This window comes from Mytilus trossulus, chromosome 6, assembly GCF_036588685.1.
Source record: "Mytilus trossulus isolate FHL-02 chromosome 6, PNRI_Mtr1.1.1.hap1, whole genome shotgun sequence".
Taxonomy (NCBI): Eukaryota; Metazoa; Mollusca; class Bivalvia; order Mytilida; family Mytilidae; genus Mytilus; species Mytilus trossulus.
Window position 1 is genome coordinate 35,025,729 of NC_086378.1, and position 69,592 is coordinate 35,095,320.

A 69,592-nucleotide genomic window follows, 5' to 3' on the forward strand; every position below is an offset into this window, starting at 1 on the left:
TAAATTGAAAAGCCAAAATAATCATTGATGAGAGATTTAACCAAAAAAAAAATTAAGGTGAGCGATTCAGGCTCTTGAGAGCCTCTTGTTGTTTATCAGTTTGCATTCCTCAACATTTTACCCATGTGAAATGACTAATTAACCATTATATGTCTGTCTCGTATAGATTTTAACTTTTGTGCAGAAAGCCAGCCACTAGCTACCTTGATACTGTATGTAATGTTTCATATTATATCTTTAACTTTGATATTTTCTTTTCTTTTTAAATTGGATTATTCTTTTAAAATTAATTTAAGGTTACATCTTCGTCTGTCAAGATTGTGATCTGTTGTCTCTTTGATACTATAAATAAATTTTGTGTATTTACTGTCTTCTGATTGGTTAAAATTATTAGTTTTATTTTCAATGTTGTCAATTTTTATGGTGACACGCCCACTCTGACGTTGTGTATTCATACGCCAACATGTGTGTACGTTGATATTGTCAAGGTAAATAATATAAAAAGTTCTTTGAGCCGTATTTTTTATAGAAATTTATTTATAATGAATGGCAATAATTTATTTTGATTTTATTGAACCATAAAACTAATTTTTGACAATAAATTCAAAATAAATGATAGCCATTCATTAAATAAATTAAAAGTGCAAGTATAAAAATAATGTGATGTGGTATGATTGCCAATGACACAGCTATCCACACAAGTTCAAAAATCAAGTGGATGTAATCAATTATAGGCAACGTACGACCTTAAAAAATGAGAAAAACACTTAAAATCATTGTTTTGGTTTCTAGCGACTTTGATAAAATTTATAAAGATTATAGTTCCTTTGGCCCCTTAATTGAATTCATAAGTGGTCAACTTCTTGTTGAAGTTATTTTTCTTGAAATACGATTTTCACTATTTTTTCTCTTTGTGTCTATTATTATGAAAACTGTAAAAGATGACCAGAAACTTTATCCAGAACAAATGACTAGCAAGACAAGATCTAAAAATGAACTATGATAGCAAAAATCTTCAATAGACTCGTTGTTTGAGTTATTGCCGTTTAATGGTAATGGCACGACATAAACTATCATGTATCAGACGAAATATCACTTTGGTACTTTATTTGGTTTATAAAAACAACCCGAAGTGTGAAAGATGTAACAAAATACTTATACTTAAAGTAATCGTCCTGAATATTACCGATCTGCCTGTATACGACAGATGTTTCTAGAATAATACATATATATATATGAAGGATAACACATTGTAATTGTTTGAGTTCAATGAATACTGAGTATTATTCAATTATGGTGATCTGTGGTTGCTAAAATAAACAAACTTTTTTAACCAAACTCTGGTAAAATTTGAGCTGCATCGGATAGAAATCGACCTTTTCTAAGTGCACATATTCATATATACACGTACATGACGTTTTTGGTTTATTTTGGAACATTCAAATACAAAATAAAAATAAATGATGGCCTGTTTTACGCCGGGTTCTTGTAACACATCAATTTTCAAAAGAGTTACAGACTTACCGTAAAGAGATTTGTTAACCCGAAATAATTAAGGTGGTATGGGTGTCTTCCTCCATCTTGGATTGTAAAAAACAGTGAACCAAAGGTACAGATTTTCTATAAAGTAGGCAAAATTTGATGCAGGAATACAGATCTGTAATATGAATTTTCGTTTAAAAGAACCAATTTGTAAGAATATAACTTATAAATATTAATATTTTTGCAAATATTGATTATTTTTGTTTGTTTTTAATTGTTTTTTAAAATTGCCATTTTTAAGGGGAGGTAAATCTAAAATAGTCCATTTTCTGAAGGATTCTACATGGAATTTTCCTATTTTGTATTTTCGCCGGGAAAAACTCTAGGTGGCCCTATCTTTTCTTTTGAAATTCTTAAATCATTGTCTGAAAACTATCTTTTCCTTACGTATTAAACAATTCTATCATTTTGTTTAGTTTCTAACCACAAAATGGTGTTTTTTCCTGTATAATCCTTACAAACATGATGTGTCATTTTGTTGCGTCCTGTAACTTGAGAAAATGCGCGGTGACCTATCATTTTCATTATGTATTTCAACATATATCAATATATACTACGTTTTGGCAAAGTATGAACAAATTCTATCATTTTTATTTTAGACTCCCATACCACCTTAAACAACATTTTCATAAGGTCATTAGACAATTTCTATTCTACGCAGAAATTATATTGAGTTATATTGAAGTATTGTTCATATCCTGTTCTACCTTTGATGAAGTTATTCTAATTATCGATAAACAAATAATGAGGAAGGAAGAAAAGCTATGTCGCAACAGGCATAACAATTCAATAAATCATTGGTGGAGGAAGCGGAGGTGCACGGGGACAACCACCGACCGTCGGCAGGAAAATCTAACTATTCAAAACAATGGTACGTGTAACTTAAAAATTGTAAGAGAAAATATTATATAAATAATGTAGACTGAAGTTACTTTGTATTTTATAACACGCAATAACATAAAATGGGAGTGGGTAAAAAATAGTTAGTATCAGATTGATTGATTATTTGGTGTTTGGCGCCCCTTTTATCACAGTTGTGATATATCTTGGGCTGCTAAGTACAGGATTCAAACTCATGAACTCGGTATTTACAGGCTAGTGACACAGTAGTTTGACGAACTAAAAACCATTCGGTTACTGATGTCCTTATATTAATATCTGAAACAATTACACTAGATACTCGTACTAAGAAAGACAACTCAAAAGATAATGAAAAAATCCACATAAACACTTTAAATATAGTGGTGAAAGCCTCAATATTGTTACAAATTTTCAATACCTTGGTATTATATTTTCATGTAAGGGTAATTTTAATGACGCCAAAGCACATCGTGTACAGCAAGCAAGAAAAGCCATGTTTATAGTCTTAAGAAAGGCTAGGAAGTTGAATTTACCAATTGATATGCAATTAGAACTATTTGATACAATGGTTGTACCTATTTTGTTATATGGTGCAGAAGTTTGGGGTTTTGAAAATTGTAATATTATAGAAAACTTGCATATGCAATTTTGTAAAATAATTTTGAATGTTAAAAAAAGTACTGCTCATTGTATGATTTATGGAGAATTGGGTAGAATATCATTACATATTCTTATTAAGGCTAGAATGGTTGGTTTCTGGTAACGTATCATGTGTGGTAAAAGAGAAAAAATTTCATATACACTGTATTCTATATTGTATCAGCTTAGTAAAAGGGGTATCTACCACTCTAAATGGTTGTTAGAAATTAAAAATACTTTATATGAATGTGGATTTAATTTGATGTGGGATAATCAAATAATTGCTAAATCTGATAATATTAGTAAGAATGTCAAGAAATGTTTAAGTAATAAATTTATGGTGAACTGGAGTAATAATATTATGAATTCTGCAAAATGTCTTAATTCCAGAATATACAAGTCTGATTTTTGTTTTGAGAAATATTTAACTGTGTTACCATCTGATCTAAGAATGTATATATGTAAATTCCGTTGCCTTAGTAATAAATTGCCCATTGAAACGGGGAGATTTTTTAATATTGATAGATCTGAAAGACATTGTAATCTTTGTAATGCTAATGAACTTGGTGATGAGTTCCATTACTTATTCAAATGTACCTTTTTCAACAATGTTAGAGCTAAATTTTTACCTTTATATATATGTAAAAACCCAAATGTTTTTAAATTTAAAGAATTGATGAATACATCAGATTTATTCACACTTACTGGAATAGCAAAATTTTGTAAAAGTGTTATTAAAACCTTTTAATACATGTGCTTAATCATGTTACTATATTTTGTACTTCCTGACAAATATCTGTATTAATTATATATACTATTATTGCACCTTTGTTAACCATGTTCTAATGTAAATATGTAAATATGTTCATACTTTTATAGCTTGTTAAAAAATGTTGTACTAACATACCCCATGTGGGGGCTTTAGTGAAATAAAATGTCTTATGTCTTATGTCTTATGTCTTTATTTAAAAATAAGCATATTATGTCGGTGAAACAAAATTATGTCAAATTAATGCAAATAGATATGTAACTCTGGTGGTAATCTTTGATGTTTGATTAGAAATAAACGGGCGATATCTTTTAGCGCCAAAAAGTAACTCATCTGCGCCACAACTTAATTGCGCCAATACTTCTTTTGCGTACTATCATTTGCGCCAATAAAATAATCATCTAATTGCGCCAATTTTACTTATTTTTATTTATATATAACAACTAAATGATTGACTTCCCTCCGCAGTTCTCAAAATTTGACGTTCTTATTTCTTGACATTTGTTTCATGAATATGATATAGTTTTCTATTCAAAATAATTGTACACGATTCATCTGTGAATAACCTAGCACAACACGACTTAACTGTACATCTCCACCTTATTTCTCCAGTTTTCTTTACAAATGCCTGACGGAATTTATGCTCTACAACAATGATGACCGGTTTTCCTCTATCAGACTCTATTTTCTTGAATGGTATGATCAGACATCTTGACTTGTGAAAGGTTAATTATAGTACATGTATGATATAGGTAAAACATGTACAGGTATGATATAGGTAAAAAAATATTAACAGGTAAATGTGGCGCTATTTCATTTCATTTATTGGCATCAAAATAAAAGAGAGTGGCGCAATTAATACCTTTTCAAAACTCCAAATGGCGCAAATTGATTCTGCCCAAATAAAAATTATTAAACAGCAATCTAGTTTGGCCTACTCCATGGATGTGAAATCCATGTTAGAAGATAATACACCGAAAAGGTAAAATTCTCAAACATTGTTCATGTCATTTATGCAAAATAGGAGTTTAAAGTCAAAAGTCAGAAAATAGGCAATTAGTTTTCTCGGGGTTATTTTCATAACTGTATAGGTCTTCTCATTGTTGAAGGCCTTACAGTGGCAAAGTAATTGCTATTTTTCATCTCATTTTAACTCTGGTAGATAGTTGTGTCATAGACAATCATAGTACCTTGTATTCCAATTTCATAATGACAGCTTTATATGCAAACGCAATCTTTCACTTGTTCTGTATGTTTAGGTCAATATTTTAGTTTCTTTTATTTCACCGTGGCAATCAAATCAGTTCTCGTGACAACTTAGTGTACAAAGTAACATTGATATTTATCGATAAGTAATTATCAAAGATAACCACATGACAGGCATAGGCGGATCCAGCTATTTTTTAAAGGAGGTACCGGTGCTCCGACCCAGGATACAAATGTTAACAGGGGAAAATGTCCAACCATAAAATTTCATTCAAAGCATTGATGTAAAAAGAAAGGGGAGCTGCAAACCCCAGGATCCCTTTGGATCAGCCTCAGACGGGTAATACAACGTCATGAGACTTTATTATTGTTTTATTCAGTAAAACTATTCAGTTGAAGAAAAAGTTAACATTTTTATTGTAAGGTAAGAAGTTCCCCAAGAAAATCCTTGTAAACTAAGGTGCAATTTTTATTTATTTTTCAGTAAAAAAAAATAATCAGAATTATATTTGGTATCTAATATGCTGCACCATTATATAATTATATAAAGTCATCATAGATACCAAAACTAAATTTTATATATATTCGACAGAAGTCTACAAAAGACTCATCAGTGACGCTCGACTTCAAAAAAGTTTAATAAAAGCCAAATAAAGTACAAAGTTGAAGAGCATTGAGATCCAAAATTCCTAAAAGTGTTGCCAAATACAGCTAAGGTTATTTATGCCTGAGGTAGAACAGCCTTAGTATTTAAAAAAATCAAAATTTTGTAAACAGTTAATTTATAAATATAACAATATCAATGATAATTCATGTCAGCACAAAAAAGTGCTGACTACTGAGATTGTCACACCCTCGGGGAAATAAATCTCCACCAGCTATGCAGTTAAATTGACAAACTGTTTTTATAAAAGCATTAAAAAATTCCAAATGTCATGCACTATTTACTTGAATGAAAAAAAGATCAATTTAAATTGAACACATACATGTACATCCTCAACATGCGCGACCAAATCGTTATGCTTGTGGCTGTGGTCTTCCCTATTGCCTGCACTTTACTTAGAATTTATTGACGCTGAGCAATAACTTTTTATTCATAGCTATTTGTGATATAAATATACGTTTTTCAAACAAATCATACGACGCGGAACTCGTTTGATTTTTTCCCGCACCGATGGTGATTTTCGTTTAGGTTTATTTGATTTAATAGGAAAGATCTTTCATTACACAGTTCTATCGTAAAAGTACATATAATATCATAAATTAAGCCTATCGTATTCGTCTTTTGTCTTTCGGAAGTCAATTCACATTTGAAAAGGATAAAGCAAATCATACTCCAACAAAATGCTCATTATAAATAGTTATCAAAGGTACCATGATTATAATTTAGTACGCCAGACGCGCGTTTCGTCTACATAAGACTCATCAGTGACGCTCATATCGAAATAGTTATAAACCAAACAAATACAAAGTTGAAGAGCATTGAGGATCCAAAATTCCAAAAAGTTGTGCCAAATACGGCTAAGGTAATCTATGCCTGGGATAAGAAATCCTTAGTTTTTCGAAAAATTCAAAGTTTGGTAAACAGGAAATTTATAAAAATGACCACATAATTGATATTCATGTCAACACCGAAGTGCTGACTACTGGGCTGGTGATACCCTCGGGGACGAAACGTCCACCAGCAGAGGCATCGACCCAGTGGTGTAAATAGTTATCAAAGGTACCAGGATTATAATTTAGTACGCCAGACGCGCGTTTCGTCTACATAAGACTCATCAGTGACGCTCATATCGAAATAGTTAAAAACCAAACAAATACAAAGTTGAAGAGCATTGAGGATCCAAAATTCCGAAATAGTTATAAACCGAACAAATACAAAGTTGAAGAGCATTGAGGATCCAAAAATAACATTTGATAATGTTATTATTTGGGAGAGGAGTCAATTTTTTTAAGTGAAGAAAAAACACTGTGACCTATATGTTTTTGAGCCAATAGAAGATTTTCCTTTTCATTCGGCATCTATTCATTTAAAACGTTGTCAATGATACATCTTTGAATGAATTCCGATTACCTCAATTATACCAAAGAGGTTATACATGTATGACCTCTTTGATTATACCAAAAAGATAAAACTCAATGTCACAAACAAGGCTTTGTGTTATCAATGACTGCATAAAGAAACGCTTATATACGATTAATTATTTTTTTCCAGCGCAGAAAGCATAGTTGCCGCATAGATTAGGATAAGCTTTAAAGATATAACATTTGTTAAGTTCAAATATGGTATTTTAGCAACTGCTTGACTGGTTTTCCCAATGCCAATTATTGTAGTATTAGAACAATTAGACCACATTGATGGTCTTTTGGTAGCGTGATTGCTTAGAGTGCAGGATGTCGTTTGTTCGAACGTTAACCAGGAGAAACCAAAGACTTCACAATAAGTATTTGTTGCTTCTCCACTACATTGTAGGTACATGGTATTACAGACTGGTCAGCAGGGGATCAGAATAATGTACCCGGAAAGGGTGATATGTCTTTTTATGGACTGTTTACTTTCTCAGCTAATACGTTAAAAAATCAGCGTACATTGTAAATGTCTAGAAAAAATGCCATGTTGATATTCATATCACATTTGTCCTTTATATCCATGTAATTTGCCGCTGGACGTTAAACAGTCATCCATCTTCATATTATTACGTCATAAAATTTAAAATGAATTATAATGCGGTCAGTGTGAATAAGTTACAATGTTAATGTCAAATCTACTGTTTGTAAACACTTATTCAATCAAACAGTGTTTTTTTTTTATCAAATTAGAAAAACTACAAAAGGATACAATTAGAAAAAAAGAAGATGTGGCATGATTGACAGTGAGGCAACTACACCAATTCATCAATAAATGACCAAATGAAGTAAGAAAACATAGTTTATCAATATCGTTTAGTTAGATAAAATAGGGTCGACGAGACATATAAAGGTGTAATCAATTCAAACAAGAAAAACCAGCTGCTTATCTGCTTTCCAAATTGACAATTCTAATGTGTAAACAAAATGTATTTTCCCCCTTTAACGGTTTTCCCATCGTTTTATTAATTTAAAATAGCATGATATAAATTCCATTTTGACAAAGTGTGAAATATCTTAATCGTTTTTAAATTTAAGGCCCATAGACTACCTTATTAATCGTGATCAAGCACGCGGAAAAGGAAGGATGGGAAGGAAAGGAAATGAATCAATAATTCAAAATAAAAAGTAAAGAAAAAGAGAGTTAAAAGTTTCCTCTGGCTCTTTGTTTTTGTTGTGCAATTTTACAGGTGTGTGGTTTTTTTTGTTGTTTTAGTTGTTGGTTTTTTTTGTCTTTTTTTTTTGAAGTACACATTTGTTTAAAGTTGTTTGTCCCTTGAACTCTCAATATTTTTCTACGTCTCAAGTTATATCTACTAGACATGCTCTAAATAACTTTTTTTCTAATAATAGAATAAAGAAAATTTTAATAATCTTGGGATATTCCAATCTTTCCATTGTAATAACTCGTACAGATTAATCAATTAAGACTGTAGCAAAATACTGAACACGTGCCTAATGATACAGGAACGTACAAGTTGGGGAAAAAATGCAAGATCATGGTGTCATTAAAAATTGAAAATTTAGAGTAGAATTTCCAATCAAAACGTCCTCTTGTAATATTAAAGTAAACAAACTTTTAAAAAAACACAGACTCTGGCGAATTGTAAGTTTGTGAAGAAAAGGTAGTAAATCAAAAGACAATAATGAAGTTATATGCTAAGATTCATCACAATCGTAAATGTAAACAGAGAATTTAAACAAAGACTATTACAGGACCTGCCTACCCTTCCGGAGCATCTGAGATCATCACAGTTTATGGTGGGCTCGTGTTGTGTTGTCTTCGGTTTTGGTGTACTGATTGTCTTTTTCTTTTTAGTCATGGAGATGTCTGTTTTACTATAATATTTTCTTTTGTGATTCATGAGTTTGAATATTTGAATATCCCTTTGCTTTCATTCGCCTCGTTTTTGCTTAAATAACAAAATGTTAACATTTTTTTTATTTATTACCGGTATTTTCAGAAGAAAAATCATTTGAAAAAAAAAGCAAAATTTTCACCAGAGATTTTTTGATGTGTCCAAATACTGAAAAATCTTTGCTATGAAGAGTTCTGCTTGCAAATCAACAGAATAAAACAAATGTTTCAATTCCTTATTTTAGAATTATAATAAGAAAAAAACACTTTAACTATAATATTTTTGTTAATGATTGTTATATTTCAAATTGTCTCGGCTCAGCTGATAGAATCTGTATGAATTTACAGACTTTCCAGATAAGATAAACTGTCACAGTATATGAAATGAGCAGTCTCTTGGAATCGTATTTCTGAGAGGCTCGTATATGAAATAGATTCACTTATAATGGTGTTAGTCCTATTTCAGTATAACAAATTTACACCATTGGGAAAATATTATTGTGAGAATGATAGTTTTAAATAATTTAGGATAATATCTCTCAGTCAGTGATTTTACCATACATTATTGAAAAGCATGATAAATGCAGAGAAAACAATTTCATTAAGCAACATCTTGGCGTAAATGAAAGTTTAGGCGATTTTAGTCCGTCAATTTTTGTATTCGCTGTATACGTTCCTAGTATTATATAATATATATATATTCATAAAAACAAACCTGAAGAGAGAAATGTGAGAAAAAAATTATTTAACGTATGAAAGTTAAAATAATTTATTGACTAATCTCAGTGCCAATAATTATTAAGACAGACCTAAATATTTTTTTAACATTGTCATAAAGTGGGAGGTTCAGCTAGCCGTTAAACCAGGTTCAATTAACCTTTTTTTTCTTAATATATTCTGTACCAAGTCGGTTATATGGCAGTTGTTACCAAATAGTTCGTATCTACGTGGGTCGGCGGTTTTATTTTGTTGCACTTCGGTGTTCATGTTGTTCCTTTGTTTCCACTTATAGTTGATGTGTTTCGCTCGGTTTTGGTTTTGCATGTAAACCGGTTTTTTTCTCTATATCTATTTATTTGCTTTTTTTAATACAGTTTGATTACGACAACAAGACAAATTATGATTTGAATGATTGAGTTGATTAAAACCCTGAACATACGTGTATAAACATTTATTTACACTCCTCCTGGTTAGTTTGTAATTTTAAATTTAATATGTTTGTATTGTTCACATGAGATTTAATAGTTGTTGCAATTTGTTTATACATATATATTATCTGTAACTATGTAATTTGTAGTTAACGAGAAATAATTTTCATTCTTTCATTCATATTAAGCAAGTTTTGCATAACATAAACACAACTGGTGAATATGTGTAGGAAGATCTTCTTGTTGGGGCAATATCGATCGAGCGACGTAAAATGTAAAATAACAAAAATATCGAATTCCAAGGGAAATTCCGAACGGAAAGTCCATTTTTAAATGGCAAAGTCAAAAGCTAAAACAAATCTAACGAGTGAAAAAAAACCTGTTATATTCCTGAATTGGTACAGACATTTTCTTATGTAGAAATTATAATCAATATTTTCGTGTACTGATGAGGTCTGATTGTAAACTTATATTTAGATTTTTATTTCACCTTTGAACGATAAAATGATAGCTTTCCTTTAAATGTCACGCCAGAGGGCATTCCATTGAATCGCAGTACTTATAAATATGTATTGAAATTTGAACTTCAAACTCTTATTTAAACTTTTAAAACATATCCTTATCAACTGTCAATATTAATAACCTTCCTGAACATGCTGAAGTTTAAAAATGATATAAATAGTCGATTGTAAAATTTGTTCAACCAGAGGATTACTAACCCTTGGAATCGAAATAATTATTTTAGTTTATTGTAGATGTGAAAATGAAGAAGACAATTAGCCTCCTCGTTCTGGCAATTTCCATAGCAGTAGCAAATGGGAGTCTAGTATCGTCATGTAGGTATGACAGAAATATACAACATAAGCTAATTGCTCACTGTGAAAATCAAGGATTTACATCTGTACCAAGGAATCTCCGACGAGATATCTACGAGTTAATTCTGTCAAACAACTCTATACACATGCTGACAAACAATTCATTCATCTATTTTACACAGATAAAAAGGCTGATTTTAACCGGGAATAATATATCTGTAATTCAGCAGGATGCGTTTTCTGGACTTAATTTGTTAAAAGTGTTGAAGGTAAATGATAATTTGATTAACATCACAACTATTCCGCATGGTGTTTTCAGACATCTTAGTAATTTAGCTGTTCTAGACATCAGTCAAAATAAAATGCCATTGAATACAAACGTTCCGTTTATCTATCCCGATATCACATTTTCTTCACTTACCCGATTACAAAATCTTTCAATGGATCTATTCATGTTTCCAGTATTTCGATCAGGATTTACTGCACTTCAAGATCTTAAAGTATTGAACTTTGCTACTTGTAATTTGCATAATAGTAGTAGATTTAAGCTTTTTAACTCAACATTTGAAAACTTCTCGCCTGACCTTAAAGAACTTTACATCAGTGGTTGTCACAATTTCTTTCTAATGGAATATGGACTGTTAGATCCTTTTCCAAACTTGAAAGTTTTAGATCTGTCGAAATCGTATGTTCACCTTTATCAAGCATTGCGTATTCTTCATCCATATCAGGATAAAAACATGTCCGTTATAAACTTTCACCGCATTAGTGATAATTCAATCAATGAAAATAATTTTCCGTACTCTGTTATTATAACAGAAGAATTAATGAAATATTTAAGAACTATATGCATTGAATCACTAGATTTATCCAAAGCTGGTATAGTGGATTATCAGCAAAAATCTTTGTTTTCGTTCAAACGTCCAGAATGTATTAAAACTTTTATAATATCAGCCAACCGGTTACCTTCATCTACAGCAGATCATTACTTTCAAGTAGTAAAATTTTTCAAAAGCGCAATTAATATGAAAGTGTACGATTTTTCCTATCTTACCGTGGATTATATCAATCCACTGTATTTGGACGTTTACCATCCAGAAGTTTTAAATCACTTTCCAGAAATAACCGAAACACATAAAAGTCCTCCGCATCTTACGTTTGCAATTCCATCGTCAATAGAATTTCTTAGATTTACGCACATACAAATAGCTTTTACATCAGCGTCTTTCACATGTGCCAATACATCGCTGAAGTACCTCGATGTGTCATTTGGTGTTTATCAAAATTATCCTGATTTTACAGACGACTGTGGAGAGCAACTGGAATATTTGGACATATCTGGAATTCCAGTTACAATTATAACATTCCCATCGATATTCATGCCAAAACTTTCAATTCTGAAAGTGACGAATGCACGCATAGACCAAGTTATAATTAAAGGTAAACAATGGAAGTCTTTCAAAGCTCCCAATTTGAGAAAAATAGACATATCTTTCAATAATCTTTGGACTTTAGAGGAAACGACACTTTTAGATCAGCCAAATATAACGCATTTGAATATGTCAAACAACCTTTTTAGGACCATTCCTTCCTTTGTTACCAAATTACAAAAGTTGGAATATTTAGATCTATCCAACAATTTAATCAGTTCAATTGATGTAACTATACGATTTAAACTGGATAAAATTGTGATTTCAAATCACAGCCTCATTCTTAATTTAAATAACAACGCTTTGGTCTGTTCATGTGACACTCTAGACTTTCTTTTGTGGTTCGCAAAAACAAAAGTGACATTTAAGAATGGGGACACTTATAACTGTACTATGTCAGATGGCAAACAAACCAAATTAAAGGAGGTAATACAAAATACGCAGAAATACTTTTCGGACTGCAAAGCTACTATATGGCTCCAGGTTGGAATAATATTGGTTGCTAGTGCATTTGGCATATTCATACCTCTTTCTCTTCTTTATAACTATAGGTGGAAAATAATTCTGTACACGTATAGAAAAGTTCGTCATGTCGTTGAGAAAAATTTACATAAAAACTATTTGTACGACGCATATGTTTCTTATGAAGACAGAAGCGTGTCGTGGATACAGAAGTTTTTTCTTCCAAAAATTGAAGATAAATGGGGACTTAAAGTGTGTTTACATGATCGAGATCTCCTTCCTGGAGATATGACGGCTGATGCAAAAGCAGAATCAATACAGCAGAGTAGACATGTTGTATTCATCATTACTGAACATTTTACCGAAGGAAAATGGGGAAGATTCGAAATAGAAAGAGCAAAGTACGAAAAGTATACTACAAACTTTCGAAAAATAATTGTTATTTTACAAAATATTCAAATCAAGGATATCCCAGACGAAATAATTAACATTTCGAGTGATGTGTATTTTATTGAATTGCCATTGGACGAAAAAGAAGCTGGTGACAATCCTGATTATCAAAGTCAATGGCTCAGACTTAAGGCTCTTCTTTATTTAAATTAAAAATAAAATATATACGTTAATATACCGGAGTTTCACTAAACATTTTTTAGCAATTCTGGCGTACAAAATTATAATCCTGGTACCTTTGATAACTATTTACAAAAAGTTTTTTTTATCTGAAATTTGGTGGGGAGAAATGGGTGCGGACTCTGTTCCAGTGCGAACTATACATGCGCGATTACGGTACATACTGTGCCTCAAAGAGAAGATCACAATGATTCATATAATACATATGAAATCAACTCATTGCAATGTTTTTACAATGTTGCGATTGTGAATAATTATTAAGGTTGAATAAATTTGAGAATGGAAATGGGGAATGTGTCAAAGAGACAACAACCCGACCAAATAAAAAAAACAACAGCAGAAGGTCACCAACAGGTCTTCAATGTAGCGAGAAATTCCCGCACCCGGAGGCGTCCTTCAGCTGGCCCCTAAACAAATTTATACTAGTTCAGTGATAATGAACGCCATACTAATTTCCAAAATGTACACAAGAAACTAAAATTAAAATAATACAAGACTAACAAAGGCATGAGGCTCCTGACTTGGGACAGGCGCAAAACTGCGCCGGGGTTAAACATGTTTGTGAGATCTCAACCCTCCCCCTATACCTCTAACCAATGTAGAAAAGTAAACGCATAACAATACGCACATTAAAATTCAGTTCAAGAGAAGTCCGAGTCTGATGTCAGAAGATGTAACCAAAGAAAATAAACAAAATGACAATAATACATAAATAACAACAGACTACTAGCAGTAAACTGACATGCCAGCTCCAGACTTCAATTAAACTGACTGAAAGATTATAATTTCATCATATGAACATCAGGCACAATCCTTCCCGTTAGGGGTTTAGTATCATACCATCATAACATATATGAGAAGAACATTACCCGTGTCATGCCAACAACTGTTTTTAGAACAAATGTGTTTAGTTTCGACGCAAAGACCTTATCAGTGACTCAATATTAACGCCAAAATATGCAATATTTAATGACTTGACAACAGTATCGTAATTATATCCCTTCTTAATAAGTCTATTCAAAGGTTTTGTAAGTTTATGAGGTGAATACTGACATCTTTGTGGTTTATAAAGAATATTTCCATAAAAAATTGGATGTGAAATACCTGAACGTATAAACTTACTTTGTCATTTCGGTGAACTGAAAACCTTATAATAAACATACTTAAACTAATACGTTATTATCTGTTCTCTAGTAACTGAGTATTCTCAGACTTTTAGTGTGTGAAAAAAAATCATGTAAGGCATCATGAAGAGCTTTTGTTGTGGATTGATTTGTCATGATTATTGCACTGCAGCATTGATACCTCAAAAACTGAAAATCGTCGATAACCAGCAAATTCTTTTTTTTTTCACACCAGCAATTAATCGTAAATTATGAGCCAATTAATGGACGTCAAATAGGAAGTTGTATGACTATTCCATAATTGATTGCATTTGGTATACCATGAAGATCAAGTAAGGAAAATGAAGGTTAGTTTTCTTTTATGAATTCCTTGTAATTACATAATTTTCTATAATTATCTTTATTGCAAGAAATTTAAAATCTTTGAAATGTTTGTATTACAAGATCGGAAACACAATAATTATCTTGTCACCTTCAAAACTTATGATTACAAAATGGGACTTCCAAAATGTTAATGACTTGACTTCAAGGAGAGAACAATCATTAAGTCTGTGATATTTTACATAATGCCATTACAGAGTCATCTTCGCTAATCAAGGGTAACGAGCAAATTCCCTCCACTTCACACTTGGCAGATTATGCCAACATTTGTGATAACAATGTTGCGCCATCTATCGGTTGGTTTAAGTTACGCCTATTCCGAATTCTTTATTCTTAAATAATGGTAGCACTTGAACTCTCTTCAGTGTGTAGGTACACACACCGTAGCGTTTAGAGTCTACACTCTTGATGAAGCAGAAAACGAAAAATACGTTGACATTCAAAAAATTGTGCAAGAAACATACACAAGAACTTCTGTTACTACAATAGTTGATTGAGAACATTAAACTTATCACGAAATATCGTCGTGTTTCTTTCGAGTAAAGACTTGTTACACAATCAGCACGTGGAATTGTTTACCTACATTTTCAACATTTACACGTGCTCATGTTCTAGGTGCTTTGTCATTGGATGTAACCAGACCAACCAATGAAAATATTTACCTCGTGGATACGAAATTCTCTCTTAATCCCCCAAGGGTGGAAAAGAGGAGAGTGGATCGGAACCCTTGGCTAGCGAAGATATTACAGAGTGTATATTTTGTTATTGAAAATGTTTAGCTGATTTTTCATCCATATGTTGATTTGTGATTGAAAAGTAGGTGATGGATGAAATACATGCATATTGCATTTATATTTGACGAAAAAATGAAAACAACACGTTATAAATGTGATGTGTTCGAAGCACTTTTTCTGGATTTAGCTTTACCAGGAACTCTAAATCCGTAAATTTGAAAGCAGGACGTATAAGGACGGAAACAGTTTAAGAGCTATACAACTAAAAGTACATAAAAATAGCAAATCCATCTAAGGTCAACTTTGACTGAGGAAATTTAAACCTTAGTTTCTCATAATATAAAAATGTATTAAAGGACTTATAGCGATATGAGCCATTGCCTTAAAGTGTCATTTTTTGTTTCAGAAATATACAAAACGGAACAGATGTATTCAGACCGTCATAACAAAGAAGATCCCATGAGAAATATTAGGAAGAATATGTTCAATATAATGGATTTATATCCGTAAGAGTCAACATAACGAATACTATTATACTATGTATATAATATCATCTCTGTGCAAGGACGTGACTGAACTATATATTTATAAAGCTTTCAACTTCGAGAAAAGCAATACTACAATTATCCATGTTAGTATTATGGACAGAGGAAGTGAAACACAATACTAACCCCGTCTTGACGAATTTGCGTAATCAATTTTCAAACAATATAAAATGTTATTACAAGCTTCATTTTTCTGATGTAGATGCTGCTCCCTTAAAATGATATTTTTTAGATCACTTGACAACGTTTATAATTGGCTTGTTATAAGTTTGATAATTTTGAACAACATCATAAAAAATTATTTTGTTGAATACATTTTTTCCCTGTAATATTTCACAATAATCATATCATGATTGGTAAATTACTAGTATATATTGGTGCAATGTTCTGGATTTTTCTTTTTGTGCGTGTGTATGGTTGTGTCTGTGTTTTTGTCAATTGTTATCAATTAAATCGAAAAGAAAATATGTAAAATGCTTATTAAAATAGTTTGATCATGTGTTTATCAACATACAATGCTATACATTAGCATAATACTGAGTCATTAATCCTTGAAAACATCGGTGTAAATTTGTTTTTACTGGTGAGCTCAAATTTTTCCAAAAGTATATAAACAAGACACATGATACTTTGTAAATTGTACACTTATGTTTGACTTATGTTTGACTCTTGATAGTAGAACAATTTTATGTAACTGTCGCAAGTGGGTGTTTTTTATGTTATCTATTTTCATATATAAAATTGAGAATGGAAATGGGGAATGTGTCAAAGAAACAACAACCCGACCAAAGAAAAAGAGAAAAAAAGAACAGCAGACGGCCACCAACAGGTCTTCAATGTAGCGAGAAATTCCCGCACCCGGAGGCGTCCTCCAGTTTAAGGAAAACAAACATGTTTATTATGTTTGTATTCAATGTAAAATTGAGAATGGAAATGGGGAATGTATCAAAGAGAAAACAACCCGACCATAGATAAAACAACAGCAGAAGCTCACCAACAGGTCTTCAATGTAACGAGAAAATCCCGCACCAATGTACATGTTTACATGCATTTGTGGTATCACTAAATACTTTGAAGAACGAACTATATGAATTGTAAATCAGAAATACACTTTGCACAATACTGTATTGGTAAGAAGTTTATGTATTATATTTCAATTGCATGTGTAAAGACTGAAAATAAGGGATACAGCTATTACAGATCAGACTATGTTAGGTAAATTACCCTTCTATAAGAGTAGAATATTCAGACAGATAACAAATCTATCTGTCTATATGACTAGGCTACTTCGAAAGGAGGGTAGTATACCTTACCTTATAATGACTTCACAGTTCAGCTAGCAAGCAAGCTAACCAAAGATATTACCTTTACCAACACACTCAATGCAATCGGCTGTAAGTATTACGGTTCTTTGATCATGTAAGGACCTAGATTTATAACGGTAGAATTTGTTTTGTATATGTCATATATTTCTAAACTTTTGCATTAAAAGTTCCAATTGTACTTCACAAATGCGTATTTTGATACTTTTTAATCATTTTAAATGACACTCGAGGCAATATATCATAAACCCAAAAACCTAATACAAATTTGAACCGAGTTGATAAATCTTGAAAAGGACGAAACGTATAACTAAAAAAAGACAACAAATAAGGACTATGAATGAGAACGATACATTGTGTATTCTAAAAAAAAGGCTAACATGACAAAATGGAAATTTCGGGAGTTGATTTAAAGTTTCGTAAGACTAAAAACAAACGTTGTTCAAAGTTCACCGTTGCGAATAATAAATCTAAGATATCAAAACCAGAAAAACATAATATAGAGAATGGCTAGATTTTCACTACGATTATGGTTCTTCTATAAAATAATCGATTCTTGTTATGAATTCATCAGCCAACATGTGAATTGCGGCTGTGTCAAAACATCACGAGTAGAGTTTGAAGATTGAAACACTGTTACAATATTGTAATGACAGTGTAATGACAGTGTAATAAAATTTGTGATTTTTTAGTTGGTTACTGAAATGTTTAAGATTGACACCACTTGCTTTATATACCCTATCGGTGAGTGGCCATCTTTTATTGTTCACGGAAGAAAAAAAATATCGTAGTAACGATTTAGGAGAAAGGTGTATAAGTCGCTCATGAGTCTTTTGTAGACGAAACTCGCGGTTGCGTAAGTGTGGTTAGCGTAAGTACAAAATTCAATCCTGGTATGTATGATGAGTTAATTTACAACCTCTAGGTTGGTACCACTGCTGGTGGAGTTTAAATTCCCATAGGGTATCACTAGCCCAGTAGCCATCACTTATGTGCTGACAAGAATTATCATTGGTATGGTCTTATTAATAAATTAACTGTTTACAAAACTTTTGATTTTTTAAATACCCAGGCTTTTCTACCTCTAGAATAGATTACCTTACCTGTATTTGGCAAAACTTGAAGGAATTTTGCAATGCTTCTCAATGCTCTGCATCTTCGTATTTTATTTTGCTTTTTTTTACTTTTTTGGATTGGGGCGTCAATGATGAGTAGACGAAACGCGCGTCTGTCCTAATCTTGTTTCTGTTGTTTTCCTTTAATAGCTAATGTGTTTCCCTCGGTTTTAGTTGGTAACCCGGATTTATGACTTTTGAACAGTGGTATACTACCGTTGCCTTATTTTGTGGAAGGAAAAAAAAGTTGCAAATTTATTCCAGAGTAGCTTCAAAAAGATGACTTAGATCAATTTCCATATAGAATTAGACGGGGTCAATGGCGTGTCATATTGGTTAAGATACTTCTTTTGTCAAAAGCTGTGAAATTTGCACCTCAGATTGTAAATCTTCAAAATATATCAGAAATGAATGAATACGAGAAACGGAGATATGCATGATTTCGTGTTGCTTAGTCTTTAGTTTTTCTATGGTTTGTCTTGTGTACCCTTATCAGCTGTCTGCTTGTCTATTTCTTTTTTGTTTAGCGTTGTCAGATTATTTTTTATCTATAAGTTTGGCTTTCTCTCTGGTATATTTCGCCTCTCTATTATATGTTTCTACACTAAATAATTCAAAGATTGAATGCTAAAAGGTTATAAAAAACTGTGCTACGAGTCTGTTAACAAATGTTGTATCTCCCTTTAGTTGCTTTAAATATATACTAGAACACACCCGCGAAATCGCGGGCATTCAGAGCGTACTTTAAAGTATGTAAAGTGTTGTTGGAAGAATTTTGTTAAATATTGAATGACTGGAGAATTTCAGCAAAAGTATCATAAGTCATAGGTTATTGGGGACAGGAAAATGCTTATATTTATCCCTCCTCCTTTATTTCCAATATGCCCATTTTTTGGTTTTGTATCAAATTAATATGAACATACATTAAGTATGTTATGAACATTCAAGTATAGGAGCCTGTAATTCAGTGGTTGATGTTTGTTTATGTGTTGCATATTATTTTTTCGTTCATTTTTTTGTACATAAATAAGGCTGCTAGTTTTCTGGTTTGAATTGTTTAATATTGTCAGTTCGGGGCCTTTTAAAGCTGAGTTAGTATGCGGTATGGGCTTTGCTCGTTGTTGAAGGTCGTACGGTAACCTATAATTGTTAGTATCTGTGTCATATTGGTCTCTTGTGGAGAGTTGTCTCAACATGGCAATCATACCACATCTTCTTTTTTTTGTAATCAATGAATTTTGTAAAAGATTTAATTAATGACTGGAGAATTTCGGAAAAGGTATCAAAAGTTCACATGAATATTGGTAGCGCTTATCTGTATATTATGAACATTCATTACTAAATAAATTTAATATGGTGTATTTACTTTCAATTCTAAGTTTACTAATCGATCCGTAGTGGTCATTGATATAGTATACAGACCCCCTCTTTATTTAATAAACTCTTTGACTGCCATGGATAGTAAACTTGAAAATGATAGCAGATAGAATTCTGAAAATACACTTTATACTTTATTCTTTGTATATGCATGTTCATAGTATACAGAAAAACGCAAACCGGAAGTCTAATCTGACTTAAAATTTCGTCCAATGACGGGACAATATCCGGATGACTTTTTTTTCGTTTTTCTCCAAAAATAACTCAATCTGAATAATCATATGAATGGATGACAAATGGCACTATGCACTGTACCTATAGGACACAGAGGCGTGTTGATCAATATTTTGTGGAAAGAAGAGAAGCGACACCTAAAAATGAGGTCTTCTCGTTTAATAGTATAGAAAACGCACAAATTACTAAACCCAAGTATACTATCTTTATTCTAATAGAACGGGAAGGGTATTTGTTCTTTTTTTATATCAGACGTATTAATAAAATGAGACTGGAAAAAAGTTTATCTACTTGAGGTATTCATTTTTACTTCATTCAATCTCCATATTGTTTTTTCTCCAGTCAGTTTATCATTTTGATTTGAATACTATTATATTGCGCGTCTGGCGTACTACATTATTATTCTGGTACCTTTGATAACAACATTACAATTGAGAGCTAAAGTGGTAAAATTGATCTTTAAATCGCAGTTCCGTTGAATACTTCAACTCATATAAAAGTATTCAAAGTCATTCATCTATAACAAGTTTTTATAAAAATTATACCTTTATGCAAAGTTAAACTACAAACTTCCTCTTTACCTTGTCATTGATTAGTATATTGGAAATTCATTTTCTCTCAAGCAGATATACATTTACATTTTGTGATTAAGAAATTGAATCAACAGCTGACATTCTTTAATAGAAAAGAAACCCTTAGATGGGTAGCTATTTCAAATATGGAAAAGAAGATGATGTATATGTTCGTTCTGTCAGTCATCGTAACATTAACATGTGTGGAACCAGCATTTTCTTGCACATACAGTAGAAATAGAAAACATCAACTGGTTGCTCATTGTGAAAATCAAGGATTGACATCTGTTCCAAGGAATCTAAATCGAGATATACAGGAGTTAATACTTTCAAATAACTTGATAAGCATACTCAAAAACAATTCATTTATTAATTATACCCGTTTAGAAATCCTGAGATTAACCAAAAATAAAATATCTGATATTCATGAGGATGCTTTTGCAGGACTTAATTCGCTGAAAGTTTTGAAGGTAAATGATAATTTGATAAGCATCACAATTCTCCCACAGGATGTTTTCATACATCTTAATGCTTTGATTGTTCTGGATATAAGTCGAAATAAAAAGCATTTGAATGAAGACAGTCAGTTCATTTATCCCGATGCCACATTTTCTAGATTGGAACGTTTGCAGAATCTCTCGATAGATCTCTTCATGTTTCCTGTATTTGGAAGTGGATTTATAAAACTTCAAAACCTCAACGTATTGAACTTTGATAAATGTTATTTGCGAAATAGTAGTGGATTTAGGCTATGGAATGCAACCTTTGAAAATTTTTCGTCAAACCTCCAACAACTCTATATCAGTGGTTGTCGTCATTTTTTCCAAATGGAATATGGCTGTATGGAACATTTTCCTAACTTAAAAGTTTTAGATCTGTCAGAATCATACGTTCATTTATATCAAGCATTGCGTATCCTTCATCCATATCAGAATAAAAACATGTCAGTTATAAACTTTCACCACATAACTGATAATTCAATTAATGGAGATGATTTTCCGGGCGCTGTTGTTATAACAGTAGAATTAATGAAATATCTGAGAACTATTTGCATTGAAGCATTGGACATCTCGAAAACAGGTATCGTAGATTACCAGCAAAATTCTTTGTTTTCGTTCAAATATCCTGAGTGCTTCACAACTTTCATTATATCAGCAAATAAACTGCCTACTACGACTTCAGATCACTATATTGAAGTTATAAAGTTTGCAAAAAATGCTAAGAATATGAAGGTTTATGACTTTTCATATTTCATAAGTATTGCAGATAATCCAAATCTTGCTTATTTGAATGTTTACGACCCGGAGGCCTTCTATCAATTTTCAAAAAAGACCCAAAAAATTGAAGTCCATCCACAAATTCAGATTTCTCTTCCGTCCTCTATTGAATTTCTTAGATTCAGTTACACGAACGATTTATTGCACTCAGCTTCTATAACATGTGCAAATACATCGCTGAAATATCTTGATGTTTCATTTAGTGTTTTCCTCAAATTTCCAGATTTGACAAACGGCTGTGGAAAGCAACTTGAATATTTAGACGTTTCTGGAATTCCAGTAACAGAAGTTACATTGCCGTCAGTTACCTTACCAAAACTATATACATTCAAAATGACCAATGCTCGTTTAGATCAGGCAGTACTAAAAGGTAAACAATGGATTGAATTTACAGCTCCAGAGATAAGAAACATAGACATATCTTTTAATAATCTCTGGAATTTGGAGACCTCAACATTTATAGGTCAGCCACATATAACACATCTCAATATGTCAAACAACCTTTTCAGGACCATTCCATCTTTTGTTACCAGACTCAAAAAGTTGGAATCTTTGGATCTTTCTAGTAATTTGATTACTAATATAGATAGTCAGTTGATGCTTTGGATGGATGAAATGACACTTTCAAATCGCAGCCTTCACCTAAATTTTGATAACAACGCTTTTATATGTTCGTGTGATACATTAGACTTTCTTCTATGGTTTTCACAAACTAAAGTAACATTCTACAACGGAGACACTTATAATTGTACAATACATGACAAGCCAGCCGTATTAAGGGAGGTTATACAAAATACAAATAAATACTTTTCAGACTGTAAATCTACTATGTGGCTTCACGTTGGAATAGTATTGGTTGCAAGCACCTTCTGTATTTTAATACCTCTTATTGTCATTTATAACTATAGATGGATGATAATTCTTTGCATTTATAGGAAAGTCAGACGTGCTGTTGAGAAAGGTTTACATGAAAGCTATATGTACGACGCATATGTTTCGTATGAAGACAGAAGTGTGGCGTGGATTAAGAACTTTCTTCTACCAAAATTTGAAGGCGAATGGGGACTTAAAGTATGCTTACATGATCGAGATATTCTTCCTGGGGATCTAACTGCAGATGCGAAAGCAGAATCCATTCAAAAAAGCAGACACTTTGTGTTCGTCATTACTGAACAGTTTACCGAAGGAAAGTGGGGAAGATTTGAAATAGAAAGAGCAGTGTATGAAAAATATACTACAAACCTGAGAAAAATAATTGTTATTTTACAAAACATTCAAGTTAAGGACATTCCAGAAGAAATTGTGAATATTTCAAATGATGTTTGCTTTATTGAATTGCCTTTGGACGAAAACGAAATTTATGACAAAAGATATAGTCAAAGTACATGGCTAAAATTAAAGGCTTTGTTTTATCTAAATTAAAAAAAAAAGTTTATGAATGCAACATTATGTGATTTGAGGTTTCACTTTCACATTTCAAAAGTGAAGTTGAATTATTCTGATAGAAATAAATCAGTTGATAATGCTTTAACATCAGTTTTCTGTTTAATTTGTGTTACTAGTATTTGAATATATTATCTATTTAATCTTCTTGCTTTGTTCCCATCATGCGCCTGATATAAAGCGTATGTTCCTTTCTAATAAATGTGTAACTCAATTGGCTTTATTTTGGCTTTCGTTATTTTTCTCATAACATGATGGTTGTTCTTGTTCGTTCAGTAATCATCGCCACAGGGGTTTTCTGTAATGAAAGTACAATCATTTTTTGTCGAAAGCCGTAACTTGCAATGAAGGTGTTTAAGTTTCAGGAATTAGTATTTGAAAGACTATTGGCAAGGTAAATTTAGATTACCTATTGTAAAAAGCATTTGATTGTTTTTGTATGTTTTTATAGGGGTTACTGTCTTTGACGGCTGTATTTTTAAATCTGTGTTGGTTTCTTTTTTTGGGCATCTGTGATTCCTTGAATTGTAACTAATTGTTTGAGGACTGGTCGTCTCCAGGTGAACTGACAACTTTTAGCTTTGACAATATCCCTAATGCGCCTCCAACAGGACAGGTGCAAACAATTGCAGCGGGTTTAATCGTTTTAATGGTTCCAAACCTTAAGTAAATAAAGGCAACAGTAGTATACCGCTGTTCAAAACTCGTAAATCGATGGGGGGAAAATCGGGGTAACAAACTAAAACTGAGGGAAACGCATTAAATATAAGAGGACACAACGACACAACATTAAAATGTAAGACACACAGAAACGGACTTAGCATTAGACAAAATCCGATGAGAATAACAAATATAACACAAGAAAAAATGGCTGGATACGCCCCTGAGCAGCAAACCTTATAACATTTTAAACATTAAATCAAGGATTTTGTCAATTAAGTTAAGGGTCTTTTAAAATGAATTTAATCTACTTTCATTTCTTTTCATAACTTACTGTAATAGATTATTACGAAGAGGTTTTTTTCGCCCTTTAATATTCAAGCTGTTGATAACGATGTTACCTATGTAAAAAAGATAAAGCAAAAGTTCATCGCCCACGTCATGTGTATAAATAATTTCAAGATGTCTGATAACCGATTTACGTTATACTACTTCCATGGATCTTACTATTCCCAAAAGGTAAATAACGCAGCTAGAGGAAATTTGATAAGTTGTTAGACATACTTACGTCCGGTTTGCAGTGTAAATGCATAAGAACGCACCCAAGCTCCGGACAGTATTCATAAAAAATTATATATGACCTCTGGGTCATGTTTGTTATGTTTGTTATTTTTTTATTTCCTGTTTTTTACTAATGTGCCACCCGAGAACTGAAACTATTTAGTTCCGTCGGAATGACCGGTCAAAGATTATCTCATAAAAGGAAATATTGCACTCCCTTCATTTTTCAACAGCTAATTGAGGGTCCCTAGGCGAACTTAGGTCCCGAGTCCACTGTCCCTTTATGGTTTTTTTTTCACAGGCAGTCGATTTTCTAACTCATTTATTTCGGTCAAACAACATTGCAATGCAACTTTCTACTTTATATATTATTAATTTGACCTAGTCTTGAATATGCATGAAATATTTCCTACTGGACAAAAAAAATCAATCAACTTAAAACGGGGTTGGCAAATGAGACAGAACTTTACGAAAATAAGAAAATATTCCAAATGTTCTTTTTTCCAATTACTTATAGTTGTCGAACTTGATTGCCTGATACTTAGCATACACAACTTCTAAATTACTGAACTTAAGCAAGATAGGTCGTGCGAAAAAGAAGTTTTGGTGAACACGAAAAAAAAGACAATAAAAAGTGGCATCATCAGGGCACAGTTATATGTTTTCTGTTATTTTCAACAAAAGAAATATCTCACCCCAAAAACTGTACAGGGGGAATTTACTATTTGCCAATTTTCGATTTGATTCTGGTTTTAAAAACTTTTTTTTTTTTGTTCTTTATCGGACAAAATTGACTTCTTTCCACAAAAAGCATGATAATTTGAAAGTAACAAACCGACATTTTTTTTTTCGTGAAAGATATAAGTAGTTGTTATCAATTACAAAACTTTGAATGAAATGAAAAACTAAAAGGTATACCATAATTACGCATGGATAAATTTGCTCTTCTTGCAGGCTCGACAATGAAAATGTATGTCCCTCCTTAAAGGTACAACTTACAGAATGGGTATCTAATTGGCAAATAGATTATCGCCAGGTAATTAATAAAATATGGACGATTATGAATTAAAATTCCTTGAAGTTTTACCTGTTACCTTCTTCTGCCATGATGTATCTTCCCTATTGCAGGCATTGTTGGCTTTATTTGAGAAAGGATGTCAATTCAACCGAAAATTTATAAATATCCATACCGGAGAACAAAAAACTCCGGAATATATGAAAATGAACCCATTAGGACAAGTTCCATTGTTAAAAGATGGAGAGGAAGTTATAGTGGAGTCGGAAAAAATCATCGACTACATAGACGAAGAAATTAAATCGGGTAAGTAAATTCAGCAAGCGTACAAGAAAACTTAACACAAAAAAAATATACAGAATAACAAAGTCAAAGTAAGATTAAAAAAGATATAAAAAAGATACATGCATGTACTTCGTACAGACTTTTCCGGATGTTCATGTACAACACTAGCATATATTTTAATACGCAACATCGCGCATGTGACTGGGGAATACAGATTTTTTTCTCTTGGTCTTCATCCGACCGGCAATAAAACCCTTGCTAATGAGGGGCCTCTGTTTTGTTGTGTAGGATGCATAAACTCGCAGCAACGTCCGGCCCAAGTTTGAGATAATAAATCGGATGCCTAGGGCTGAGAGAGTACTTCACTCTGTGCACGCTGAAAATACTTGCAACAGCTCTTTACGGGGTCTGTTGGTGGCTTGTTGCAAGGTTAAACTTCAGCCCCTATCCAATTTTTCCTCATTTTCGAGTGGCAGTCCAAATTACCCACCATTGAAACCGGTCAACCCCTATTGCAGGACAAATCTATTGGATGTATTGTTAATTTGTTCTCGTTCTAAACATGAATGAAATATTTGGCACTGGACGTAAAGTTATCAACGATTAACAAACCACACAGTTTATGAGAGTGTTGTATAAATATATTGTTCTCGTGTGACTTCTGTTTGCGTAGTGTTCGCTTAGGGGAGTTGTCTTTTGTTACCTATACTTGTCCCCAGACGATGATAACATGGCTGGGACCACAATAGAAAGGTCACACGAGGTGCCTCGCCTTGAAATGTCCGTAAGTCTTGCACGTGCCAGACAAAAGGTCAAAAACAAGAGTAGCGAACATCTGTGAGGTAATTCTATTTTGTTTTTAAAACCATATACTATTGATTTTATTTCTGCATGTTTTTTTTCCAGGGCCAATATTGGTACCTGATCTCAACACACCAGTGGGAAAAGAAGTACAAAGGTTGCGTCAGTTTATTGGTGGAATTAGAATAGAGATCACCACATTTGGGTTGTTTTTTAATCCTGACTTGTCTACTTCCGGTGTTAAAGTGCCCAAAAGTTTCTTGCAACATTTGAAAGGTAATGTTTTTCGTTTCTATTAATATCATTTAACCATTTGTTTAAATAGCAAAGGTGAGGTCAAAAGTATGAAATGGAGACTAAAGAAAAAGCAGTTCAAATTTAACAATTGAACAACTAAAGTCTTAGATGCATGATTTTTTTTCATTTGTTTTATGCATGTGCCTGTCCCAAGTCAGGAGCCTGTAATTCAGTGGTTGTCGTTTGTTAATGTGTTACATGTACATGTTTGTTTTTCGTTCATTTTTTTTTTATATAAATGAGGCCGTTAGTTTTCTCGTTTTGATTGTTTTACATTCTCATTTCGAGGCCTTTTGTAGCTGATTATGCGGTATGGGCTTTGCTCATTGTTGAAGGCCGTACGGTGACTAATAGTTGTTAATTTCTGTGTCATTTTGGTCTCTTGTGGAGAGTTGTCTCATTGGCAATTATACCACATCTTCTTGTGTATATTAACTGTAAAAGTCTTATAAGCACTTTCCATTTGAAACTGGTTGATCAACCCACTACTTACGACTTTTGAAGTTTATTGTGGTTACGTGTGGCACCGTTAAAGTCCACAATTCCTCTAAAGTCCACAACACCTCTTAAGTCCACAACAATTTTCCGCTAAAGTCCACAACGCCGCTAAAGTCCACAAAATGCCCTCCGCTAAAGTCCACAAGAAAACGCCGTTAAAGTCCACAATAACAAGTTCCGCTAAAGTCCACAAAAAAGCACCGTTAAAGTCCAAACACTTATTTTTTATTATCAAAAGATCAATTCGCTGGTTTTTACTCCCAATAGTATATATCTATAATACTAAAAAGACGAGGTCTAATTTGTCAGCCGTCATCACGTAAAAATGATGTATCAAAGAATTTAACTTTATATATAACTAATATAGTACAATGGTGTTGATAAAAAATTACACTACTCCAGGCCCCTTTGTTATCCACGTAATTAAAATTGCCAATAATTAAGATGTTCCGGATCCAGTCCGACACCGATACAAATAGTATATCCACCTGTTACCTATTACCTTATCTGTACGTTCCGCATCTGACAGGCGCACCACCAAACGGTGTATTTACAATTTTGCTGTATACTGATGAGTAAAAAATTCTCCATTACAGGCCCTTTTGTTTTCAAATTATTAAAATTACCATTAATTGATAGGTTCAAGGTCGACGGGTTCAAACAGAAAGATTTTGAAAGCAGAGAAAACTGTGCATTTTATAATCGACATGACTTTATTAGATGACAATACCAATACTAAAATAAGGCATACTTTAATTCAGTCACGGACCCGCGATATCACGGGTGTGTATTAGTGACATAGTAAACATAAAATGTGTAATGAAATATTTTTCAAAGTCGAAATTTTGACAATCCAAATTTTAAAAGGACAAGGTATGATAAGAGGCGTTTTTGGCCCCCTTCCCAAATAAGTTTATATATATATCATTGATAGTCTTAGGATAAAAACTCTTAAAAACTGTGTTTTTTTTATGTTCCGGTGAAAGAAAGGTTGCCTAGCAACGGTTTTAATAAATAGCCAAATTATCACATATGCATTGCTTTCTTATTACAAATAAGCATAATTCAAAATAGTATTGTTTGTTTAACAATAACTTGAGTTTGCAAAGGAAAAGTCAATTCAATTTTAGTTTAAAAAAAATGCTTAGCAACAACCTAGCAACAAAAATTTTGCCTAGCAACGGTTCAAAAATTTGTAATTTCGGCCATATGAGGTATAGATATAGCAATATTTAAAGATTTAGCTACCGTAAATGATTTTTCTTTCGTATATATGATGTCTTGGTCATCATTTTTTTCTCTCAAGAAAATGAAATTGACCATAGCAACCTAAAAGTTGCTTAGCAACAGTCGAAAAAGATAGAAATCAAATTGAAAAACAGTTTTGATTTTTAATTGTACAAATTAGAGTACAACCAGGTTTATAGAAATGTTAAACATGCAAGAATAACTAGAAGTAAGAAATGAAAGTAAGTCAATTGTATAGCATGCTGATAAAAAGATTAGCAACCAAAACAGTGCTTAGCAACGATTAAATAATGGTGTATTTTTTTTTGTATACCGAAGTAGGTTTTTTGGTATCATATTTATATCTTGATGAAGTAAATATTAAATCATATGCTGTAACAAAAAACAGGGTTGAGATCTCAAAAAATATTGTTTAACCCCGCAGCATTTAAGTCAGGAGCCTCTGACCTTTGTTAGTGTTTTACGATTTTTCATTTTAGTTTCCTGTGTATAAATCGGAGTTTAGTATGACGCCAAATATTACTGAACTAGCATACATATTTGATTAGGGACCAGCTGAAAGATGCTTCAGGGTGTTGAAGTTTCTCGCGGCATTGAAGACCCATTGGTGGCCTTCAGTTGTTGTTTGCTCTTTGGTCGGGTTGTTGTCTCTTTCCCCATTTTATTCTCAATTTTAGTTTTAGATAAAAGATAGCTATCAAGGAATTGGTCTGTTTAATAAAAAAAAAAAGCATAAATAGAAATTATATAAGAATGTGTCCCCAGTATAGTATACCATGAAAATGGGGCAGCATCTCTAATTTGGCATTAAAATTAGAAATATCATATCACACGGAACATGTGAAGTAAGTTTCAAGTTGATTGGACTTCAACTTCATCAAAAAATTACCTCGACCAAAAACTTTAACATGAAGCGCGACAGATGGACGAACGGACGAACAGGCGGACGGCGGACGAACGAACATACGGACGCACAGACCGGAAAACATAATGTCTATAAATGGGCCATAAAAACTTCAAGTTATACAAGAAGTGGCAATTATTATTCATAAATAATTGTGAAAGTTATGAATATAGCATTTCACATTTACATGATGATTACCGGTACATTGAAAAACTGGATTACTATTGAAGATTCAGTATCAGATTTATACAGTATGTAGAGCAAATATGCATAGCCTATACAATGCCATTGTTTGTCACTTCAATAATCGTACACTGTGAACTTTTTAACACTTAACACAATATTTTAAAGAAGGAAATGCTTAAAAAACAAAGTTCAAAATGTTCGATGAGGTCAGGCTTCAAGACGATAAAAACTCATGAAGATATGTAGACGAAAGAGGCATGAACATCTTCAAGCTTCTCTACAAATATATTATTTCTACGATATATATCCTGAAATTAGCACATTGATCGCCAGTGTAAAGAATCATGTGCAATCATACCACATCTCCTTATTTTATCCAAAATGTTTTGGTTTTTTTAATGAAACAGTTATTGGTAAGTAGTATTTTATACCTAAAAACATATGATTTTGATTTGAAGAAGAAACGTAGACACACTTTATTAAAGACCATTAAAGGGTCTTGGTGGCCGAGTGGTCTAAAAAGTTACTTCTGTAATCCCTAGCTAGTCAACACTGAAGTTGTGAGTTCGACCCCCGATGGTGCGGGTGCACTCGTTTTCAACCTGAATTTATCCTTTTTAAGTTGATCTATTTATTATTTTTATTCTGAATGTCTGAATGTCTAACCAAAAGGTTTCAATTTTCAAGATTTGCAGCCGATTTCATTGAGTGTGTAGCCAAAGGTATAGTGACTATAGTCTTTGGTAAGCTTGCTTGTTAGCTGAACCGTGAAGTCATTATTTTGTCAGGTTTACTACCCTCTTTTCTAAGTAGCATAGTCCATCAGATAGAAAGATTGGCAATCTGCTGAAGTAGTATATTCTTAAAGGAGGGTAGTTAACCTGACCTAACAATGACTTTATGGTTCATCTTACTAACAAACAAACTAAAGATATTACCTTTGACTTCACACTCAATGATGTCGGCTGTAGAAGTCACCAAGTTCAACCTTTCCGGTATTGAATAAATATTTAAAATTACTAAAAAAATCTTATTTATTGCATTAGGGACATTTAACTGTAGTACTAGTAGTGCAATTTGTGTCTTCAGTAATATATATATATAGCATGTGAGAGGGAAAACAAGTTCAACTACCGTTTTTGGTGAATATTCAACAACTACCCTAATTGGTTTTTTTAAGTACCAAGAAATATTGACTAAGTCCAAAAGCCTGACATTTTTAGAATATTTGAAGAATAACAAAAATCCGGTGGCAATGCATGCTTCCATTAGGTGTACAATAAAGGTATTAAAGCTGTATCTCTAAAACTGTAGGATAACCAAGTGGTGGATCCAGAAATGTTCATAAGTAAAGGCCCACTGGCTGCCTAAGAGAGGGCATGATTTTGTCAAGCTTCAGTGATTCCCTATATATAAGCAACCATTTTATTTCTCAAAAGGGGAGCCGGTCCCCCTCCCCTCCCCCTAAATCCGTCTCTGTAACCGACTCTTCATATATATAGCTTGTACCAAAAAGTTAATGTGTCGACATTTAAAGAAAATTTTATAAAAAAAAATCAAAACCCTGTAGACATATACATCTCTATTATAAATAAAAAGCTTTTTAGGTCAAAATCTTAAGGCGATAAATAGACGTAAACTATATGTCCGGACAGAAACAAACGGACGGATGGATGGATGAACGTACGGACAGATCTAAATTAACGAACGTGCTCGACATTAAAAAGTAAAATATGTTAAAAGTAATTTCGCTATAGCATGTTTTATTTGAAAATCCAAATTGGATCTGAGTCAATTGAATGCTACATGTGTACTTTTTTTTTATGGTTACAGCTTGTCAAAAGAGTGCTCTGACACATGTATAAGAAAAATCATTAGTGTACCGATATATGAAAAGGCTGGAACACATAATTTACAGTATTGTATAAGTGTAGTTAACTTATTTTCAGTATCAACTGCTCTTAAATTTACATGGAATTATGTTTATAACTACATTTCATACTTTAGATTCAGCATTAATTCTGTTTGCACTGATGCTTAACGTTTTAGTTTAGTACTGTATTTAGATATTTTTCTATTAACAAGTCATAGTATCTATAGCATGTACGAAATTATGGACAATTCACAACAAATGGAAGTTTTTAACGACCTTGACTGGCTAAACAGCCCTTGCACGGTCGGGAATACAGACAATTCACATATACTTAATTTAAACCAATAGATATGTAACATATTTTTCTGTAGATGGTAAAATAGAAAACTTCAAAGTGCAAAATATATAAGTTTTGATGAAATGATTTTCTTCAGAACTACAAAAAGGGTTTGAATATATTGTGAATTTATTATAAAATTCATTTGTAAGATTTCGTTGAATATTTGAAAATAATAATGAATAAAAATTAATTCACCATATTTCAAGGGACAAAACTCTGTATTTGGCTGCATAGTGTTGGACTATTTTGATTTATGTGGGTCTAATTTCACGTACAATATATTTCTTTAAGAGAGTGACATGTCTTGATGACTGGATACGGCGTAATACTATCCGTACGTGATATTTTGATCGATTATGTATCCCGGAATAATTTCTTACCCGTGCCGTTCCCTATGACGTATTACAATGACTTGCCAAAATAATGTAAACAATCGGATTATTTTTCAAATTTTTAGACATGAGCGCCAACGTAGACCACCATGATATCTACATCTACATGGGTAATCCGTAAAGAGTCGGTTGACTCATCACACGAATGTATTAAAATTAAAGTTGTGTCATCCAAAATGTGCTCTTTTAAAATCATATGTACAGGTGCCAGTGCAGATAAAAACATTTGTGTGCTGATTTACGGATATCTGTGTGCTATGAGGTTGGTTTTGAATGCCTCATAGTCATCAATGTCCAATAAGCTAGGCGGTAGTTCATTCCAGTTTGTGATGGTTCTTACGAAGAAGCTATGTTTTCTTTGTTCAGAACTTGATCCTAATCTGACAAATCGTCGTTGATGGAACTGACGCGTCATTCTTGCTGGTGTCATCAAGTATTCTGGAATAGGAATAGCAATAAGTTGGTGTATTACTTTGTGAAACAGGAGTAAACGTGATGTTTTTCGTCTCTCCTGTAATTGTGGAAGTTTTAGGTCCTCTAATAAAGATGTGACTATGCCCGGGTCTCGGGAATACTCATGCCTGATGAATCTGGCTGCTCTCCTTTGGACCATTTCTAGCTGTTGTATGTGTTTTTGGAGATGCGGGTCCCAGACACTGCTAGCATATTCCAGTGTTGGGCGTACAAGGGTTATGTATGCCTGACGCTTTATATTCATTGGGCATTTACTAAGATTCCGTCTTATAAAACCTAAAGTTTTATTTGCCTTTGTAGTGATATTTCCGATGTGGTCATTCCATGATAAAGTGCTAGATAGTTCCACTCCTAGGTATGGATTGTGGTTGACTGTTCCAAGGATGTGTCCCTCCATTTCATATGGGTAGATTATCGGTTGTCGTCCTGTTGTTATACGCAATACAAAACATTTCGTTGGATTAAATATCATTTGCCATTTTTTAGTCCAGTTAACCACAGTGGTCAGGTCCTGCTGGAGTTGAAGACAATGGCTCATTGATTGTACAGCTACGTAGATTAGGCTGTCATCTGCAAATAATCTAATTGATGATTTTATGTCAATACCTATGTCGTTGATATACAAGAGGAACATCAACGGCCCAAGCACTGTGCCCTGTGGTACACCAGATTTTACATTTACAGATGATGATTCATCGCCGTCTACTAGTACTTTCTGCTGTCTAGTTGTTAACCAAGACTTCAGCCACCCATGGATGTCTCCTCTGACTCCATAGTGGTCTAGTTTATGGAGGAGTCTGATGTGGGGTACGGTGTCAAAGGCTTTACTGAAGTCGAGTATCAATAAGTCAGTTTGTTGTTTGGAATCGAGATACCTGCTTATTTCTTCAACTGTTATTATAAGCTGTGTTTCACATGATCTCTTTTGCCGAAATCCATGTTGGAAGTCTGCAAGGATATTATGACATTCTAAGTGTTCCATGATGTGTTTAAAGATTATGTGCTCCATTACTTTACACGGTACTGATGTAAGCGATACCGGTCTATAATTTACTGGTTTTGATCTATCTCCTTTTTTGAAAAGTGCGGTTATGTTTGCAGTAGTCCAATCGTGAGGGACTTGTTTTAGACATAATGATCTTTCAAATATATGTTTCAGATAAGGTGATATTTCATCAGCTGTTTCCTTTAATATTCGGCAAGATATTTTATCTGGACCACTAGCTTTATTGATATTTAGTTGTTTTAGTAGCTTTGCTATTCCCTTTTCTTCAATTTTGATGTCGTTAATCTTGTTGATGGTACTAGGTCCCATGTTTGGAAAAGAAGCCATGTCTTCCTCTGTAAAAACAGACTGGAATTGGTTGTTAAGTGCTTCTGCTTTAGATGTATTGTCCTCCTTAATTTGTACATCTACATTGAGTGTTGATACACCACTACTCTCCTGTTTTCTTGACTTTACATATCTCCAAAACTGCTTGGTGATTCCCTGCTTAGGCGATTCAGTATTGGTTTCATCCTTAATTTCTAATAAGTTGGACAAGTAATTTTTGTGTTCAACTTCTAGTAGGTTTTTTATGTTTCTTCTAATATTTTAGAATTTTGCCCAGTCTTTATCTTTCTTGGTCTTTTTAGCTCTGTTATATAGTCGTTGTTTCCTACGTATTGCTCTCTTAATATCTCCCGTGAGCCAGGGGATGTTCCATCTACTGGTGCATGTTTTCTGTGGTATATGCTCGTCCATGAGTGATGTAAGTAGGGTCTTAAATGTTTCCCAACAAATTTCTATAGATTGATCATTTGTCTTTTTGATGTATTCAGGAAATTCATCCTTCAGTCTGGTCTTTATAGCTGGTATATTTCCTTTGGAGTATAAGAATGTTTTGCGTGGCTTCTTTTTCGTTAGTTTAACTTTAGTTTTGATGTCCACAATTACTGCCTCGTGGTCGCTTATTCCGTTCTCTACAGATATGCTCTCTATGAGATTTTTGTTGGTGGTGAAAACTAAGTCAAGTATGTTATTTCCTCGGGTTGGTGTAATATTTTGTTGTTCAAGGTTATGTTCGTTGGTGATATTCAGAATGGTCTCATTTACCTCTAGGTTGTACTGTTGTGGTGATCGGATTGAATATGCATCTTTCCACTGAATATCAGGGATGTTAAAATCTCCTGTTAGTACTATATTAGGCAAGTTTTGGCTGTGGGTGAGTCTCCCAAGTGATTCGTCTAGTTTTTGTAGTGATACAGCTTCATTGTTTGGTTGTCTATAGAAACATCCGGTGTATAGGGGTTTACTCCCCTGAACTTGTATTTTGTTCCATGATATCTCACAGTCAGTATCCAGAGTCACTTCTCCTGAAGATATAAGGTCTTTTCTTACCGCATTTAACACGCCACCTCCTTCGTGGCCAGGTTGGAATATTCTGTCCTTGCGATATATGTCATAAAATTCTGGATCAAGAATCTCTGAGCTCGATATTTGTTTGTCTAGATGGGTTTCTGTTGCATGTATTAATATGATATTTTGTTATGGAAAAGATACAGAAGAGTACCGTTGATGGTTAAAAATTTCAAGATGGTCTACGTTGGCGCTGATGTCAAATTTCGTCTCCGAACTTGACAAAATTGTAGATTTCTTACACTTTTCGTCGGTTTAAGCCTATTCAATGTCTAAGTTTGAACATATTTGAGTACATAACACCTAAAAATAAGGTTCTACAGGGACGAACAGATATTGAAGTTCATTACACAAGAGTGATGGGATTCAACTTTAAAGTTTAAAAATTCTGGAAAAAGGGGGACCAAAAACGGCCCTTATCATACCTTGTCCTTTCGAGTTAATCTCGATTTTTTTACCTTCTCAAATTTTTGAATTCCGACTAAGTAAAAAATTCAAAATACAATTTTTTTTTAAACTCGAAATTTCTACTTTTCTCAAATGCAAAATTCGACTTTTCTCAAACTCAAAATTTCGACTTTACTTCAAACTCAAAAAATTACTTTCTTAAACCCTTAATTTTGACTTTTCTTATGATGCGTTCACACGTAATTCGCTTTACTGTCCGAACGTCGTTAACTTTTAATTCGTAACAACAAAAACGGATTTCTAAGGCGAATTGGTTAGTGCGAATTAGACAATTCGAATCAATTCGAATTAAAAAGGAAGAGTGTGTGAACACGATTAGCGAATTCGATTGGCCTTCGATTCGAATCAAATGTACGTGTGGACAAGGCATTAAACTCAACATATCGACTTTTTTAAAACAAAAACAAAAAAACTTTTAAAACTTAAAATTTCGTCGTTTCCCCACTATTTAAACATAGGCTGTTAGTAATCAAACACAGCTACTAGTATTACAATTTTAGGAGGAGAAGACATGGACGCAAATTAAAAAGCAACCGAGGATCCACACATTTTCGCAATTTATTTTCAGAAATTGGTTTGGTTCTAAAAATATGATAAGGATAATTATTTTATATTGAAGAGTTTCATTCGGAAAGAACATGCATGTAGACAGAAATTTTTAGTTTGAATAAATTTCAAAATTTAGAATGTCAAAGTTTCAAGTTAAAGTCGAAATTTACAGATTTGAAATGCAAAAATTTTGACTTTGAAAAAAGAAGTTCACTGCTAATTTTATTTTATATATATTAAAAAAAGATGTGGTATTATTGCCAATGAGACGGCCTTATTATGTCCCTTATGTCGGGCCTTAAACTAACGGCCTTACTGTGTCCCTTATGCGGGGTTCACATTTTGCCTATTATTGCTCCCGTTTGAGACCAAACAGCGATACGACACGAAAAGTGAAAAAGTCGGATTACTATCCTCAACTATCTCGAATCTTCTATCATTATCTGGACAAAGTCGTATAAGTTCGTAACAGATTCCTACGGGTCGGGAAGGGTCCGAATAGTTCGGCGAAGCACCCCGACAATTATGGGCGTCCCGTAACATTCGGGGAAACTCAGCCGATTTTGTCTAGTAGGGTTATAGTCATGCTTGTGTCGTGACAGATGCTGTATCGGATCAAAATCCTAACAATGTCCTGTGGAACGGGAATGATCTTGAGAAATTTTTCATTGCTGTTTTTCTGCCGATTTAGTCAAGATTTGATCCAGATCTTGTCGATTGCGAAACGTTTTAGCCTAAACCGTTCGGGAACAGTCCCGTTATTAATATGAAATTCGTCAATGATACCCACGTCAGAGTCCCGACAATTACAAAATACAATACGACTGAGACCAGACAAAGCCGTTTGCAATGCGATAGAGCGGACCGTGATAGGATTACTTTCCGACAGTACATGATCATCTCGAGTATGCCGACAGTTTTCCAACAGATAACTTCCGTCAGCGTCGGTTCACTGTCTAGTCACTGTTTGATCTCTATCGGATTTGATTCGAAAGATAGGGACGCAGTCGTGACAGACTCGATCGAATTTCAGCAGGTAATGAGGAGTTCACACATTGCCGATCATTGCTCCCGTTTGAGATCAGACAGCGATACGACACGAAAAGTCGGATTTGTATCCTCAATTATCTGGAATGTCCTATTATTGTCTGACGCAGTCGTTTTAGTTCGTAACAGATTCCTACTGGTCAAAAAGGGTCCGAATAGTTCGGCAAAGCACCCCGATAGTTAGGTGCGTCCCGTAACATTCGGGGAAACTCAGCCGATTTTGTCTAGTCGTATTACAATCGTTCCTATGTCGTGACAGATTCAGCTATATCGGATCGAGTTCCTAACAATGTTCTGTGTATCTGGGACGGTGTCCTGAGGAACAGGAATGATCTGGAGAAATTTTGCATTGCTGTTTTTCTGCCGACTGGGTCCAGATTGCATCAAGATCTTGTCGATTGCGAACCGTTTTTGCCGAAACCGTTCCGAAACAGTCCCGCTATTAATTCTAAATTCGTCAATTATACCCACGTCAGAGTCCCGACAATTACAGAATACAATACGACTGAGACCAGACAAAGCCATGCAATGCGATAGAGCGGACCGTGATAGGATTACGTTCCGACAGTACTTTGGCATCCCGAGTATGCCGACAGTTTTCGAACGGATAACTCCGTCAGCGTCGGTTCACTGTCTTGTCACGATCTGATGGCTGATGGATTACATTCGGTAGAATCGGAACGCAGTCGTGACAGACTCGGTCGAATTTTACCTGGCGAAAGATACAAATCGGATTAGAAGGAACGGGATTATCGGGATAAATTCGCTTAGAAACGGTTGAATATCGACGCTTCCTGAACAATATTTGATTGTTGTCGTGATTTTAAAATTTTTTTTACAAATTTTAATTGAAGTTTGAATTTCCATCCACGATTCATAGGATCTTGATCAGACTTTAAATGAATTTTAATCGGGAATGGTCCTGTCAAGGACGGCAGTAAAAATCGTGAATATGCGACCCTAGCTTAAAAGATACAAATTAGATTAGCAGCGGATTGAGAACGGGATTATAGGGATACATTCGCTTGGAAACGGTTGAATATCGAAGCTTCCTGAACAATATCTGACTGTTGTCGTGATTAAATTATTTGTTTTACAAATTTTAATTAAGGTTTTAATTTTAATCCACGATTCACAGGATCTTGATCAGACTTTTGACAAATTTTAATCGGGAATGGTCCTGTCAAACTAAGACGGCAGTAAAGAACGTGAATGTGTGACCCCAGATAAAGCCCCAGTCCCACTAGACCACGATTGCACTATGCTCACCTCGATCTAAAAAAAAATCAGAACGTGGTGAGGTCGCGGTATGAGCATGATTAAAATCGCACTACGATCTGTGAAAAAAATGCAAATTTTAATGATCGTAGTACGATCGTGTAGATCGCAGTAAGGTCGTATCACGATCGTGGTGAGGTCTTCAAGATCGTGATGAGCGTGGCTAACTTTGAACATAGTATTTTTGGTAATTTACCTTTTGCTTATATTAAATTATTTTTTTAAACTGAATGAAAATATATATAAAAAATCTTGCATGTCTGCTTTTTTTTTTTTTTTTTTTTTTTTTTTATCAAAATCACTCACGTGTACGTTATAATGTCATTTTTTTTGTTTGAAGTAAAGTCGAAATTTTGATTTTGAGAAAAGGCGAAATTTTGCGTTTGAGAAAAGTCGAAATTTTGAGTTTAAAAAAAAATCAAAATTTTGAACCTTTACTTAGACGTAATTCAAAAATTCGAGATTAAGTCAAAATTTCGACTATGAAAAATATTTCATTACAAATTTTATGTTTACTATGTCCCTAATACGCTTTCGTAAGAAATACTTTGAAAAAACAAGGGTTCATGCTTTTTATTAGATATATATACTATTGGGAGTAAAAAAACAGCGAATTAATCTTTTGATAATAAAAAAAATTGTTTGGACTTTAACGGTGCTTTTTTGTGGACTTTAGCGGAACTTGTTATTGTGGACTTTAACGGCGTTTTCTTGTGGACTTTAGCGGAGGGCATTTTGTGTACTTTAGCGGAAAGTTTGTGGACTTTAGCGGCGTTGTGGACTTAAGCGGAAAATTGTTGTGGACTTTAGCGGTGTTGTGGACTTTAGAGGAATTGTGGACTTTAACGGTGCCACAGTTACGACACAAAAATCTTATCCGTGTTCGTCTTTTCAGAATACATTTAATCACGGCCAAAATAAATGAATAAATGAGATTTTGAAGAGACGACTTTATCTTTCATGTTTAGAAACTTTGGATCAATAGAATCCTTGTAAGTTCGAACATTCTTTCAAGGAAATCACGATAGAAAATGCAAGCCTTTAAATATTGTATAAATTAAAGTGCTACAAATACAATTAAAGAAGATGTGGTATGATTGTCAACAAGACAACTCTTTAATAGACTGAATGACATATTAGTAAGTATACTAAATATCTATACATTCTGGAATGTTGCTATTCCAAATTTAAAAGTTCACAACGAGAAAATTGAATGTATCTCCAATCTCGATCTTATACAAGCCACGATGCTCACGATTCCAATGTAAATGTGTACTGAGTCCAAAACGTGAACTAAAAAGTAGCAATCTTGTAAGTTTTTCAGACCTGTTTAAATCTATAATGCTTAACTATCAATCCAGATATTTAATCATAACTTAATAAAGTCTAAGTTACTTTGGGTACATACTAATCTTGTTTTGTTCAGAATATTAAAAAAAAAACCGTTATTAATAGAAAAAAAAAAAAAAAAATCCCTTTTAGGTTCTTCCGAGAAAAATGTGAGCAGTTTGGAAGAAGCAGCTCTGAAATATCCAGATTTTAGAGATTCTTATATTGCAAAAGCCGAAAAGTCGAGACAATTCTTTGCAGACGCTGCTAACAGAGAATTGGTTGTGCAATGTTTAGAAGAAATCGAACAGAAGTGCGATCATTTAGAGGAATGTTTGAGGAAAAGTAAAAGTAAGTAAAATGAGAAAATAACTTAGTGCAAAACTTATTTGATTATAAAATTTGTTGAAACAATCATTTTTATACCCTCGCATAGACAATTTATACCTAGGAACAACCCATTCGTTCCGTCCGTTCGCCCATCTGTCTGTCTGTCTGTCTGTCCATATACCTTATATTAACAGCGCTTATTCTCATAAACGGCTTCATAGATATTGATAACATTAACACCGTTATAAAATATACTGGAGGCTGTGCATAAACTACTAGTAATATAATCCTGGCTTATCATGGTCGAATTTATGACTTCAATATACTAAGGGGAGGGGTATCCGTTTTTTTTTATATAGTCCTATTTCTTTTGTTTAGTGTTACTACCATTAGATAAAATAGAATGAAATTAGTTATTCAAATGAAAAATCACACACGCACAGAAAATATATTCTGCAACAAAAGAGGTAGGAATTTCCCTCGAAATATATTCCACGACAGGACCATTTCTAAAATAAAAGTTTTACTAAAGTTTACAGCATGACAGGTTCTTTGCGTTCGGTGAGGTTATTAAAACATTATGGAAAATTTCTGAACATGCATGTTACTAAATTTTTATTTCATTCAAATGATTTCTCAAGTATCTGAAATATAGTGGCGGATCCAGGGGGGACGAGGTTCCGGGGTTTTGCCCCCCCCTTAAGTGACGATCAATGCTTTTTAAATGGAGAGATATGGTTGGGAATTCCCCTTTATCATGGGAATCCTCTTTAAAAAAAAATGGCTGGATCTGACCCTGAGTCTGCAAGTTTTTTTACAAGTATGGAGTAACTAGTTCTGGAAACCAATGTTAACTATATTCTCAACTAAAATTAAAGTTCTCTTTGGAATTATACGGCCATGGTTTGTCTTGTAGGTCTACATTGATTTATTGGTCCTACCACATTTTTGCTATTTGCATTGAGGAGTCTTTCATCGGATTGTACATAAGCAGATCAACAATTAAAGATAAACAACTTCTGCAAAACCCAGTGTGCATGATATTTATATATACAATTTCATAAATAAAAAAAAAAGGTTGCATAATTTCCGCCCTTATTCAAGATACATACCTTGACCTATAATGGTTTACTTTTATGAAATTGTTACTTGGATTGAGAGTTGTTTCATTAGCACTCTGTCTCATACCACATCTTCCTATATCTATGAATGATTCATTTTCTTTTTATTATTTATACATTTAAACAGATACTGTAAAGGGAGACGAGTTTTTGTTGACAGGTCCAGATTTTAACTCAGCCGACATTTCACTTGTTGTGTTCATGGACAGAATGGTGAAGTTGGGACTTGAAGGCAGATATTTTTGTGAATCAAAGAGGCCATTATTATACGATTACTTTCAGAGAATTGGTCATAGACAGTCCGTCCAGTTATTAAGGACCGAAGTTAAGAAATTGGTCTCAATGTTCATATGGAATAGAGTTAAGGCAACAGTGCCATATGTGGCTGCTCTGGGATTAACAATTGGATTAGGCGTCTGGTTCATGAAAAATAAGTCAGCAGTTATAAATTTAGTTGTTAAAAAATAAAAAATAAAATTATGCAATATATGGTTTTGATCGTCCATTTCAATTTAGATATGCAGTATCTGATTTTGAGCGTCCGTTTAAATTTGAATATGCAGTATAGGATTTTGAGCGTCTGATAAATTCAAATACGCAGTATAGGATTTTGAGCGTCCGTTTAAATTTAAATATGCAGCATAGGATTATGAGCGTCCATTTCAATTTAAGTATGCAGATATGTTTTTTTGACGTCCGTTAAAAATTGAAAATACAATTATATGATTTTGAGCATCCGTTTTATAAATTTAAATATGCAATCTATAGTCGGGTTGTTGTCTCTTTGACACAGTCATTCCCTATTTCCATTTTCAATTTTGATCGTCTAATTTTAAGTACTTGTTTTTTTTAACGTGTTTTTTTTTCTTCATATTTCTACTATATTTATAAAAGGTTACTTCAAATGGAATCTATGCCTCATGAGAAGTGAAATCACTAAATCTGTATTGATATTATTATATTAAATATTGTTTAAAAAAAAAAGATCCACCGTTCATGTTTAATTTAAACACAAGCATTTTATGTGATTTGTAGCAAAAGTAGCAAAGGGGATGGAAACAAGTTATAACAACATTAGTGACGTCCTCTCCCTTCATAGTATCGATCATATCATGTCAAAGTAAATTCTATCTCATAAACTACTTTGTTGTTAAAATAAATAGATAGCCAAATGTATAGGATATGTATAATATATATCTAACAGAGAACCAAGAATCAAAATCCAGAGACGGTACTATCACAAGAAAATTAATTACAAGGAGAAAACCGAACATTGGTTAAGACTAAAATGCTTTTCATTCTCCTTTTAGGGCATTTGTAGTGATGCCGGACAAAATTAAATCTTCCGCTATAGGTCATAGAAACGCGTTCATTGTAACCCTTTGAGAGCTTCTCAAAATCCAATTGTAGCTTTCCCTGCTTGAATAGATGTGGCAAGCATATAGTACCTATGTCTATACGGTAAATAAATATCACTGAAGATTCCCGTGTCTAAGACTTGTTCAAATGATAATCAAACGATCGCAGACCTGCAATTAATATCAAATTCCTTATTCATAAAGATATTCAAATATTAACATTTACACCGTGTACAAAAGAGGCGAAAGATACAAGAAAGTTGAAAATAAACTGACAATGCCATGGCTCAGGCTCAAAAGAAATAGATCAACAGACAACCAAAAGTACACAAAACACAACATAAAAACACAGACTGAACAACACGCACTCACAAAACTGGGGGTTATCTCTAGTGCTCCAGGAGAAGGGTAAGCAGATCCTGCCTGCTCCACCTGTGGTACCCGTCATGTTGCTCATGTTAGTACACACCTGGTTAATTATTGAATATATCTTCTGTTGTCCTTGGTTTTCAACCTTACAAGCCAACATATAAGGATTATCCAGAAATTGCATCGACAACGTATAAATTTTACTTTATACAAGGCATCGAAGAATACTTCATAGTCTTATTTTGTAAAATACTATTAATTATTATGGTAAAGCAAGTAACAAGAAACATAAGTGTGAGATAAGGATTAGGCAGAAACATGCTGATAAGTTCGTCACTTTACAGAAACAAAAAAAAATCGGTACAAATAGAAATACCTTGTTTCAAAATAAAGAATAAAACCAATTCGAAAAAAAAATTTAGTAACTAGTTTTCATAAACTCAAATATATTTAACAATAACATGCAGCACAAACACCTCTACACCCACCCATACACACCCCCCAACAAAACATACACACACTCTTTCATACGACTCACTCACTCAAACTTGTACATACATTCTCTCACATACTTACTCCTACTCTCTCAATCACACAGACCGATACACATGTACTCCCACAGCTCAATAATGAAAGATGGTCAAAGAACACTTGTAGTTGTAATTATTTAAAAATATGCCCATTTTCCACTGTGGTTATGTTAAGTCCATGTTTTCTGTAGATTTGCGAAAGAATCCCCATCTCTTTTGGTTCCATGGGTTTGTCTTATACCAACCAAAGGCAACTTCTGACTCGTCTGTAGCGACCTTCAACTTTACAATCATTCCTGAAAATTAAAAAAGTCGGCGTAATTGTTTCTGTATTTATAAAACTGAAAAAAAATGTAATATCATTTACAACAAAATGCCAAACACTATCCTCGGGTTTGATTTTTGATTTTTTTTATAATTAATTGTGTATATTATAGTTCAATTATGTACTTGTTAACCCTATACATATTATAATGTCATTATTCTTTTGTTTGATTTGTGTCGTTGTGTTGCTGCTTTGTTGGCGTAACCCGCACATCAGTTTAAATGTAATCAAACATTTGTTAAATATGATTGAAATAATTTGCCCTCGTCCTCTGACACATGACATTTCATATAGACACTACTTCTCTTATGGAACCGTTGACTATATCCGTTTGACCTCGGTCTTCAGTAGGGTGTTTGAACCCCCTTTTTATGAACAATGGTATTAAAAGGGGACACATTATCGGTACCCCTTTTATCCTGGATTGGGAACATAGTACCTTATATAAATGGCTTGATCCGACCTTGATATTTTTAGGAATTTTGATTGCAGTCAATTGACGTATTGAGTCACATCTCGTTTTACTCGCATTTTTATATAATATCTGTTATAATTATGGATGTATCTTCTTAGGTTTTGAAATTGAATTAACCTTGTTCCCAACCCTCGAAATAGCTTTACCTTCTTTAATTTTAACAAAACACTCATTTGTTTTCTCTGACAAGTCTTTTGTCTTTACATATGTGTTGCTTAAAAAATTGTACGGGTTGTCTTGGTAACCGATGTCTGCAAATAAAAAAGTAGGTACGTTATTAAATTTACTCATTGAAATTGTAAAATTATAAAACAAACAGTGTATTGTAAGCGTAGATATTGCCTTATGAAAACCTCTGATTTCTCAAGAATACTATTTTTATAATGTATTTTTGTTCGACAGATTTGCTCTGGTTCTATGGTGTGTTTTGTGTAGTATTGTATGCCTTTTGGACTTTTTTTCGTTTTTAGCCAACGTGTTGTCAGTTTATTTTCGACTTATGAGTTTGAATGTCCATTTGGTATCTCTCGCCTTTATCTTATGTTGCATTGTCGTTTGTTTGTGTTGCACTTCAGTGTTCTGTTGTTTCGTTGATTCTCCCTTAAAGTTGACGTGTTTCCCTCGGTTTTAGTTCGTAACGCGGATTTGGTAACTCTCAATCGATTTATGAATATTATGCGGTATAATACTTATATAAAAGGCCGTCGCAATTTAGAACTGACCAAGTATATTTGAAAAAAAATGTTTGACGTTATTCAATCAAAATAAACGTTACAAAATAAAACGACTGACTTACTATTGTTATTGTGTTGTTCTTTTGTCAGCTCAGATGGTTTTTCTTTCGTTATCTGCATGTCTGATTTGTAATTAACATATTGTATATCTGGAAGCTTCACTTTAAATCCGTTTGCAGTTTGAAATTCCTGCAAAAAAATCCGAACGTTAATCAATATTTCCAACAAGACTAACAAAAAATATACATGTATATGCAGTATAGGACGAGATTGATTTCAGTTAAGGAATCATAGTTCAGTATTTATACACAAGATAGAACAACAAGTGATTAAAGTTAACAATATCATTTTCCGTTTTGAATTGGTGGATATTTTTGTATAAGCCTAGGTCACACCTTACCGGATAGCACGAACGGACGCCTAACGGATGAAAATAAAAGTTGTCTGTTGACAAAATTGTTTTCCGTTGGGAGTCCGTTGATGTACTGACGGAATAAAACGGACGCGTAACGGATGCACAACGGACACACAACGGATATGCAACGTACGAGAAACGGAAACGTACCGGACAGAACGGATGTCGAACGTACAACCAACGGACGAGTACCGCATAAAACGGACACCTAGCGTATCGGATAAAACGGATGAACAAGATATACGAAAAAATCAAAGGCGACAATAATAATACATGTAAATCGCATAAATATTCAAAATGTTTCTGTGTAACTGGCTTTGGTTTGGTCTTCAAAGTTCCGCCAAAGGGCAGTATCTGGCCTGAATAAGAGCTGCTTGATTGTGAAGACTCTAAGATCGATATGAATAATAAAAATTCACGAACCTTAAGAAATCTGACATACCAATAATTGGCATTTCTGACCAAAATTTTCAATTGGCATTTATCCGTTTCAGATCCGTTCATCATCCGTTTTATCCGTTATACGTCCAGTATGAGTCCGTTTCTCATCCGTTCAACATCCGTTTTATCCGTTTAACGTCCGGTAGAAGTCCGTTGTTGAATTTATCTTTCAGACCTCCAACGGATGTATAACGGACACGTAACGGATACAAAACGAAACGGACGAGTACCGTACAAATCGGACATTTTATCCGTTGGACGTCAGTTCAAAGTTTTGAAAATGCTCAAAGTTTTCCGCCGACAGAACGGACGTCAACGGATAAAACGTACGCTTAACGGACATGCAACGGATATGGACGGACGTCTAACGGATAAGAACGGACGTCTAACGGACATAAAAAACAGTTTGAAAAAAAGTTATTCGTTACGCGTCCGTTCGAGCTATCCGGTAAGGTGTGACCGAGGCTTAAGGAAAGAAAAACTCACTTTTGTGATATTGAAGATTTTTATAAACTTAAACAGAGTAGACTACCGATCGATATGATGAGACAAATACTAATCCCCAAAAACTACAATGGGAACACATATTGGTTGAATAGTTACCTGTGGTGAACTGAACTGGTATTTGGAGCTTAGTTTCTTTATAATTGATTCTGCAGCCAATCTGCAGTCAAAGTTGTCAATATGTGGAAGTACTTCATAGAGTCTACAAGACAAAAGAAAAACCCTTAGTGAACTGTTAGTTTGTAAAAGATGACATAATAAATCAATTTAACTTAGATAAAAAGTTACGGTTTGTTATCCTTTTTCAAAAAAGATAATGTTGGATCAACAACTATAAAAGGCCCCAAAATTACCAGTGTAAAACAATTCAAACGGGAAAAAACAACGGTCTAATCTATATAAAAAAACGAGAAACGAGAAACACGTTTAAATTACATAATCAAACGACAACTTCTGTACACCAGATTCCTGACTTAGTACAGGTACAAACATTTTCAGCGTGATTAAACGTTTTAATGTATCCAAACCGTCTCCCCTTTTCTGAAACAATAGCATATTAACATCACACAATAGAAAAACACACGATAAACTATCATTTCGCAGACTCAATTTCGATCAAAAACGAAAATACTTTAAAAAGAAGAGCCGAAAACAGACCTTAAAAAGAAATCGAACTTCTACCCTTGGCACTATAAATGTCCTTTTTATTTTGCTATATTGAAGGAATGCTGTCTAATTGACCCACACCGTGTAATTGTCATTTACACTCGTAAATACAACACATGCATTCACATTATATAAAATGGATAACTTACATGTTTGTTTGAGTTGCTAGGATATATTTCATTGACAACAATCCACTGTGAATGCGATCTGCCAAATTGAATCGTACATCGTCCAATAGATCTCTTTCAAGCTAGATAATATATAAAAAAGTTTCGTATAAACCAAACCATTTTACACAGCCTAATTTGAAAAGATTAAAAATTAGCATTTTAAAGTTATGATACATGTTATCTGCCAATAATTGATTCTGTGAGTAAACGTACCAAACACATTATAATTGTTTTTTGCTCAGAATGTACAGTCCGTACATTACACAGTCTTTTAAATTACAATTGTGTTCTGCGATTTACTATTGACTCTTTTAAAACGATAAAAATTTGAATATTAAAAAATTGTTTGACCTCTTATTTTTTTCTGTTAAACTAACCAATTTCAAAGCATTTCTAGTTATTTTCTCTTTTGTCAGCAAAGTTTGGTATCTCTGGTTTGATGCTTCTGCTTTCTGTATTTTATGATTCAGTGTCGTCTGCAACTGTGTTATGCTGTCATCGCGAGCTTTCAGGTTTTTGATAGATAGTTTGTCCGCCAAGTGGTTTCGTGACAGTTTAGCTGTCTTCAGGCATAATTCGTACTTCTGTACTTTGCTATTAGCAATCCAGCATATCTTAAAAATAAAACAATTTTACAGTTTGTATACTAGTTCTATATACAAGTTATATACCACAAAACACACCCTTCATTTTTTCAACTTCTAATTGGAGAACAATAGTTACTATGGCTGCGTTTTTGGTCACAAAAACTCTGCCGCAAAATTCACCTGGCTATCGTTTCACAAAGATTCGTACGACTTACGTTTACGATTAAACTTACGTTAAGCGTAAGATTTTACCTGCAAGTGTTTCACAAAGGTGATCGCAAACGTAACGTAAACGTAACGTAGACTTACGATAATAATGGAAAAGGGGTGCTCTCTTTGACAGCCGCGTTCATGTCTATAAAAAGAATCGTTCTTTCAAAACCAGGAAGAACATTCATACCATCGTATTTTGAAATAATTATCAGTTTTTTTGTTAGTATAGTAATGAGGTTTAGTGAGGTAAGCATGATAAGTGTCCAATCTAGTTTTGTGAAATTTTTTGCTTTGATTTTATTAGAAAATTGACTGGCGGAGGTTGTTTTTTTCATGCACGGTCTGTTTTTGCTATTGTTGAAGAATGATGAAGTCATACAAAAAAAACACATTTACATTCATTGGGACTTTTTTACTAGAAATTATAAGTATCTTTGAATGTTATTTATGAACAGGTATAAAATGTGTTAAGCATTGTGAAAGTTTCTTGTGCGTGTCTAGGTTGTTTTTTTGTCAAGGAGAAACCCACTGGCAAAACAACAATCAATTATGGAAATGTAAAAAGTATATGCATATTTTTATTTCATATTTTATAACGCTATGCGGTGCATTTGTTATTGTATCATCCAAAAAATAGTCATCAGGACATTAGGAAAGCATAAAATAGATAAAAGATGTGGTGTGATTGCCAATGAGACAACTCTCCATAAGAGACCAAAAATAACAAAGAAATTAACAGTTAAAGGGCACCGTACGTCCTTCAGCAATAAGCAAAGCCCATACCGCATAGTCATCTATAAAAGGCCCCAAAATGACAATGTAAAACATTTCAAACGAGAAAACTAACGACCTGATTTATGTAAAAATTGAACAAAAAACAAATATGCAACGACAACCCCTGAATTACAAGCCGACATGGGACAGGCACATACATACATTTGGTGGGTTTAAGCATGATAGCGGGATCCCCCTTTTTAACCTGGGACAGTGTCAAACATAACAACATATGAACGAACTATAAAAATCAGTTGAAAAAGGCTTAACTCATCAGATGGACTAAAATTCATCAGATGGACTAAAATACAAGTGGACGTGGACGGGTACTATTATTATATTTATTAGTATTATTTGAGCCTGGAAGCAATTTTTAAGCAAGAACAACTTAAGCTGAGATTGCTGTTCGGGGTGAGCCAAGGCTCCGTCTTGAAGGCCGTACTTTGACCTATAATTATTAACATTAAATACATTTAATAAAGTGACCGCTGATTTTTTTCTCAATAAAATCAGTGGCTAAAAATTACCCGTTTTCCTTCGATTTCCTTACTTAAAGAAATATCAGTATTGCTGGATCCTGGAAGCAATTTTTATGCAAACAATTATTATCTGTATTTAAAAATTTTTTTGTTAGAAATCAAACTGGTAAGTTAAAAAATACATATCGTAAAGCAAGATCATAGAACGCAAGATTTTTTTTTATCGAGGACCTTGAATTTCAATATTATTGAAAGCTGAACAGACATGTACATTTTGTATATAACTACAACCAGGGACTTTCTATAATAGTATATACTTAGTATAGAAAGTTCTTGCTACAGCGAATGGGAGTGTTTATCTACTAACGTATTGAACATAATACTCTCGTAAGATCGGGAGACAATAACAAAAATGATCCAACAGCTGATTCAGACGGTAACGAATTTCCGATATCATAAAAGATTCCCCCAAAAAAGGGAACTTCCTCTGCTTAATTGAGCCCCTAAATTTGAATATTGTTATATGTGTTCTCGTACAAAAACTGAATAACACTGAGACGGACGGCTACACGAAAAAAAATTAATGAAAAATACTGACACGGTTCACTATCGATCAAAAATTCGGAAAATTACAGATATATCACGTATCATGATACAGCTGTTAAGGAAGCTGGCTTGTCAGGTTTTGGATTTTTGTCAGATTTTCAGAATCCTCTGGTTTTATACATTTGAATGCCTTGAAAAAATTTGCCCGGTGACCCCCATTTTTCTTTTTGAAATTCTTTAACATGTATAATGATAAACCGATAATCTGTAAATTAAAGTCTTATAAAATTTTAATTACTTTTTAACAGTTTTTGAGAACTTTAACTTGTCAATGATAAAGCTATGAAAAGTCAAGAGAAAATATTTTCCCGCTAAAATTTCAATGGCTCATATCTCGAAAACAAGCACGATGACCTATATATATATATTTTGCTCTTTGGATTCCTTTATTAAGGTCAAGTAACAGTAAATGAACGCCGTCTAGCGGATTCCGCGAAATATTGCGACGTTTTGTACGAATTACGTCCCTTTGACCAGATTTTGCAATGTTAAAATTTCAACCGGCGACTTTTCAATGGGACAACGGTAAATCTGACGGAAAGTATGTATCTTCTAGGAGAATGAACTTGTTTGCTAAAATTGAAGAAATGCTACAGGATTTTGAAAATGAATATGAAAACAGTCATGAAGACGACCTTCAAAACGAAAATCAGGTGTCTGAGTTTGGATATCTGCCGACCAGTTAAAACAAGTGTGAAAACTGTTGATCACTGTTGCTCACCACTATTTCTACATAATTGTGATGAGGAAAAACAGTGCGGTCTCGACAGTATATTGAACTCTGACACAAAATAGTACTTTTTATGTCATTGTTTACTTAAACTAACCAACAAATATGCAGAAATGAAACTTCTGGTGAAAGGGAAATATATTTAAACCATTTTGAGTCAAAATTCACTTGTCTATGAGTTTGCGTTAAAAATACAGGATTAATGCGCTTCATAGTACACTAATTTAAGATTTCCAGAAAACAGGGAGTTATTTTGGTAGTACCTGTGTTTTCAAGATCAGAAATTTCATATAAGACTTTAAACATTGGTTGAAAATTGACATGTAGAAAGGTGATACATGTACAATTCAGGATATACCTGGTTTCCTTGAAGTTAAACTTAAGGTAAAATATTTAGATAGCTGTGAAAATTGCAAGATTCGGTTGAACAGATAGGGATTTTTAATTGGTGGTTTGACACCTTTATTTTCGTTTTCCTCCCAAAATAACACAAACTGAATAATCATAAGAAAAGATGACAAATGCGACTATACCTATATAGAACACAGGGGCATGATGATTAATTCATTGTAGAAGGAAGAAAGGCGACACACAAAATTAGGTCTTCTCGTTTATTAGTATAGATACTCTAACTTTTCTTTTACAGTACTTTGTATATCCCCATCCCTGTTTCACTTGAATTATTGTCAGCTTATTCGAATATGAGCATGTTTTCTGGAACGTTTGAAATAAATGCAATTTATCTAATGTTTGAATATAAATTAACACAATCATGTAATTATAAACATTTAGCATGTTTTAAAAACAAGAAGAAAGGTTTATAAGTGCAACACATGGTAGTTTTGGACAAGAAATCAATTTTTCTTACACTTTTAAAATTCAAATGAAGTAAAACAAGAAATCAATCTGGTTGACGCAACAATGACAATCTGTTACACAGAATAATAGTGGTGCATTTCTTTCCAGTGGGTCTCAATCAACACTGATTTACAGAAATCTTGGTAAGAATTTAGTCTTAGATGCTTGATTTTTTTATTATTTGTTATTGGCTTTGAACAAGCTGTCAGTAACTGCGTGTAGTGGCGGATACAGAGGGGGGCATGAGGGCGTACGCCCCCCTTTTTGCTTGGACTTAGACTATACTTCGTAAACTTTGCCATTTCCCGTGTATTTAATTTTTATGAGACATTTCTTTTCATATAAACAGATTTTTTTTTCGCCAGTATTTACTGATTATTTCAAAAGTAAAACTACAAAATACTGAACTCCGAGGAAAGTTCAAAACGGAAAGTCCCTAATCAAATGGCAAATTCAAATGATAAAACACATCAAACGAATGGACAACAACTGTCATATTCCTGACTTGGTACAGGCATTTTCAAATGTAGAAAATGATGGATTGAACCTGGTTTTATAGTGCTAAACCTCTAACTTATATGGCAGTCGCATCACAGTAGAGTGATTCGGTATGGTTGAGTTGACCAGTTCGTCGAAAAAACGTCACTCAGTCATTTTGAAATTCAAATTACAGGAACACATTTGCAATTCTGAGCATGAAAAATCATGACACCTTCAAAGCGACAAAGGAGTGAGCAAGAACGTATTGACTTCTATTTCACAATTCAACCAAAAAAAGTTATACTCTATTATAATCTCATGAAAAAAGTTCCACATTAATATTATTTACCTACGAAATTATGTTTAACCCCAAACGCCCGCGCCTATCTTAAAATAACATAGCTGAATAATTATCCCCAGTCAGTATAAGCTCTGGATAGATTTAAAGTGCAAGGTTCGAGCCATTGTTTGAGGAGGCAGTCTGAGATCTGAGAGTCTGGCCGTATTTAGATTGAAAACAATAATCTTGTGCACTTTTTGGCTAATAGAAACGAAAATTTCCAACAGAATAATATAGCATTAAATGAACATAATAAATAAAAAACGGGCGTACTTTTTTTCGAGACGGGGGTTTGCATGAACTGATATATCGAATACTTTTATCAAGATCAGACTGCAACCTGCCTGCTGGTGTGGCCTTTATGTCTCCATTTGTCGACCGTCATTCACAAATTCGTTGTCGTTTCAGACTCATTAATAGCCTTTGGTTAATTTTCAATTGTGTTGGGTAAAACATATCAACCAAACATTTGTATAAAAATTTCTTGTTTGTCTTTTTTAACTCGTGTCGCTCGTATTGTAAAATTCATCGAATAGCGCGGCGTGTATCTTGTTTACAACAAGAAATCTGTGAGTTTATGCTAACTTAACATACAACAAGCGAGAATTGTCCATGTCAATTTTTTACTGACAAGTCCCACATCAAATATATCAGTTCATAGCTTTTGACCCATACTATAATTTTATGATAGACAATTTATGTATGGGGAGAATACAACATCAAAAATGTCCAACTCTTACACTTAACAGCAACTATTAAATATACATGCCCCACGTCAAGAACCGTTTAAAAAGTGCATTTTACACTTATTTTATGTTTTTTTGCCAAAAAAAGGTCCCAAAATTTGTTCGCCTCGCTCCGCTCGGCGAATTCAAAAAACTTCGCCCCACTTTGCAAAATCCTGGATCCGCCCCTGTATTCTAGATGTAGTATGTCAAAACTGTCCATACATAAACCCTATATTCACTGGGAAAAGACATCGTGTAGCAGGAAATAAGCAGAATGGGGGGCAAGTTTGGGACATTAATACTAAACTTAGTCTTGTACGGTAAGACTAGATATCCCCTATTTTAAAAATTAGCACACCATTCGGAACAATTAAAAATATTTTCAAAGTATCAAAAAGGAAAGGAACCATATAAATTAATACTGGTCATAAATTATCCGCTGCTGTCAGTCAGTCATATAGATGACACTAAACTATAATACATTTAAATTTTTAACCTTCTTTACGGTCGGAACAATAATTTAATATTCATACAACAGTTTTTAGACTATAACAAATGAAAAATAAACAAAAATGATGTTTCACGATCATTAATCCATCGCTACATTTTGTATTCTGACGTGTTTGTTTTTTTCTAATGGTGTTTTCTTTTACGTCCGCAATTTTGTTGAAAGTTTCGATGTTAAAAATAGAACACAAATCTTTTTAATAGATACATGTATAAATAGTTTATGGTTTAAAGAGTTATACATGGAATATTATCCTAATAAAAGAACATTCAGTGGATCCTTAAAAGAATTGTCTTACTAGTATTGATTCGTATGGTTGTCTCCTCAAAGAAAATTGTTCTATATAAAAATTATATATAATATATTGGTAAAAATTAACCGAATAAAAAAAAAATGTACCCTGAAAGTAGCATCTCAAATATAGAATAGAACTGTTCTCAATTCTATTTCACCCATAAAACTTGAAGGTCGAGAACGAGATTATATCGATCATCTCTATATCATACTACTACTATATACCTACTCAAAAAATAGGAGGGGTCCTGATTTCGAAATCCCGGACTTTTAAAAATGAAATCCAGAGGTCCCGAATTTAAACTAATTTAAAATAAATCCCGCCATCCCGAAATTCGAAAAAAGAATTCCCAGATCCCGAAAAGATTAATTCCGAAATCCCGTATTTAAAAATACCCGATCCCGGAGTTCCGATCCCGACACCCCCCCCCCCCCTCTTTCCCTCATTTGTGTGGATGAACTAAATAACAAAACAAACATTTACGAGTCATGTCTCAGCCTGTGTGTAATTGTATTTTTTTGTTGTTGTGTTTTCTTTCTTTTTTTGGGAGGGGGGATTATTTTGGTAGGCATATTAAACATTAATTTGTACATCTGTTTTTAAGTTATATCTCAATCTCCGTAAAAAAAAAAGTACACTCTTCATGTATGAACAAAACTTTTGACGGTCTCCACCTGTATATAAAGATTTACTTACTATAAAAATCCTTGACCGAGACAAAATGCGTAATTATCATTTTTTAAAAGAATTAATATATGGCGAAGATGTATGAGATTTTGAGACAAATATAATGAGGAAATAGTTCTCAATACAACAAAGGATATATCTCGTATTCCACAAAAGATTGTCGATATTCTTTATGATATAGTATTGATTTTGATTTATTGCTGATGTTTAACGCCACGTTTCTCTATCTTTGACATTTTTCTTCTAGTTTAGTATATTTACCACATGTATCTACTAGCATCCGTATAATTCGAAAATGCTCAAATTATAATATAAAAACGATTGCCCAAAAGTTTGCACTTGTAATCGGGAGGGGGGGGGGGGGGGGGCAATGAAATGTTTTCAAAATATTTCAGCAATTCTGTATACAATGAACACACTATTTTTTACGTGGAGATGCATACTCAAGAGACAACCTACCGTGCGCTGCCTATACAATAAAAAATTGTAATATTTTGACACAGAGAAAATAATTTCGCTCGAGCTCATTTCTTAAAAAGTCTGCAGAGACAATCATTATACATGTAGGAATCAATAACCTGAAAAATGAATCAGCAGAAGAAGCATTTTGTAAATATACTGACTTAATAGAAAAGGCCTTACAAAAGTCAGAATCAGTAGTTATTTCACTGGTGTTGCCTTCACAAATAGAAAGGCTTAATGTAAAAATCAAAGAATTTAATGAGAGAATTCTGTACAAATATGACACAGCTGATAAGATAAAAGTTTGTAGAAATAGCAACTTCATTTCAAATGGTAATGTGGTGAAAAAGTTCTATTGGGATTCATTTAGACTTAACAAATTTGAAGGAGTTCGTGTTTTAGCTGGGAACCTAAGAAACACTTTATTCCCACGAACCAGGAACCAGGTTCCACATTCACAAAACAATCTAAATGTGAATTCATACAGAGAATCTCAAAAAGACACAATCAGCAATAGAAATGATTACAAGTATCAGTACAATACACCCAACAGAAAGAGCAGTAATCGAAGTGATCAAGGACAAAACTTTGAAACTCCAGCAGGAAACACCTATCAAGGGCCAACCAACACGTACTATGACAGAAAGCTAGCAGATAGTATTGCATCAGCAGTAGCCAGCGTTTTTCATCAGTATCATGAATTTGGATCCTAGAAAAATAAACATAATGTACAAAATGTAGACTATAACAGAATTTATTATTTGTTTACCTAATTAAAATATGCATTTTGGTATATATATATTAAGAATTCATTATTGGTTCTAATTATTATTATTATTGTCATATAAAGCTTCTGTAGAAGTGATATTTCTCAGTATTTACTATTAGTATGTAGATTAGGGATAAATTTAGCCAAGGATGGCAAAAGACAGTTTTGTAATACATTTCTAATACTTACACTTTATCATAGTTTTAAAAATACTTGCATTTAAAGTAACTTTCCAGCTTGTATGCTAGTAGAGGGCAAGCACTTTTATTTAATTTCACATATTATAATCAAAGCTGGATAAAGGCAAATAATTTAAGCAAGTAAGATTTTAGAATTGAAAATAATTAAACAGTGATAGTATTTCTCTATTTTATTTTTCACTTTAATTTCTCTCTCTATCTGTTTTACAGTTCACCAACCCCTGTGCATTTTGAATGGTTAATTCAAATTAAATTTTCATCATGTGTATAAAAGTTTCAAAGCAATTATCTATCAGCTCTTGGAATGTTAATGGATTATTTAAAAGAATAAGTGGTAACAGAGTTTGTAAACTAGATGATGCTAATATTTGTCATATTATGACTGCTGACATTATTGGTCTTTCAGAAACTCATATTCCCGCCAATGAGATTTTAAACTATGATGGTTATAAATGTTTTGTAAACTGTAGATCATCTGATTCAAATAAAGTTAGAGGTGGTTTAGCTACATTTTTTAAGAAGGAAATATTATCAGGTGTAAAGTTGATGGATAAATCAATGGATGATATAATGTGGTTTAAACTAGACAAGACATTTTTCAGTTTTGATAGAAATGTATTTTTATGTTTTTTATATATTCCTCCTTCAAACTCATCTTACACATTAAGAACAAATTTTGATAAACAAATTTTTGAGAAACTTGAAGCAGATATTGCGAAATATAGTATATTAGGGGATATAATCCTTATGGGAGATCTAAATGCACATATAAACTGTAAAGAGTTAGATTTCATAACAAATGAAGTAGATGACAGTTTGGACAACTTTCTTCCCACTAATTATGTGGCAGATAATGTATGCAAAGTTAGAAATACTCAAGTACACCAAAAAACTAATAACTATGGAAAATTAATACTTGACTTATGCACAGAATCTCAATTAAGAATCCTTAATGGAAGAACTCTTGGTGATTCAAAAGGTAAAATCACTTTCTATAATCATAATGGTGTGTCAATTGATGACTATTGTTTATGTTCATCTGAATTTTTACCAAGTATTGTCAATTTTAGTGTAGGACAATTTGAACCAACAATATCTGATCACTGTCCAATTTCGATAACTTTACATTCTCAATTAGTGAATAAGTCATGTGATGATTATGTTAATCCAACTCTTAGAAGAGTTAAATGGACTTCTAAACGAGAAGAAATTTTTAAGTCCAATATGTTGAAAGTGAACTTTAGAACCATAAATTCTGATGTAGATAATTTAACCCAAAATATAGATGCGAATAATACATGTAATTCCAATGTAACTCAAAGTGTTAATGACACCGTCTCCAGTATATCATCAATATTATACAATGCTGCTTTTTTAAGTAATACTAATAAGACCCCTGGTAAAGACAAGAGAAGTAAAAGAAGAAAAATAAAAAAGCCATATTATGATAATGAATGTGAATCTAAATATAGGTCCCTAAAGAGTCTGACTAGAAAATTATGTACTGAGCCCTGGAATGACAGTCTTAGACACAAAGTATTATATCATAAAAAGGAACTGAATAAACTTATAAGGAAAAAATATAGACAATTTAGACATAAAATGATAAACCAGATTATAGATTCAAATAATAGCTGTCCAAATGATTTTTGGAAAACAATTGAGAAACTAAAAAAGGAGAACTTCAAGGATCCTAGTTCTAACATACAACCTAAAGAATGGTTTAAATATTTTAATAAATTAATGAATATTGATTATGATAAAAATGTATGTAATGACAAGAAAGAGTATACTACTTTTAAAGATTGTAACACATGTACTAAGATGTTAAACAGTTCTATTACAACTGAGGAGGTGGTTATTGCAGCAAAATCTTTAAAGAATAATAAAGCAAGTGGTTCAGATTGTATTACGAATGAAATGTTACAAATATCTTGTTATATGAATATTGATGTGTATGTAAAATTGTTTAATCTTATTCTTAAGTCTGGTATCTACCCAACTTTATGGAGAAAAATTTTTATTAAGCCCATTTTCAAGGGTGGGTGTTTTAATGATCCATCTAATTATCGAGGTATAGCCCTTTCAAGTTGTTTGGGAAAATTTTTTCTAAAAGTTTTACATAACAGATTAGAAAAGTATCTTGAAGGAAATGAACTTATATGTCGTGAGCAAATTGGATTCAGAAAGGGAAGTCGAACAAGTGATCATGTTTTAACTCTAAAAACTATAATTGATAAAGCATTTAAATCATCAAAAAAGATATATGCCTGTTTCATTGATTTCAGGAAGGCATTTGATACTATTAATAGAGATGCCCTCTTTTACAAATTGTCTTATTACAACATAGATGGTCCCTTTTTTAGTATAATGAAAGATATGTATAAAGAGGTTTTGTACTCGGTAAAGATCTCGGAAGGTATCACTGATTTTTTTAATTCCTCAGTTGGGGTAAAACAAGGGTGTATTTTAAGCCCTACATTATTTTCTTTATATATTAATGATTTACCATCTATTTTTGACTCAACATGTGAACCCCCCAAGTTAAATGATAATGATATATCATGTCTGTTATATGCTGATGATTTAGTTCTTATTTCTGAATCGGCTAATGGCTTACAAAAATGCCTTGACAAGCTTAGTTTATATTGCACTAGTTGGGATTTAACAGTAAATCTTGACAAAACCAAAGTTATGATTTTTAACAAATCAGGTAAAAAACTTATAAAAGACAAGTTTGTTTTTAGTGATAATATTTTGGAACACTGTACAGAATATAAATATTTGGGTATACTGTTTAAACCATCTGGTAGTTTTACCGAGGCAGTGAGACTTCTATGTAAAAAAGCCTCAAAAGCTATATTTTGTATTAGAAAACTGTTATTTTCTGAAAATATCAATGTATTACCTCACTTAAAGCTTTTTGATGCTTGTGTTAAACCTATACTTCTTTATTGTAGCGAAGTTTGGTCTCTGTATATGATAAAAGATATTACAAATCTAGAGTCAAAATATTGGTCATTGGCTACCATCAAAGTCCAAATTAAATTTGCAAAAACTTTAATTGGAGTAAATAAATCAGCTGTCAATTTAGCAGTACTAGCTGAACTTGGTATGTATCCAATTTTTATAGAAGCTTTAAAACTGTCAATTGGCTTCTGGTTGCATGTCATAAAATCTGATAACAATTGTTTACTAAAAGATGTATATTGTTCCAACCTGCAATTAACCAATGGATTTGCTAAAAAGATTGAACAGTTACTTGCTACATTAAATTTTTCACATGTTTGGAAAAATCATGATACTATTTCAAAAAAGCGTTTATTATATGCAATTCATACCAAACTTAATGATAGATATCTTAATTATTGGAAAGAAAATATATTTTGTGATAATAAATCAGTACATGGTAATAAGCTGAGAACATATAGACAGCTTAAAGAAAATTATAAATTGGAAACCTATTTATTGTTAAATATAGACAGAAAAGTAATAGGGCATTTTGCTAAAATTCGTATAAGTAATAGTGTTCTTAGAATTGAACAAGGGCGTCACACTAAAACCCCTGTAGAAGAAAGAATTTGTCCTTTGTGTCTCTTAGAAGTAGAAGATGAATTTCATTTCACTTTAAAATGTACAAAATTAAATATAATTAGAGACCAACTGTTTTCCAGAATTAATGAAATAGTTCCCTCTTTTTTCAATATGACTAATGAAGCAAGATTTAAATTTTTGTATACGTGTGTTGAGACTGATATAATTAGAATTATTGTTAAATTTATAAGCGACATGTACATTTCTAGAAATGCTTTATTAAGCACTAAATAACTTTGTGGTACCACCTCCTCATATAATGTTTATAAATTTGGTATGATATATATATATATGTTTGTATGTTTGTGTATAACAAATTTGTATTGTCTTGGTATCAATCCTGTAATTTTGGATTTTAAACCAATAAAAATTACTTACTTACTTACTTACTTAAGAAACCTCAAATTAAAAAAAATAATGCATATGTTTTTTTTTTTTATAACTGAATGGATAGTTTTCATTATGTGCATATACTTTTAAACAAATTCTTTAATTTGTTCATATTTAAAAGAAGTTTACTTTATTTTCATTGCTTCCTTCCAGGAAGCAATTCCCCGACATATTTTCCGTATGCAAAGTGACCTCAGTGTGACCCATCTCGTAAAAATCCGGTGATCGCAATACGCATGAATGTCCTTAAAATAAACTATTATCTGATTATAATTACATTAGATGTATGTTTCATTATAATATTTTATTCTGATTGGCTAACTGCACATCACGTGTTATTCCGTAAGCAGTTGCAATGCTCAATACAACTTTTCATTCATGATAGCACGTGCTCCAATAATAAAGTGCACAGGTGAATTAAATTATATATCAATATACTAAATAAATAAATGATTGGGAATATGTTAAAGTAATAAAAAGTCAAGAGAATTTCAGAACGCAATTTGTTTCCGAACAATATTTATCACGCTTTGTGCATGCAGACTCCACGCGGCCTTCACGTGATTTTACTGTTTTTAGAATAATTGCATAGTAACCAAATGCACTTGATTCAACCTTTACTAATTATGCAACATTTTTGACCTGGTCGTGATTAATGTCATATAATAAGAACCCATGCGGCTTTCACCTGCTTCTCTATTTATAGAAAAATGTCCGAGTAACCTGTCCATATGAACTTGATTGATTCTTATCATGTTATTTATATGGAGCGCCTAAATAAATATCTTATTAACAGAATTTATAGTGTCAGAAATTATATTAATTTATTTATGGCATCTTAAACTGTAAATGCATACTATACGCTTTTATACCCCAATATAAAAAATAAAGGCTAATAGGGTGGTAAAGTATAAAGAAATTTTAACAAAATAATTAAACAAAAATAAAGAATACAGACCAATGACATCATTATGGGAAGAATACAGAAATTCGCGACTTCCATTGAAACACTCTTTAGGCAACAGTTGCTATTAGCTCATTGGTGAAGGTCGAAAATGCTTCATTTTACATATTTTTTAAAGCAACTTCTAAATATAATGCATTTGGTTTCGCTCATTGTTGAAGCCCGTAAATGCTTCACTTTTCATATTTTTTCAACAAATTCTAACTAAATATAATGCATTTGATTTTCTCATTGTTGAAGGCCGTAAATGGTTCACTTTTCAAATTTTGCTGTGTCCATATCAACGGCAGCCATTTTGACCTTTTTCAAAAGAGATGCCAAAAACATTTCACTTAAGTCTAATATTCTGTCAGAACATGCTACTTTTACGTTGTTCCCCCAAAGGTTTCACTTTTTTTGCTGCATGCAAACTCCAAGCAGCCTTCACTTGATTTTCAGAATTTAGAGATTGAAAAATCCCGATGTATCCGAGTATTTAAGAACAATCCCGAAACAACAGAATGAACTTTCGTCAGGCTTTATTATATATCAATATACTAAATTAATAAATGATTGGGAATATGTTAAAGTAATAAAAAGTCAAGAGAATTTCAGAACGCAATTTGGTTCCGAACAATATTTATCACGCTTTGTGCATGCAGACTCCACGCGGCCTTCACGTGATTTTACTATTTTTAGAATAATTGCATAGTAACCAAATGCACTTGATTCAACCTTTACTAATTATGCAACATTTTTGACCTGGTCGTGATTAATGTCATATAATAAGAACCCATGCAGCTTTCACCTGCTTCTCTATTTAAAGAAAAATGTCCGAGTAACCTGTCCATATGAACTTGATTGATTCTTATCATGTTATTTATATGGAGCGCCTAAATAAATATCTTATTAACAGAATTTATAGTGTCAGAAATTATATTAATTTATTTATGGCATCTTAAACTGTAAATGCATACTATACGCTTTTATACCCCAATATAAAAAAATAAAGGCTAATAGGGTGGTAAAGTATAAAGAAATTTTAACAAAATAATTAAACAAAAATAAAGAATACAGACCAATGACATCATTATGGGAAGAATACAGAAATTCGCGACTTTCATTGAAACACTCTTTAGGCAACAGTTGCTATTAGCTCATTGGTGAAGGTCGAAAATGCTTCATTTTACATATTTTTTAAAGCAACTTCTAAATATAATGCATTTGTTTTCGCTCATTGTTGAAGCCCGTAAATGCTTCACTTTTCATATTTTTTCAACAAATTCTAACTAAATATAATGCATTTGATTTTCTCATTGTTGAAGGCCGTAAATGGTTCACTTTTCAAATTTAGCTGTGTCCATATCAACGGCAGCCATTTTGACCTTTTTCAAAAGAGATGCCAAAAACATTTCACTTAAGTCTAATATTCTGTCAGAACATGCTACTTTTACGTTGTTCCCCCAAAGGTTTCACTTTTTTTGCTGCATGCAAACTCCAAGCAGCCTTCACTTGATTTTCAGAATTTAGAGATTGAAAAATCCCGATGTATCCGAGTATTTAAGAACAATCCCGAAACAACAGAATGAACTTTCGTCAGGCTTTATTATATATCAATATACTAAATAAATAAATGATTGGGAATATGTTAAAGTAATAAAAAGTCAAGAGAATTTCAGAACGCAATTTGGTTCCGAACAATATCTATCACGCTTTGTGCATGCAGACTCCACGCGCCCTGCACGTGATTTTACTATTTTTAGAATAATTGCATAGTAACCAAATGCACTTGATTCAACCTTTACTAATTATGCAACATTTTTGACCTGGTCGTGATTAATGTCATATAATAAGAACCCATGCAGCTTTCACCTGCTTCTCTATTTATAGAAAAATGTCCGAGTAACCTGTCCATATGAACTTGATTGATTCTTATCATGTTATTTATATGGAGCGCCTAAATAAATATCTTATTAACAGAATTTATAGTGTCAGAAATTATATTAATTTATTTATGGCATCTTAAACTGTAAATGCATACTATACGCTTTTATACCCCAATATAAAAAATAAAGGCTAATAGGGTGGTAAAGTATAAAGAAATTTTAACAAAATAATTAAACAAAAATAAAGAATACAGACCAATGACATCATAATGGGAAGAATACAGAAATTCGCGACTTCCATTGAAACACTCTTTAGGCAACAGTTGCTATAAGCTCATTGGTGAAGGTCGAAAATGCTTCATTTTACATATTTTTTAAAGCAACTTCTAAATATAATGCATTTGGTTTCGCTCATTGTTGAAGCCCGTAAATGCTTCACTTTTCATATTTTTTCAACAAATTCTAACTAAATATAATGCATTTGATTTTCTCATTGTTGAAGTCCGTAAATGGTTCACTTTTCAAATTTTGCTGTGTCCATATCAACGGCAGCCATTTTGACCTTTTTCAAAAGAGATGCCAAAAACATTTCACTAAAGTCTAATATTCTGTCAGAACATGCTACTTTTACGTTGTTCCCCCAAAGGTTTCACTTTTTTTGCTGCATGCAAACTCCAAGCAGCCTTCACTTGATTTTCAGAATTTAGAGATTGAAAAATCCCGATGTATCCGAGTATTTAAGAACAATCCCGAAACAACAGAATGAACTTTCGTCAGGCTTTATTATATATCAATATACTAAATAAATAAATGATTGGGAATATGTTAAAGTAATAAAAATTCAAGAGAATTTCAGAACGCAATTTGGTTCCGAACAATATCTATCACGCTTTGTGCATGCAGACTCCACGCGGCCTTCACGTGATTTTACTATTTTTAGAATAATTGCATATATATATATATATATATATAGTAACCAAATGCACTTGATTCAACCTTTACTAATTATGCAACATTTTCGAATAATTCACTAGAAAATATTTCAATAGATTCTAAAATTTATATTGTAAATATACACACTGCAGTTATTAATAGATAAATAAAAAAATAACTTGTACCCTTTAATACATCAAATCACAGCGTTCTTAAGTTGACTTCCTTCGCCCTGTCTTGGGTACACAAAAGGCCAACCTAATGCTGGGAAAATGTAATACTTCCATTTTCCCTATACATCAAGCATCATGAAATTGAATATTATGTCCAGAACTATACGAAAGAAAATTATAATAGATCCAAATTTTATTCAGATTGTACTATAAAGAAACCGAAGGTTTTTTTTTCGATTTATTTACATAAACTTATTAAATCAGCTGCAGCATTACTATTATATGTAGACCTTCATTGCATAAAACAATGGAAATAACATTGTATATTGATATAAACGATCAAACTTGTAATAAAATATATAAAATTCGCGTTTTCATGATCATAGCTAAAAGATGTAATTATAAGTATTGAATGCTTCTTTTTGTAACTTTATAGGGTTGTAAAAGCGTTGACCGTGCGTACGTTTTTAGAATGAAGCGCTTCCGCGCTTCATACAAAATGTACTTCGGTCAACGCTTTTACACCCCAATAAATTTACAAAAAGAAGCATTCAATTCTTAAGTACATGTTTTAAATAAAAATACATGCTCAATATTCATGCTTTTTGTTGATTGTTGACAAACAGGTGACAATCGTTTATATTTTAACTACGAACTTTAATTACCTGCCATATTTTCACAACAACACTGACCGATTGAAAAAAAAATGACGATTATACGAAATTTATGCGAAAAAAAATTGATAAAATCGTGCACAGAAGACTAGTAAGTTTATGACGTTTGTATGCATTAGTTCAAGAGTTGGAATAACATTATTTTTCACTCGTTTATTATGACTTTAAGATCCCAAATTCTAACTTTCAACAAGATCTTGACTTCGAGAAGAGTATATTTATCTGAAGCTGAAATGGAGTGAAGGATTTTTTGTTTGTATTTGAAAGATAGTTGAATTTATTTTCTTTCATCAAGGAGGGAACTTGAAAAATCAAAGAAATTCTAATGTTTCCTTCCATTCACTTGAATACTTTTAATAAAAATCTCGTCACCTAAAAAAAAAAAAATTAAAAATGAATTAATTAAACATATTTAGGATTGGAAAATTTAGGATTCTTACAATTTTCTTAATTTGAAAATAAAATTAAGTTTATAGACATAAACAATCCCATGATGGCAAAGTGAATTAAGATAGTTTTCAAACCTACATATATTAGAAAAATCCAAGCAGGTATTGAGTACGGGGTTGAAGCATACATTTTATACCTAAAAAAACGCGAACCTGATAGAGGGCATGACAACTGTGTAATTAGTAAATTACATTGAAACTATGGATTGATACCAATACATTCATGTACTTATAAATGATTGTTTTCTCAATTTTTGGACTGTTATTTGTTTTAAAATAATCGTAATATATATTCAAAAATGTCTATCAATAAAGAACATCGTCCTCCGCTGTAGTGTATAACCGCAGTACATGCATTGATAGATGGGAAAAAGGGGGTGGGGGAAGGGGTCATAACTAGGATTGTAATTTAATATCTAAGTGACTTGATATATCTATGTATTTATTGTTATCTTCATAAAGTCCGTGTAAAACATGAGTGATAAATGTTGTAGAACTAGCAAATAAGCTTTTATAATTTTCTTTTTTTGCTGAATATTTAGTACACAGTTAGTACAAGCACCGTGACACGACGTACCGATCCCTCTCTCTCCCTATCCGGGCTCCGTATATATATAGTGCTGTGCTAGCGTACTCACTTCTATGTTTTCATGGTCAAATATTTGGACTATTGAAAGTTAAGTTAAAGGAAAAAAAGTCAAATGTACTGGAAAATACGATTATTTCAGGAATTTAAATTTTCAGTTACTTATGATTGGGACAATATAACATACATACATGTATTCTAATGATCCAATGACACTTATTTTTCTTTAAGATAATGTAATGTTGTTGATTTTTACAAATTGTCGACAGGTTTAATCACTACGATTTGACTTACGACTGCCTGTTAATACTCGTAAGTTTACGATCAAACTTGCGATAAAATTCTACTTACGATTGTTTATGAAACGGTCAAAAACTTACGATTTGACTTACGACCGACGTACGATCTAAGATTGTCGTACGATTCTTTGTGAAACGATGGCCAGACCGTACGCGTACGGTCCAAATACTCATACGGTCTGGAACATATACATGTATAAATACTGATCGGATGAGCGTGTTTGCAAATATTAACAGCATTCACGTTCCTAATGCATACTGGGTATTTTTACTTTTGATTGAATTTTGAAATTTTCCACGTATTTCTACGTTTATTCTTACCCATATTCTGTTTATAAGCCATTAATTTCTTCATGGTGTCTTCTAATTGTTGTATTGGAAAATCAGCTGTTTTCGAATGGAAGCCCATATCAAGTGACTCTGTTATTGTAGCGAATACATCAATTCTGAAAGAAAAATAAAAGAAACTTCACATAAAATGCGGAAACTTACTATTTTAATTTCTCATTTGTCAGATGACGGTAGGAAGTGTTATCCCAAATTCTCGAAAATCAATAATTCTTTGGTGAATCCCCAATGAAATAATTATTTGAATTCCCGAGGTCTGATAGGTGAAAATCCCGAATTCCTGCGAAAATAAGGACACAATCCTGTATTCCCTGAAAAGAATACAGGCCTAATCTGGACGTCCCAAATGAATTGATAATTTTTGAAAATATGTGTAGAACATATTTGTCGAAACAATGAAATTCTACGCGATTATAAACATATTTAAACAAAAAATAATATTTAAACAAAAAAAAACTTACGTTCTGCTGGCAACAGAAGTAATGCCGTTAATATCCGGAAAATAGACACAATCCATTTTCTGTTCTTCGGTTTCTTTTGAAAAGACTGCAGCGCTTCTCAAAATTTTCTTGCTAAACTTGCCGTCGTAGCGAAGGGAAGATAGACCGATGGCAAGTTATACGTAACGTCATAATCTGAACGTCTTTTCGTTGGACGTTTGGACACAGATAAAGAGACAAAATGTCAAAAGTAACGTAATTTTTAATTGGTTGCATATCTACTGAAGGACAAACGTGTAAAAGCATGCTCTGAAAGTTTAAATAGCTCTTTGAAAAGAAAATGAGAAATTACCAATGTCCTTCGTTTTTGTTCTGCATTTTTCTATCCAAAGAGCTACTTATTTTACATATTTCCATGCATTCAAAATGCTATTCTGCACTATAGAAAATACTCTTGAAAATCTTTAATTTTGGTTCATTACTATGCTTTGGAGTTTAGTATGACCTCAATTATATTTGAACTTGTACGCATTTTTGTTTAGGGGCCAGCTTAAGCACGCCTTAGGATTTTCTCGCTGTTTTGAAGACCCATAGGTGGCCTTCAGTTGTATTTTGCTCTTTGGTCGGGTTTTCATCTCGTTGAAACTTTCCACATTTCCATTTTCAATTTTGTATATGATTTTTAATACTATACATAAGTGGCGGGTTCGTCTTAATGTATTTTGTGATATTTTTTTTTATCATTTATTATATTTTGTGTATTAGGGAAATGGCAGTTTTACTTTTTGAAAAAGCGAAACATAATCAAAATACTTATTTAAAAAGTGAAATTATTTCGAGCTCGTTCCGTTTCTTCTTTGGTAATCTAAGATTTTTTTTTGATTTATTCCATTAAGTTGCGCCATCATCTGGCTAAGAAAAACCTTCTTGTTCCCTTTTACCGAGTTATATCCAAGAAGGACTTGATATCTAGTTCATCAATCGTTCACCAAGCGAACATTTTCCAACATTTTCAGGTTTGAACAGAAATTGCTGATTTGAATATAATCTTGAGGCATTTGACATCAGTTTACACATTTCATGGTTTGTGTCTGCTTTCGAATCAGCTTGTCATTTTAAAAGATATTATGAATATTAAAGTCTAAAGAATAACATATTACAAGAGCGATAGTCAAGAACCTTTTCCGAAATGTTTTGAAACATTTTTTCAGTAAAGAATATTGTGGTACAATTTCATAGAGACAAACTCAATGTATCCCCCGGAACCCCCCCCCCCCCCCCCCCCAAAAAAAAAAAAAGTGATGTTTTCCCCTAATTGGTTTTGGCTAAAATCCATTCCAACCTTTCTTTTGTGGTATGGAACCTAGTGATTCAATTTCATAAAAATTAAAAGACATGCATATACACTAGGTATTGTCCTAAAAGAAAAAATAATATGTTTTTCTCATTTTGTTCCCTAATTCTTACAAAGTTAGAGCAAAAACCCCCCAAATCAATCCCAACCTATCTGTTGTGGTATGGACCCGTGTAGTAGTACAATTTTAAAGATATTCATTCGCTTGTACTCAATTTATTGTTTGAAAACCAAATGTCTTCGGACGGTGACGACGACATCGCCTTTACAGTATACATGCTAAAGGCGGCAATTAGTTTGCGGTCATGTACTAACAGTAGTCATTTTATGAGGTGTCTTCGTGTCATGACCATACAATATTTCAAAACATAATTGAAAAATATAAACGATTAATCAAAGAAAATTTACATGTAGATGTATTTAAAAACATACGCTACTTTTTTTCATACTCAGCAAAAGAAAAACGCTTAGTAAATCAGATTCGTTTTTAAAAAGTTTTCGATAGACATCAAATAATTTCTAATTTGAGTAATGTGTTTATTCAAATTCAAATTCAAATTCGAATATTTTATTGGACAAAGCACATATGATACAATGCGTATTCCAAGATACAAACACATTAAACATGACAATGTATGCAAATACAACATAAAGAAAACATAATTAGTGGTGTATTTAAAATTCGAAACGCCAATCCGAGCAATTTGACTGTAAAAATTGAAATAAGCAGGATAATGTTTTGAAATAAAATCATCATGCGTTTCTTTTTTGGAAGAGTATATTTGGAAAGCATTAACAAGTAAGCCACTTTTTTGGATGATAAGAAGGACATTAGCATGGTTTATTTTCATTTAATAATAATTACATTTGATGTATGTTTCATTATAATACCTCATTTTGATTGGCTAACTGCACTTCACATGTTATATCTTAAGCAATTGCATCATTCAATACAACTTTTCATTCATGATAACACGTGGTCCCACAAAGAATGGACTAACGTGTATCTGAATGGCACATAGCTAATAATATATATACGATAAAATATTGGCGTGAAAGTATTTTGTATCCATTTTTGATAACTATACAAGATTTTATAAATCGGTTAAATTTGCAATTCATACCAATCTTTTGGCATTTAGAATTTGGTCACTA

General features: G+C 32.8%; 4 protein-coding genes across 4 annotated transcripts; 3 read left to right on the top strand and 1 right to left on the bottom strand.

Annotated features, from left to right (window-relative positions):
* The first annotated feature begins 10,869 nt into the window (after positions 1 to 10,869).
* Positions 10,870 to 13,460, top strand: LOC134723393 (toll-like receptor 2). The gene has a single exon (XM_063587008.1). It carries the CDS (start codon positions 10,914 to 10,916, stop codon positions 13,458 to 13,460), a length of 2,547 nt encoding a protein of 848 aa, XP_063443078.1. The 5' UTR covers positions 10,870 to 10,913.
* Positions 13,461 to 20,914: 7,454 nt separating this feature from the next.
* On the top strand, positions 20,915 to 23,734 carry LOC134721222 (toll-like receptor 2). Its single transcript, XM_063584030.1, has one exon. The coding sequence runs from the start codon at positions 21,038 to 21,040 to the stop codon at positions 23,588 to 23,590; it is 2,553 nt and encodes an 850-aa protein (XP_063440100.1). The 5' UTR covers positions 20,915 to 21,037; the 3' UTR covers positions 23,591 to 23,734.
* A 943-nt stretch (positions 23,735 to 24,677) lies between these two features.
* Positions 24,678 to 42,133, top strand: LOC134722676 (ganglioside-induced differentiation-associated protein 1-like). The gene is made up of 5 exons (XM_063586294.1): positions 24,678 to 24,790; positions 25,961 to 26,153; positions 27,039 to 27,209; positions 40,368 to 40,565; positions 41,793 to 42,133. Exons 1-5 carry the CDS (start codon positions 24,713 to 24,715, stop codon positions 42,131 to 42,133), a joined length of 981 nt encoding a protein of 326 aa, XP_063442364.1. The 5' UTR covers positions 24,678 to 24,712.
* A 1,754-nt stretch (positions 42,134 to 43,887) lies between these two features.
* LOC134723394 (uncharacterized) lies at positions 43,888 to 48,309 on the bottom strand. Its single transcript, XM_063587009.1, has 6 exons — positions 48,030 to 48,309; positions 47,632 to 47,732; positions 46,916 to 47,018; positions 45,519 to 45,645; positions 44,869 to 44,973; positions 43,888 to 44,218 (listed from the first exon to the last, which is right to left on the bottom strand). Exons 2-6 carry the CDS (start codon positions 47,661 to 47,663, stop codon positions 44,088 to 44,090), a joined length of 498 nt encoding a protein of 165 aa, XP_063443079.1. The 5' UTR covers positions 47,664 to 47,732; positions 48,030 to 48,309; the 3' UTR covers positions 43,888 to 44,087.
* Positions 48,310 to 69,592: the final 21,283 nt, after the last annotated feature.

Bases quoted from the DNA above. Each gene is read 5' to 3' on its own strand.
- LOC134723393 (XM_063587008.1), top strand. From the start codon at position 10,914: ATGAAGAAGACAATTAGCCTCCTCGTTCTGGCAATTTCCATAGCAGTA.
- LOC134723394 (XM_063587009.1), bottom strand. From the start codon at position 47,663: ATGAAATATATCCTAGCAACTCAAACAAACAT. The intron at 45,646-46,915 runs GTAACTATTCAA...ATTTTTTTGCAG, and splicing joins ACCAGTTCAGTTCACCACAG to GAATTTCAAACTGCAAACGG. The intron at 44,974-45,518 runs GTAAGTCAGTCG...TTTTATTTGCAG, and splicing joins AGAACAACACAATAACAATA to ACATCGGTTACCAAGACAAC.
- LOC134721222 (XM_063584030.1), top strand. From the start codon at position 21,038: ATGGAAAAGAAGATGATGTATATGTTCGTTCTGTCAGTCATCGTAACA.
- LOC134722676 (XM_063586294.1), top strand. From the start codon at position 24,713: ATGTGTATAAATAATTTCAAGATGTCTGATAACCGATTTACGTTATAC. The intron at 24,791-25,960 runs GTAAATAACGCA...TCCCTATTGCAG, and splicing joins GATCTTACTATTCCCAAAAG to GCATTGTTGGCTTTATTTGA. The intron at 27,210-40,367 runs GTAATGTTTTTC...AATCCCTTTTAG, and splicing joins TTTCTTGCAACATTTGAAAG to GTTCTTCCGAGAAAAATGTG.